General features: G+C 38.4%; 1 long non-coding RNA gene across 1 annotated transcript; it reads left to right on the plus strand.

Annotated features, from left to right (window-relative positions):
- The first annotated feature begins 22,347 nt into the window (after positions 1 to 22,347).
- On the plus strand, positions 22,348 to 30,763 carry LOC140169040 (uncharacterized). The gene is made up of 3 exons (XR_011861329.1): positions 22,348 to 22,466; positions 27,057 to 27,163; positions 30,498 to 30,763. It is a non-coding gene; the product is annotated as an uncharacterized lncRNA (long non-coding RNA).
- Positions 30,764 to 63,286: the final 32,523 nt, after the last annotated feature.

Here is a 63,286-nt window from a genome sequence, read left to right on the forward strand (position 1 = left end):
ATTTTGTATGTCTATGGGAAATATGCACTTAACATTTTGTGCAGGTCAGATATGTATATCAAATTGGTATCCACTTATTTTGCTTGCTAATGTAAGATTCGATTGAAACAAACTTAAGGATCGAATTCGTTTTGGTATCCAAAATGCAAAATTATCGTCAAAGTTCTGCCGAATTCAGCACCCTTGCGAATGGTGCATAATTCGAATCGGGAATAAAAATATCCGATCTTTACGATCAATAACACAAAATTACAGCTTAGGACATACTATTGGCAAAATATATGTTTGCCAAGCAATATAGAATAGAACGTTCGACGTCAACTTGTCAAAATTTTGAAGAAAATGTGCTCCCAAGCATGTGGAAACTGCGCTAAACAATACCCATTTAACCACATGGGAAACTGTAGTCCAAATAATCAGTCCCAGAACAAAATTTCTGACATGGTCGTGCTCTGGGTCTGAACTGTTTCCATATGAAATCTTGATGTCAAATTTGACAGCTTTTTAATCCCTATTCATGTTACGTGAATCACGCTATTGTGGACCATCCTTCTGATACTTGAGTGTTTGGACAACCGGAACGGTCCGCGGGAACGGTCTTTTGTCTACCTTTTTGTAAACAGACGAGGAGGTCAAAATTGTCATCCTCGCCGAATAGGAAAGTCAGCGTAACAGTGGCGTAGATTTCTTGTTGACATTGGGGGGGTTGGAAAATTATCTTGAAGTATAGTGAATTCCGACACCTTTTGGCGACATAATAAGTCTATGGTACAAATGCGCGCGAAAACGTTTGCCATTTTGAAGCTAAACTGTTGAAATATGGTGCAAAATGGGATAAATTCGTGCGAAGCGCAAAAAAAAATTGCACTTTTGGGGCTAAAATGGCCAAATATGAGGTTAATTTGGGTCAGAAACCAACATACAGGCGTCAACGTTGGGGGATGATTGTATGGACCATCCCTAGTCCGAATAATCAGACCCAGAACAAAATATTAATTTCTGACATGATCCTGTAGACCACCCCCCCGGCAATATATTGGGGGGGGGAATCCCCCCCATCCCCCGGGATCTACGCCTATGCAGCGTAATAGTACGGCACTAGGGAAACTGGGAGACTTACCTAGACCGAATAATCAGCCCCATACAAAATTCACTTGCTGACATTAACTTGTATTGAAAGACTTACCTATATTTTCCATAATGTTGGACCAATGCCGGTTAGTGAGCTGGTAGTAACATTGAGCGCTGATAAAGAGAATCCAATACACAGAATCAACAACCAAACTATTCCATTTGCATCCTTTATGTGGTAAAAATAAGGATAACGTGCTGAAAATTGTGCTAAAACCAAGCACCACAGAGAAAGTTAGGAGTAAAATGGTCATTTTCGTAGCTTTATCTAAAATGATGTATGTATCGGACATACACACAAAAGCGTAAGTATATCAGCAGTCGGTCCGTTCGAAAATTCGTGGTGTACTCAGGGAGCGATTACTGAATAATGACAACACTAGGTTGCATCAGGTGGATGTGAGCATAGATGAACTCCTGGATGGGGCAGCTTTAATTAGCATGAGGCCGCATTGATATGTAAATAGCGTATTGTTATTTAAATTTGCGCCCAGACGTATTGAGGGCGACAGTCATGTTATCCAGACGGAGAATGGCTGCATATGCCGGGCATGTCAATTTGCTGAGTGAAGGCTGATAATCACCTTTCTGTATAGGTAATAAGCTAGTATATTTCGTGTACCAGTTGGTTATAACAAAAAATTAGTATCATATTAAATATATTAAATGTATAAACTTTGAAATTTACATGAATTTGAAGAGCAGAGCTTCGAAATGTAGCTAAGTCAGGTGATGTGAAATTCTGCTGCGTGACCCCCTCTGCGTGTTAGAATTATATTCATAAAACATTGAATTTAACAGATATCATGGGTAGCCAACCACGATTTATCAGCATTTAAAATCTTACTATAATTCACCAGAATCTGTTTGTTTGTGTGTCTGTTTGTCTGTCCGCCTCTTTTCTCGGCGACTGGGGGTCGCGCGTTCCTCAAACTTGGTGGGTGGGTGCAGCTTGGTATGAGGAAGAACGAGTTTATATTGGTTAGTGGGTCAAGGTCACCCAAGGTCATCCAGGGGTCAAATTAGTAACAACTGTTTTTCTCGGAGACTGGGGGTCGCACGTTGCTCAAACTTGACGGGTGGGTGCGTCTTGACCCGGGACAGAACAAGTTTGTATTGGTTAGTGGGTCAAGGTCACCAGAGGTCATCTAGGGGTCAAATTAGTCAAAACTGTCATATGGGCATGAAACTTGGTGGGTAGGTGCATCTTGACCTAGGACGGAACAAGTTTGTATTGATTAGTGGGTCAAGGTCACCCAGGGGTCATCTGAGGTCAAATTAGTAAAAACTGTTTTCCGCCTATTTTCTCGGAGACTAGGGGTCGCACGTTCCTCAAACTTGGTGGATGGGTGCATCTGGACCTCAGACAGAACAAGTTTGTTTCAGTTAGTGGGCCAAGATCACCCGAGGTCATCCAGGGGTCATCTGAGGTCAAATTAGTAAAAACTATCGTATGGGCATGAAACTTGGTGGGTACAGTCAACTTTTAGAGTCAAATTTTTGGACGGTCATTTTGGTGTCATCCGGGGTCACCCAGGGGTCATCTGAGGTCAAATTAGTAAAAAATGTCGTATGCGCATGAAACTTGGTGGGTACAGTCAACTATTAGAATCAAATTTTTGGACGGTCATTTTGGGGTCATCTAAGGTCAACTTACTAAAAACTGTCGTATGGGCATGAAACGTGGTGGGTACAGTCAACATTTAGAGCCAAATTTTGGAAGGTCATTTCGAGGTCACAAGGGGTCATCTGAGGTCAAATTAGTAAAACTGTCCTATGGGCATAACACTTGGTGAGTACAGTCACCATCAGCCAGGTAATCGCGACAGCCGAGAACCGCCAAATACGGGTAACCGCCTAGTATATGTTAATTAACAAAGATAAATAATAAAGAGTACAAATGGCAATTAACTAGTAAACAAGCCTGAAATCTTAAAATGTTGCCACGTGATTTCCCGAACACATGATATGTTAACATGTGACCACTATTCAGATTTACCGTAAATATTTGGAGTATGCTTGCACATCATGCACATACACTGTGCATTTCTTTACTTCCGTATAAAATCAATAATTCATGCTGGGAGCCAAGTAACATTGTCTGCTCAGAGCAGATTGGTATTTTATTTTACTTGAGAGCATAATAGAAATACATAAAGACGAATAAGGCGCCATGATGGAAGGTCAGGTCGGGTATCAAAGGTTATTATAACTTAAATACTACTTGTATTTCCCACCTTGCCTCTGTCACATATTTCCTTCATATTATTGACAGCAAGTCCTAATTGTGACTTTGCTTTTGCAAAATGTCATTTCATATCAAATTAGTAGACTTTCTTTGAAAAAACATATCACTGGTGCCTGATGGGAATACCCGTCCGCCATTTCGTTAAACTGGATCGTTTTCGCCTGTTTTGTGCCCAGATGTATTGGGGCGCGCTATACTCTCATTGAACAGGCAAAGTTCGCAAAACTAACAACGTTGTTATTTGCCAAACTCAATTAACATGATCCAAGGGGTCGAACATGAATTATTCATAACGAGCTATAACGGATCGATAACTGGCCTCACTTTCTAGCTAGTAAACCAGCTGAATTTTTCATAGATTTTGCGTTGCTAATAGAACAACCGTGAATTTAGTGTCACCCCCTTGATGTGAGTTCATAAGAGCAATGTCGGGGATTATTGATCACAATTTTTCAATCGATGTGGAGAGATGAGGTCCGACCAATTAACAGCCATCATAACGAATGGTTCATGCAAGGGGGTGACACTAAATTCACGGTTGTTCTATCAGCAACGCAAAACCTATGAAAAATTCCGCTGGTTTACTAGCTAGAAAGTGAGGCAAGTTATCGATTCGTTATGAATAATTCATGTTCGACCCCTTGGATCATGTTAATTGGTATTGGCAAATAACAACGTTGTTAGTTTTGCGAACTTTGCCTGTTCAATGAGGGTATAGCGCGCCCCCAATACATCTGGGCACAAACCAGGCTAAAACGATCCAGTTTAATTAAATGGCGGACGGGTATTCCCATCAGGCACCAGTGATATGTTTTTTTTCAAAGAAAGTCTACTAATTTGATATGAAATGACATTTTGCAATAGTAAAGTCAAAATTAGGACTTGACCATACTCCAAAAACTTACGATAAATCTGAATAATGGTCACATGTTGACATGTCATGTGTTCGGGAAATCACGTGGCAACATTTTAAGATTTCAGACTTGTTTACCAGTTAAATTGTCATTTGTATTATTGATTATTTATCTTTAATTAATATCTACCAAAAAAACGTTGACAACGTAAAGAAATCAGCAAGTTTAAAAAAACCCACCTCGGCTCACTTTTTGAAACTTGGTCCCATTTGTAAAAGGTATTGATTTAAACTTTATCATATTTATATAAATTTAAAACATTTCCAGAAGTGTAGTAGGCTTGTAATCTTGTTTGAAACGCTGTATTCTGTTGAAATAAAATACAAACACTGATTTGCTGTTGGTATTCAAAATGGGAAAAAGTTTAAAAAAGTGAGCCGAGGTGGGTTTTTTTAAACTTGCTGATTTCTTTACGTTGTCAACGTTTTTTGGTAGATTTCTTTTCTTTTTATGAATGTAGCCAAGCAGCTCCAAGCTTGGAAAGTCATCAGGTTACAAAGCGCTCCATAAAACGAAAAATAGATGTTTGAAGTTGCTGTTCTTGATTTATGACAATAAATAATTAAACAAAACTTTATCAGTCGTTTATTTTTAAAACTTGCTCGTCACGCTTGACTGAGGCGTACACAATGATCAATATATATTTTAATATACTTTAATTATTCAAGGCAACGTAAATATGTAAAGAAAATGTAAATATGAACAACACATACCCAATGTTGACAATGCCAGAGAGACACAGAGAGTAAGTCCCATTTACTTCAAGTTGGAACTGGTAAATGGGCATATATTTAAGCCTATACTACGGAAGCGTCTAAATGCCCCGACTGGGTAAGATAATCGTGTTTTAATGTTTGTGCTTCTTTGTAGCCCTGCGGGGCAATCTACTTGGTTATCTAAATTTCGCGGTTTGTGGTTCTTTGTAGCCCTTCAGGGCAACCTAGTTGGATATTCCTATTAAGCGGCGGTTGTCGGCGATCTTTCGTGGTTTGTGGTTTTCATCAAGCCCTGCCCTCTATCGGGAGCTAATTTATAGTTTAAGCTTGTTTGATATCCATATTTCGTGGTTTGTGGTTCTTTGTAGCCCTGTGGGGCAATCTAGTTGCATATCCAAATTTCGCGGTTTGTGGTTCTTTATAGCCCTGCGGGGCAATATAGTTGGATATCAATATTGAGCGGCAGTTGTTGTTGATCTTTCGCAGTTAGTGGTCTTAATTTGTTAGATATCCATATTTCGCGGTTTCTGGTTCTTTATAATCTATAGGCCTGCGGGCAATCTAGTTGGATATGCCTATTAAGCGGCGATTATCTGCGATCTTTCGTGGTTTGTGGTTTTAATTTCCCTTATCAAGCCCTGCCCTCTATCGGGAGCTAATTTATAGTTTAAGCTTGTTGGATATCCATATTTCGTGGTTTGTGGCTCTTCATTTCATTTCATTTCATTTTAGTGCGGGTTTGTGGTCTTAGTTTTTTGGATATCCATATTTCGCGGTTTGTGGTTCTTTATAATCTATAGGTCTGCGGGCAATCTAGTTGGATATCCAAATTTCGCGGTTTGTGGTTCTTTGTAGCCCTGCGGGGCAATCTAGTTGGATATCCCTATTAAGCGGCGGTTGTCGGCGATCTTTCGCGGTTTGTGATTTTAATTTCCCTTATCAAGCACTGCCCACTATCGGGAGCTAATTTATAGTTTAAGCTTGTGGGATATCCATATTTCGTGGTGTGTGATTCTGTGTAGCCCTGCGGGGCAATATAGTTGGATATCCAAATGTCGCGGTTTGTGGTTCTTCATAGCCCTGCGGGGCAATCTAGTTGGATATCAATATTGAGCGGCAGTTGTTGGCGATCTTTCGCGGTTTGTGGTCTTAATTTGTTGGATATCCATATTTCGCGGTTTGTGGTTCTTTATAATCGATAAGCCTGCGGGCAATCTGGTTGGATATCCAAATTTCGCGGTATGTGGTTCTTTGTAGCCCTGCGGGGCAATTAAGCGGCGGTTGTCAGCGATCTTTCGCGGTTTGTGATTTTAATTTCCATTATCAAGCCCTGCCCTCTATCGGGAGCTAATTTATAGTTTAAGCTTGTTGGATATCCATATTTCGTGGTTTGTGGTTCTTTTAGTCCGATTTACTTCAAGTTGGAACTGGTAAATGGGCATATATTTAAGCCTATACTACGGAAGCGTCTAAATGCCCCGACTGGGTAAGATAATCGTGTTTTAATGTTTGTGGTTCTTTGTAGCCCTGCGGGGCAATCTACTTGGTTATCTAAATTTCGCGGTTTGTGGTTCTTTGTAGCCCTTCGGGGCAACCTAGTTGGATATTCCTATTAAGCGGCGGTTGTCGGCGATCTTTCGTGGTTTGTGGTTTTCATCAAGCCCTGCCCTCTATCGGGAGCTAATTTATAGTTTAAGCTTGTTTGATATCCATATTTCGTGGTTTGTGGTTCTTTGTAGCCCTGTGGGGCAATCTAGTTGCATATCCAAATTTCGCGGTTTGTGGTTCTTTATAGCCCTGCGGGGCAATATAGTTGGATATCAATATTGAGCGGCAGTTGTTGTTGATCTTTCGCAGTTAGTGGTCTTAATTTGTTAGATATCCATATTTCGCGGTTTCTGGTTCTTTATAATCTATAGGCCTGCGGGCAATCTAGTTGGATATGCCTATTAAGCGGCGATTATCTGCGATCTTTCGTGGTTTGTGGTTTTAATTTCCCTTATCAAGCCCTGCCCTCTATCGGGAGCTAATTTATAGTTTAAGCTTGTTTGATATCCATATTTCGTGGTTTGTGGTTCTTTGTAGCCCTGTGGGGCAATCTAGTTGCATATCCAAATTTCGCGGTTTGTGGTTCTTTATAGCCCTGCGGGGCAATATAGTTGGATATCAATATTGAGCGGCAGTTGTTGTTGATCTTTCGCAGTTAGTGGTCTTAATTTGTTAGATATCCATATTTCGCGGTTTCTGGTTCTTTATAATCTATAGGCCTGCGGGCAATCTAGTTGGATATGCCTATTAAGCGGCGATTATCTGCGATCTTTCGTGGTTTGTGGTTTTAATTTCCCTTATCAAGCCCTGCCCTCTATCGGGAGCTAATTTATAGTTTAAGCTTGTTGGATATCCATATTTCGTGGTTTGTGGTTCTTTGTAGCCCTGTGGGGCAATCTAGTTGCATATCCAAATTTCGCGGTTTGTGGCTCTTCATTTCATTTCATTTCATTTTAGTGCGGGTTTGTGGTCTTAGTTTTTTGGATATCCATATTTCGCGGTTTCTGGTTCTTTATAATCTATAGGCCTGCGGGCAATCTAGTTGGATATCCAAATTTCGCGGTTTGTGGTTCTTTGTAGCCCTGCGGGGCAATCTAGTTGGATATCCCTATTAAGCGGCGGTTGTCGGCGATCTTTCGCGGTTTGTGATTTTAATTTCCCTTATCAAGCACTGCCCACTATCGGGAGCTAATTTATAGTTTAAGCTTGTAGGATATCCATATTTCGTGGTGTGTGATTCTGTGTAGCCCTGCGGGGCAATATAGTTGGATATCCAAATGTCGCGGTTTGTGGTTCTTCATGCACCTGCGGGGCAATCTAGTTGGATATCAATATTGAGCGGCAGTTGTTGGCGATCTTTCGCGGTTTGTGGTCTTAATTTGTTGGATATCCATATTTCGCGGTTTGTGGTTCTTTATAATCGATAAGCCTGCGGGCAATCTGGTTGGATATCCAAATTTCGCGGTATGTGGTTCTTTGTAGCCCTGCGGGGTTGAATATCCCTATTAAGCGGCGGTTGTCAGCGATCTTTCGCGGTTTGTGATTTTAATTTCCATTATCAAGCCCTGCCCTCTATCGGGAGCTAATTTATAGTTTAAGCTTGTTGGATATCCATATTTCGTGGTTTGTGGTTCTTTGTAGCCCTGTGGGGCAATCTAGTTGCATATCCAAATTTCGCGGTTTGTGGCTCTTCATTTCATTTCATTTCATTTTAGTGCGGGTTTGTGGTCTTAGTTTTTTGGATATCCATATTTCGCGGTTTGTGGTTCTTTATAATCTATAGGCCTGCGGGCAATCTAGTTGGATATTCAAATTTCGCGGTTTGTGGTTCTTTGTAGCCCTGCGGGGCATTCTAGTTGGATATGCCTATTAAGCGGCGGTTGTCGGCGATCTTTCGCGGTTTGTGAATTTAATTTCCCTTATCAAGCCCTGCCCACTATCGGGAGCTAATGTATAGTTTAAGCTTGTGGGATATCCATATTTCGTGGTGTGTGATTCTGTGTAGCCCTGCGGGGCAATATAGTTGGATATCCAAATGTCGCGGTTTGTGGTTCTTCATAGCCCTGCGGGGCAATCTAGTTAGATATCAATATTGAGCGGCAGTTGTTGGCGATCTTTCGCGGTTTGTGGTCTTAATTTGTTGGATATCCAAATTTCGCGGTATGTGGTTCTTTGTAGCCCTGCGGGGTTGAATATCCCTATTAAGCGGCGGTTGTCAGCGATCTTTCGCGGTTTGTGATTTTAATTTCCCTTATCAAGCCCTGCCCTCTATCGGGAGCTAATTTATAGATTAAGCGTGTTGGATATCCATATTTCGTGGTGTGTGATTCTTTGTAGCCCTGCTGGGCAATCTAGTTGGATATCCAAATGTCGCGGTTTGTGGTTCTTTACAGCCCTGCGGGGAAATCTAGTTGGATATCAATATTCAGCGGCAGTTGTTGGCGATCTTTCGCTTTTTGTGATTTTAATTTGTGACAATTTATAATATATATTGCAAATATAATTTCAGACTGAGCTGTGAACAGAGCCACTGATAAATGTGTTTTAAATGACGAAGATGTCATGATAGTCAGGCATGGTGAAAGCATCTGGATGGTGAAAGTACGCCTAGGCCTAGGCCTAAATGTGTGTGAAAAATCAAACATGTTTATTTGATGAAAAAAATATAATATCACAATAGCAATGGATGTTCGAGATGGTGTTATTCTTGGTTTATGACAATAAATTGGTTAATAAAACAGTTTCGAACTTGAGCATAAATTCATAAATGGATTAGAAGTCCAGGACCTTAACCGCTTCGGCACGGGGACGACCCGATGTAACGACGTGTGAAAGTGATTAATATGAATGTATGCTGTGGTCCGGAAAGAATAAAAGAATTGTGAAAAACTTGATTTTTTGGCGAATGGGATCCAGAATTTGTATGTAGGGTATCCAGGAAAATGCTAGGGTATATTTAAAAGTGAATCTCAAAAAGTAGTGCGACAGTGACAGCCAGGTATGGCTGTAGCAGTGTCGAAAGATTGTGGATATCAGTATGATTAGCTATGATTTTCCACTAATTTTGGCTATGAAATACCGCGTGAAATAAAGCAAGAATGTTTGTTTATTATCAAACAATCGGATTGACTGTAAGATTGGTGTAACTTTTTGAATTAATGAATTATCAAAATATTACACTTTGGACAGTAAATATGATTTAGCATGGTTTTAGATATATTTTGTACCCAGCGAAAAATATCATAGAACAATAGCGTTTTGTTTCGTGTAAATATAGTCCCGCGGTGCATCTGTTTATTCTTCTTTATCAGTCGTTTTTTTTTAAACTTGCTGGTCATGCTACCGCGTGACTCTAATATCTTTTAAATGCTGATAAATCGTGGTTGGCTGCCCATATTATATGTTAAATTCAATGTTTTATGAATATAATTCTACCACGCAGAGGGGGTCACACAGCATAATTTCACACTACACGATTTAGCTAGATTTGGAGCTCTGCACTTCAAATTCACGTCAATTTCAAAGTTTATACACTTAATATATTTAATATAATACTTATTTTTTTGTTATAACAAACTGGAACACGAAATATACTAGCTTATTACCTATACAGAAAGGGCATTTATACACATTCACTCAGCAATTTGACATGCCTGGCGCATCAAGACATTCTCTGTCTGGATAACATGACTGTCGCCCTCAATACGTCTGGACACAAATTTAAATAACAATACGCTATTTACATATGAATGCGGCCTCATGCTAATTTCTAGTGACGCTTCCAGGTATTGTTCTATGGTTCATGTTCAACTAATTCCAGCGGACGGTGTGTGGCTAGTAAGGAATCGTCTTTGACCATGCGCTGATCTGGCTGGTCAGGAAGATATTTAATATCCCGAATTTATAATATGCCTACCAGTTCCATCCTATAACCGATTGCTAGAGAATGTGTGTTACCATGTTTAATAAATTTGTATTTATCGTATAATAAAATGTGGCCAAATGTATAATGAGTACATAGTGTGTGGATCACAAGAATAATAATCTTCTGCGGACTTGGCTACTAAGCATGTCGGGAAGGATATTTCAGTTATCATGTTAGAGATGAGGTCCGACCAAATGCTTGTGTCATACTTTTGTTGCTGAGCGGCGTGACGCACGCGCATTGCAGACAAACGGACACAATCGAAGCTTGTCATTGGTTAATACGTCTTGCCTGTTGCCGCTTGCCATGGAGTATGACGGGGGCATTCACTGTGTGCGATCATGCGTGGGAGGCAATTCCCGATAATATATTAAGTTCCCTGGTTGCATATAAGTATATGCAAGGTGTATCAAAATAAAGTATACAGTTTGAAAAATGCCACTAGATTAAAAAAGTATTTGGTCAAAATAATTTAGTTGATAGCTGAATCAACATCTTGTCCTCCCATAACATTAAAATCACTGCTCGGTGACTATTAATAAGGACTCAGTGGCTACTTTTGTGAGCCGTGTAAAAATGCAGTTTAGCGAAGTCAATCAAATTAACATGTAAATCACAGTCTTGCCCGGGGGGGCACTCAAGTATGATAATGTACGCATGCGTGACCAAATTTTCTTTAAACATCCCCTAAACGAGTTTTACCCTACCAGGCCCTTAATGAGGTAATTTAATATAAAATTTACCCCCTAATGAGTTTTTTGGCTAGTAACAAATTAAAAATGTATCCTTTTTTGACTCGAAATTTACCAAGAATTTGAAAACGTACCCTTATTCTTGAAAATCAGTGTTTATTAGACCTAAATGCGTCACTCGCATAACTTGCCTTGCCGTAAAAAACACCCCTTTTCCTTGTTTTGTTTTGGTCACGCATGCGTACAGACCATTTATGTGAGTGCCCCCCGGGCAGTCATGCCACTTTTTTACAGTAATTGACAGAACGCCCTGCAGTTAAGTGATTAGCAATCGTGGAATTGCCCCTAAGATCTTCTGATCTTACACGTCTGGATTTGTTCGTGGGACTATTCACAGGTTCTCCTGCATACTTAGATGAACTCCAGAGATACAAAATTGCACAAGTTGACATTCCCAGGCAGGGCAGACCTGAGACCTCTCATAAGACGTGGTGTGAATGCCATGTTGTAGAGAGCTTATATCTGCATACAGAGTAATGGTGGCCATGCCCTGGTGGCCATATGTGGAAGACTAAGACCGTTGATTACTGTAGAGAATGTGGTTAAACATGTGAATTTTACGTTACTTTGATTTTAATTGACTTCACGCAATTGCATTTTGCTCCTCGGCTCATAAAAAATAGCCAATGAGTCCTTATTAATGGTCACACGCCAGTGATTTTCAAGTTATGGGAAGACAAGATGTTGATTCGGCTATCAACTAAAGTATTTTGACCTAGGTACCTCATACCTTTTAATGGCATTTTTCGAACTGTTTTCTTTATTTTGATACACCCTGTACCGCCACGGTCAGGAAAGGTCTATATATTCGTGAAGGTCGAGTGGCAAAAAGTCACGCAAAGTTACGTAACCAAAGTGGTATCTCTGTATAGGATAATGGCCGCGGATTATGAATTTTCTGTTATGAGCCAGGAACCCTATTTGCATAACATTGGTGATTGTTACCATAGAGATTGCCGGAGTCCCCCTTTAGGCTGAGTTCACATAGAAGTATACGGTATACGGTATTCGCTATACGAAATACGCTCATTCGATCAGGCTGAGTTCATATAGGAGTGTACTATGTGAACTCAGTCTGATCGAATGAGCGTATTTCGTATAGCGAATAGCGAGTATGTCAGTTTACCCATTTTCTTCGTCTTATCAAATGCTTGTAACTTTACTTCTTGAGGTCACATTGCATTCAATGAGGTGTCATAATGTGCAGAATTAGATAGTGCATATATTAAAAAAATTAATTTACCCACATATGGTTTAGGTTTTTAAAATTAGGACGGTATACGCTGCACTAAAATCGAACACGCACGATTCCCACTATACTATACTATACGCAGGTATACGGCCTTTTCGAATAGCTCTTATGTGACCCGGTACTATGAAATTACCTTGCTCAATTTAAGCTATACGCGTGCATCTGCAAAACGTACATCGTATACCCGAATAGTATGCTTCTATGCGATCGTAGCCTTATGTGACCCGGTACTATGAAATTGCATTGCTCGATTTAAGCTATACGCGTGCACCTGCAAAACGTGCACCGTATACCCGAATAGTATACTTCTATGTGATCGCAGCCTTAGGGCGTTGGCTAGTCATTGACTGTTTTCGTCGAGACTAGTGCACACGGATAGATTGATTTCTTTTTTTGATAAAAAATTGTTAAAAGGTGGGTTTCTGCCCAAATTTAGCTTGTTTAAAGTCAAGGAAAAAGCACCAGCCGGACTACGTAGCCATAACAAGTAAGTTGTGCTCGAGTTGTCTTGATTGGAGGTGATCTATTTAGTAAGTATGATATAGGCCCTGCCTGTCTAGTTGTGATACTAATCATGCTAATCGTGTCGTGTACCTTCGTGTCGTGTCGGGTCGTATCGTGTCGGTGTGTTCAAAAGGTGTAGGTTACTTAACTTAACACAATACCGTACAAAAAATATATTCCACGCTAAGATCTTGCACTGTCCATTGTCTAGTCGAAATACGGTATTCCCCTAGTCTATTGTTTATGTTCCTTTTAGTTAAAAGGGAAGGGGAAAATACGGGGGAGGGCGGTATAGAAAATATTTTATTTACGTTTGAGGGTACCGAATTAGTAAATAAAGAATATTCGTGAATATTTGACCATAAATATTTGTTTTAGCGCTCCGTTATTTTCCACTAATGGAGCGATGATTACAATAACACGCCATCTCTTTTCTCTGAAAATAGGATCTCGAGATCACGACTTCCTGACTTTAAATTAATAAGATCTCGTGATCACGAGATCCATCTTAAAGTCAGGATCTCAGGATTACGAGCTCGTGAACGAGATCCTGAGTTCGTGATGGAATATCGAGAAGACAAACTTAAAAAACTGACGACGTGCAAATTGAACATATTTCATGAGTTCTTGAGATCCTGAGTTGTCTTAACTATTTCTTTATTCTTATATCATTATTATTTCTTTATTTCTTTATTTCAAACGGGCTAAGTAAGGAGTTCCTGAGTTCCTGACCCGGGGTTATCACAAAAATGGGATATCGAGATGACAAAATTAAAATACTGACGACGTGCAAATTGCAACTGGAACAAAATGGCCATGCGTGGCTGTGGATTCAACCTACCATGGCGATTTCTGCCATGAAGATATCGGGGCGATGACACTGTGTGCCGCAAGCTTAATTTCTTTCTGCAGCCATAATGGGCCGCAATATATCACTAACCGCATAGTCCGAGGCAAGGTTCATTATTGTCAGGGTTTGGGTCTTAGGGTTAGGGTCTCATGGTTAGGGTTAGGGGTTAGGGGTTAGGGTTAGGGTTTAGGGTTAGGGTTTATGGTTAGGATTAGGGTTAGGGTTAGGGTTTAGGGTTAGTGTTAGGGTAAGGGTTAGGGTTAGGATTATATTCGTATTTATTAGTACTAATATACGAGTAATAGTATATTGTGTGTATGCACTTTATTCCGTAATCAATAAGTATCATAAACAAACACTTTTCATGTTCATTATTGTCAGGGTTAGGGTCTTATGGTTAGGGTCTTATGGTTAGGGTTAGGGTAAGGGTTAGGGGTTAGGGTTAGGGTTAGGGTTAGGGGTTAGGGTTAGGGTTAGGGTTAGGGTTAGGGTTGGGGTTAGGGTTAGTGTTAGGGTTAGGGGTTAGGGTTAGGGTTTAGGGTTAGTGTTAGGGTAAGGGTTAGGGTTAGGATTATATTCGTATTTATTAGTACTAATATACTAGTAATAGTATATTGTGTGTATGCACTTTATTCCGTAATCAATAAGTATCATAAACAAACACCTTTCTGGCACAACGAATCATAGCACAGTCGTGTAGGCATTAGACTATGGGTATATACACCAGGCACAAAAAGAAACTCGTCAGTTATATTCATCCTTGCTGTTCAACAACCTGATAATTTTGGATTATTCTGAAATATACATTTTGTTAATTGGACTTTGCTTTCTCATTTGACACCCTGTTCGTGAACATCGAACAAGAATTGACCAAGATATGCGTTTCCAAACCGTCAAACCCAAAATCAAAAGTTGCAATTTCAATTATTTTCAATGGGAATGCACCGTTGTATTGCACACAAACACCACGGGCCAATCAATAAAGCACACAGTATAACAGGCACAATTGAATCCTTAAAATTGCAACTTTTGATTTTAGGGTTTGAGGGTTTGGAGGCGCATATCTTGGCCAATTCTTGCTCGATTTTCACGAATAGTGTGTCAAATGAGAAAGGCAAAGTCCAATCAACAAAATGTATATTTCAGAATAATCCAAAATTATCAGGTTGTTGAACAGCAAGGATGACTATAACTGACGAGTTTCTTTTTGTGCCTGGTGTAGATTGTGGGTTCGAACCCCAGGTAAACTGTTGTAGAATTTTAATTCTATAGATTTCTTTTTATTCTATTAAGTAAGAGGAAATTACAATGGTAATAAACTCGTGTTATATCTAGCCTCATAGGCCTATAATTACATGTATGTACTATGTGTTATCGCATTGCGGCCCATTATGGTTGCAGAAAGAAATTGTACCAAATAAATGGCATGGACAGACAGGACAGTGCAAGACAGGACATGATTTATTTATTTATTTCTTCTTTAATATGGTACAATCAATCAGTGACCAGCACTGTTCTAAATTGCTAAACTATTACCATGCACATCACATACTAGCCGCAATACATTAAAATAACATAAGGCGACGAAAAAAAGAAACCCTGTTCTACGGGTTTCGCTTCGTTATTCCGAAGGGTCGTTATTCCGAAGGTTCATTACTCCGAATTAACGATAAGGTTCGTTATTCCGAAGGACCGTTATTCCGAAGGGTCATTACTCCGAATTTACAACAAGGTTCGGTATTCCGAAGGGTCGTTATTCCGAAGGGTCGTTATTCCGAAGGGTCATTACTCCGAATTTAAAACAGGGCTCGTTATTCCGAATTTACAACTAGGCTCGCTATTCCGAATTTACAACCAGGCTCGTTATTCCGAATTTAAAACAAGGCTCGTTATTCCGAAGGGTCATTACTCCGAATTTAAAACAGGGCTCGTTATTCCGAATTTACAACTAGGCTCGTTATTCCGAAGGGTCATTACTCCGAATTTAAAACCAGGCTCGTTATTCCGAATTTAAAACCAGGCTCGTTATTCCGAAGGGTCATTACTCCGAATTTAAAACCAGGCTCGTTATTCCGAATTTAAAACAAGGCTCGTTATTCCGAAGGGTCATTACTCCGCATTAAACAGAATGCTCGTTATTCCGAATTTACAACAAGACTCGTTATTCCGAAGGGTCATTACTCCGAATTTAAAACCAGGCTCGTTATTCCGAATTTAAAACAAGGCTCGTTATTCCGAAGGGTCATTACTCCGAATTTAAAACCAGGCTCGTTATTCCGAATTTAAAACAAGGGTCGTTATTCCGAAGGGTCATTACTCCGAATTTATATTAAGGTTCATTATTCCGAAGGGTCGTTACTCCGAATTTAATATGAGGCTCGTTATTCCGAAGGGTCATTACTCCGAATTAAAAAGTAGGCTCGTTATTCCGAATTTAAAACTAGGTTCGTTATTCCGAATTTAAAACAAGGCTCGTTATTCCGAAGGGTCATTACTCCGAATTTATATTAAGGTTCATTATTCCGAAGGGTCGTTACTCCGAATTTAATATGAGGCTCGTTATTCCGAAGGGTCATTACTCCGAATTTAAAAGTAGGCTCGTTATTCCGAATTTAAAACTAGGTTCGTTATTCCGAATTTAAAACAAGGGTCGTTATTCCGAAGGGTCATTACTCCGAATTTATATTAAGGTTCATTATTCCGAAGGGTCGTTACTCCGAATTTAATATGAGGCTCGTTATTCCGAAGGGTCATTACTCCGAATTAAAAAGTAGGCTCGTTATTCCGAATTTAAAACAAGGGTCGTTATTCCGAAGGGTCATTATTCCGAATTTAAAAGAAGGCTCGTTATTCCGAATTTAAAACAAGGGTCGTTATTCCGAAGGGTCATTATTCGAATTTAAAATTAGGCTCGTTATTCCGAATTTAAAACAAGGGTCGTTATTCCGAAGGGTCATTATTCCGAATTTAAAATTAGGCTCGTTATTCCGAATTTAAAACAAGGGTCGTTATTCCGAAGGGTCATTACTCCGAATTTAAAATTAGGCTCGTTATTCCGAATTTAAAACAAGGGTCGTTATTCCGAAGGGTCATTATTCCGAATTTAAAATTAGGCTCGTTATTCCGAATTTTAAACAAGGGTCGTTATTCCGAAGGGTCATTACTCCGAATTTCGGAGTAATGACCCTTCGGAGTATTGACCCTTCGGAATAACGAACCTGGTTGTAAATTCGATTCAATAGGGTTCGTTATTCCGAAGGGTCATTACTCCGAAATGACAATAATGGGCCTTATAGGTAAAAAAACCAATAAAAAAAGAAAGAAAGAAAGAAAGAAAGAAAGAAAGAAAGAAAGAAAAAAAAAGAAAGAAAGAAAGAACTAAAGAAACTAATTAATCAATTAACTAATTAATTAATACTTTGGTTAAATAAAAGCGAAAAATACAAAAATAACCTAATTTGCATATTTAATTGGCGGCCATCTTGGGTTTTTAGATGTCGGGATTTCAACAGAGTAAAGGTACAAAACGAAACATGCTAGAAACCTATATAACTTTTTTTAATGAACGATAAAAAAGTATGGAGTTAGATTTTTGTTAAACATGAATTGGTATAATAATAGCGTTGCCTATTAATGCACTGAAAATAAAAATGTTTGGGTTTTAAATACTTGTTTAAACACTTCAATACGTTTACTTTGTAATACCTTTAAAGGTTACCATGATTACAGTTAAGGTACATGAGGTAAAGACTAAATTAACCAAATTAAACAGTAGATTAAACAGTCACGTAAATACTCAAAAACACTAAGGGCTAACTATAGCCCCTCTTATAGGGTCTATGGCCTAACGATAAACACATTTAAAGCAATAATGTGTGATTTGCATAAAGAATAGATTCCTATTTAAATGTTTGTTTTCGCTGGTCACATTATCCCCTTTAATTTCGATCCAAACAAATGAGGTATAACGAAGAATATTGCGATTTCATTCCAGCGCCTACAATGTGTGTACTACGCTCGCCGATCGTACACTGAAAACTTATATTGGTCAGCTTGACTAACGTAAAGTTAGTCCAGATGGTGCCCATCTTGACTAACGTAAGGCTAGTCAAGCCTGCTTGACTAACGTGCTTGACTAACTTTGACATTAGTCGAGCAGGCTTGACTAACCTGCCTGACTAGCTTGGACGTTAGTCAAGCCTGCTTGACTAGCCTTACGTTAGTCGCTCGACTAGTTTATGACTTACTTTACGTTAGTCCAGATGGTGTCCATTTTGACTAACCTAACGTTAGTCAAGCTTTCCTAAGCTAGTCAGGCAGCTGCTTGACTAGCTTGCTTGACTAGCGTGCTGCAAACCACGTTACTGGTAAAAAAAAGGAAAAAAAGAGACAAATATGGAATTTAATCTTGTCTGGTGGGATTTATTCTCATAATTTTGCGTTTTGAAACTGATATATTACTTGAAGAAAATCCTCTTACCTGGTTATATGATTACAACAAATTTATGACCACTTACCTTCTTTGGGAATTGAACTCGGACCTAGAGATTACAAACCCTCTACACTTACCACTAGACCACGGAGGCACTTTATACCTGTGAAACTTATTATCAGTACTTATCATGTTTAGTATGCTTACCTTAGATTTTAAACTCTGTAATCGCTTGTGAATATCCAAAATATCACTAAATTGCATTTTAAAAACCATCAGAAAGCTCTTACAAATATAAACAGTATAATGTTGTTAAACAATAATGCTAGTGCCAGGTTGTCAATCCTAAACTTTCCATTCCGACAAGACAACTACGTACAATGGGGCAGTCATTTCAAAGCAATTTCCTATGTGTTGAACATGCATGTTCAAAGCGGTTGCGCAATTTAGTATTGCGAAATGAAAGTTACGAAAGTCATTGGCTTGACCAACCTAAGGTTAGTCAAGCCGGCTTGACTAACCTAAAGCTGGTCAAGCCGGCTTGACTAACCTAAAGCTAGTCAAGCCGGTTTACATCTTCAAGTTAGTCAAGCCATCGATATTGTAAGTTAGTCAAGCACCGCATTACACGTTAGTCAAGCAGGCTTGACTAGCTTATCAAGATTTCAAGTTGGTCCAGCAGGCTTGACTAGCTTGAGATACGGACTTGACTAACGTTAGGTTGGTCAAGCGGGCTGGACTAACCTGCTTGACTAGCTTTAAGTTAGTCAAGCAACTGCCTGACTAGTTTAAGTTTTCAGTGTAACATGTATTCTTAAACACTTGAGAACGTACCTGCAATCTTATTGGTTCTTACCCGTGTGATATGACACGATATCACACGGGTCAGCGCGTGTGCATCAACGCGATACGCATGTGATATTTGAACCAATCGAAGGCGCATAGCAACAACGGGACTGATCGATTTTAAGCCCTTGGTATAATTCCTTGCAAAATGTAGGATTTAATTTGAATAAAATTTTTAATACTTATGATTTCTTTATTTGAATTAAAGTGTTTAAGAATGAGAATAAAGATATTGTTTTAGCTGCTGTCGTGCATCTATCGTCTCATATAACACGGGCGACATCATTATTTTTGGCGTAAAACAACTCGGCTTCGCCTCGTTGTTTTACTTTAAAATAATGATGTCGCCCGTGTTATATGAGACGATAGATGCACGACAGCGGCTAAAAAACAATACCTTTATTCTCTAATTAAAATTTTACTGTTATTAAAGCACTTCAGGCTTAGTCTTTTACGTGGTGTTTTAGCAGGTGGTGGCCGCATTGCATTCTCTAAATTCAGTAAATTTTCATCGTCAACCGTGTAATTGAATGGGATTATTTTTGAAATTTTAAAACGCTTGAAATATCACAAACAAATTGGCCTATGTTGATACAAGCTAAAACCGTTGGGGTTCGATAATGAACCCCACAAAACTAACCGACTATATTGGAAAATGCCATACGGCCGGGCGGTTTCATAAGTTGCCGGCTCGATCATGTCATCCGCCGCCTGTGTTTTAGTACACCACTGGGCATTTTAATTATGCAAAAAGTAGAAATCCGAGTAAAATGGAGGGCGTCGCTGTGAAGCAAATCACACATTATAGCTTTAAATATTTAGATATTGAACATAAATAGACATAATTATTTTGCTTTATACACTAAACACATTGTTTATGAACAGAACATCACTAAAAGCTCTACAACTATAAAGTATAATAACCTTGGGGAAAACTGGTAAAAGAGCATTTGCTTTTTTCATTCAAATGACTCTCTCTAAAAAAATGTAAAATGCAACGATATTACACTAAAATGAACAGATCCCGTACCATTTAAATCCGTATATCGCCAGATTTGTATATAGTTTCGATATTTTCTTAGAGATGACTGAAGGCAGTATCGATCATTTTTATGCAGTATGATTTGCCTATTGTTTAGCATGTCATTCCTTAAATATTTTCGGGTATCTACCAGGTTTTAATGTGCATCCCCCCAGGACTCTACCAAACCAACTTTTTTAGCTTCCTTTTATGGTCCTATAACACATTCAAGATGTTAACAAAAAATATTTCCCGGCACTCCGGCCATATTCAAGGTTAAAGGTCAACACAGTGATCAAATTTCAAAGTTGCTCAAATCTGGTTAACAAATTATTCCTCTCATTGCAAGGATTCAAAAAAAGTATAGTTTGACCTACCTGCGACTTACCGTTCTTGAGTTATAAGCAAAAAGGTCAAATTTTGGGCGGTGGTCAGTTTTTTTTGGCCACACAGGGGCCAAAAATTAAAAGTGCTCCGATTGCAAAAGCAAGTCAAAAAAAGGATTTGTTTGCACTGTCTAAAATGCTTCGTTATTGACAAAATTGGCCATTAAGTCAAACTATACTTTTCTGAATACTTGCAATGAGAGGAATAATTTGGTGTGCTTGTTAACCAGATTTGAGCAACTTTGAAATTTTACCACTGTGTTGACCTTTAACCTTGAATATGGCCGGAGTGCCGGGAAATATTTTTGTTAACATCTTGAATGTGTTATAGGACCATAAAAGGAAGCTAAAAAAGTTGGTTTGGTAGAGTCCTGGGGGGATGCACATTAAAACCTGGTAGATACACGACTCGTTCATTTTCTAAACATGTATGCCCTACTGAACTTGGGGGAGGAGGATGGTTGGGGGTATAGTGCCGACAGGCGTTGGGAAGTAGGGGCCTGTCGGTAATAAATGGTGATTAAAAGGGTTTATTGGGTATTATAAAAATGAAAAAAGGGTAATTGCGTGTAAATTTTTGACAAAATGGGTTTATTGGGTATATAAGACTTGAAAAGGGGAGTTATCGGGTAGAGAAATTTCAATAAATATGGAACAAATTTCAAAAGTTTTAATTTTTTGCAAATTTGCAATAGAAATATAGATGCCAATAGTTTGATTTTAAGTTTCTTCATTAATTACTTCATGGCATTTTTATGATAAAATTGGGTAGAATGTAAAAAAGAAGGAGGGTCTCATCTAGCATATTGACTTTAAAAAGGGGGTCTTTTCTTATTATTGACACCATTCCTGACATTGAAGACGTTTTGGGCGCTTTAGCTCGGCTAATTCCAATCAGCCGGAATTAGCGGACCGGAAAACTGGACGGCGCCTCTGCCGAATTAAATTTCCCTTTTTTTTTCATTTCATATTATGTTAGGGAAATGTGGCTGGGAGAATGTATGTATGGCGAAGAGTGATGGGATATCTAGCTATCTCGCTGGCAGTTTTCCGGTCCGCTAATTCCAGCTGATTGGAGCCAAAAGCATGGCCAAAAGCATAGACATACCACCTAGACCTGTAACTGCCCAGCCCTAACCATGGCAGTAGGCCTAGGTGAAGCCACGTAGCCAAGGTGATTTTGGTCGGGTGGTCGGACGCGGAGAAATAAGCGTTCATGTCTGGAACGAAAAACGCGATCGTTTGCGTGATTGCTGCGCCGTTCGCCCGCGTCAAATGCAACATGTTCCATAGACGCGAACATGTCTGCTTGTTTGCGTCCGGGTATGCGTCCTTGTCAAATTCGTTGCTAAGCAGTGTCGGCTTCACTACGCGAGTCAAAGTTATTGGTCTAGGTTCTCGTTTGTCTGGGGCCAAAAGCCCAGACAAACAAGAACCTAGACCTATAACTTTGGTTTGCGTAGTGAAGTCAACACTGCTTAGCAACGATTTTGACAAGGACGCAACCCGGACGCAAACAAGCAGACATGTTCGCGTCTACAGAACACGTTGCATTTGACGCGGGCGATAACGGCGCAGCAATCACGCAAACGATCGCGTTTTTCGTTCCAGACATGAACGCTTATTTCTCCGCGTCCGACCACCGACCAAAATCACCTTGATACGTGGCTTCACCCACTGCCACGGTTAGGGATGGGCAGTTACAGGTCTAGGTGGTATGTCTATGGCCAACAGGGGGGGACGGAGGATTTCTTGATGACTGGCAACCTTGCATGGCCATGACGGCCTAATCGATGTATCGGTATTTCGCTGACTCGCTCATCTCGCTGTGTTGCTGAGCGGAGCCATGTCGGCGGTAGTGCGTTGTACCAGCACGGCAATGGATTCTGCTTTTATTTCAACGATGGCTAGCTGTGTGGTTGCGTGATTGTGTGAAGATTTGTAAGTATTGTGTCACTTGTGTGGATACAGATAATTTTTATACATTTTAAAGTAAATAAAATAGACTAACGAGTACGACTAGGTTACAAACCAGAGACGCTGCATCAGTGCATGCACTATGCATGTATGGCTATGCAGCTGCATGCAATCGGCAATGACCAATGTCAACAGTGTCAGTCACCCTTCAACCCGGGCCAGGACCCTGATTGCTGGTTTCATACTACCCTGCCGCTTGCTTAGACTATTAAATTAAAGCCTCCAGCATACTTTCCTGCCGCTGCGGCAAGCGTCAGGATGTTTCAACCAATCACAAGCCTTTATTGTGTCCGTTTGTCTGCAATGCGTGTGCGCCACGCCGCTAAGCGGCAAGCGTCAGGGTAGTATGAAACCAGCATAATTCCAATCTAGTTCGCAAGCGCAAACTTAAAAAACTGGGCAAAACAGACACATCATTTGATCGGTATGTATAGTAGGAATTCCAATTGCATGAGGTTTTTTTGCGTACACTGTGCGATGTACGCCAGCGTGTGCGACTGTGCGTGATTAACACAGAAGTGCATCTAACCATGCCAAATGCACTCTTGATTGGTTAGCATTGTATCCAAGGTCGTGCGTTCGCGTTGTAGTTTGATACGCGATATACGGTCGCGGTTGGATCGAGTACAGCTATTGAACGCTGCGTTCATTCAATTGGAATTCCTACTATAGGTATGAGAGGCAAATGTCATTTAACACATTTGCTAGAGTCGGCCAAAATGGCCTAAACCGGCAATGCACATTTACATTGAAATTTAAAAGAACCGCTTGCTCAAGGAAACCTAAATATGTTGTCTACTTCACTTGACCCATATATGATTTTTTTTTTGGTGATGAGAGACTCACACATGGAATTTCAGAGGGATTTTGATAGCAGTTCCATTAAAAAAAGCTGCTATCGTCATGAGACTAAGATCTAGAAACACCCCCGAAATGTTTTTTTTGGGAATTTTGCTAGCTGAATCTTTTTGATGAAAGTCAATCTTTGACTAGATGTAACTTTGCTACGGAAAGTGCTATGACAAAAGGTTTTCATTGGCTTTCTTCACTCAAGGGCTTTGATTTGATATATAAAATGATGCTGTTTGATGGCAAATTTGGCATACCTACGGTATGATCGGTATTGGCGCTGCCCTATCATTTTTTTTGTGCAGAGCCACTATGGTATGGGTTCCCTGTACTATTGAAAACTATATTCAATGCGACTTGGTTGTGCGCTGTAAGCGCGACTGACTAACATGCTAGCGCCGCCTGTGTACCGCTACCGCTGTGACAAGATTGCGCTCTGAAGTTATAAAAACAACAAACTCGGTCAAAATGTCAATTTGGACATAACTGCGCATGCTCTATACCACGGCACAGGAATCCTGTTGCAAAATCCGTCACTTTTTTTCCACATAGTTTTCTAAGTCGTCAATCCAGACGGTTGACAACTGAGGGTGCTGGACCGCTTGCCGCTGAGCGGTGTGGCTCACACGCATTGCAGACAAAAGGACACAATCAAGGCTTGTCATTGGTTGAAACGCCCTGCCACTTGCCACAGCGGCAGGAAAGTCTGATGGGGGCAGAAGCGGCCATTGACCCTGTCAGCGCATATATCAGGAACTACCGGTCGCGTACAGCGCACTTGAGTGTGCGATTATGCGCCCTATACACGTTATTGATCGCGTAGGACGCTTGCTGGTGACGCGTTCGTTTACACCCGGCGACCCCCCCGACCACCCCATGGCAGCTCCCATACGTGTGTCAATTTGTGATTAGCGGGATCTTATTTTTCAGGCTCTGTACTACTGTAGCGTGTAAATTTGGCTGGTCCGATTTTGACAGTGGGGGACCTGCCCGGCATTCAACGTCAAGTTTGAAATTGAATGCATGAATCATTCATTGAACGGATATTGTCAACATTGTTTTGGCCACTTTTAAATAAATGTTGTGAACACCAAGCATATATTTTCTTCAACAATCATAATGCCCCATTGGTCTTTATATAGGTTTATAATAAATGCATGTACATCAATTAGATATTCTTGGCCAAGCTGGAACATACAACAATGTACGCGTTACGTCCATCATGTAGCCGCCACTGCCCGCCAGCGTGCCAAGCGTGTATGCAATGTAAGTCCGCCGGGCCAGAGCCAAAAATGGTCATCACTCAACCTAAAATTTAGAAATTGTCACAGGAGTGAATTTCTCCGAGAGCTGGTTAGACTACTAACCAAAGATTATAAATCGGCATAAAAAAAGTAAAATTTGCCCGTCAATTTCGGAATGCAAGCAATAAAATACACACGTAGCACCCTCTCGGTGTGACGGGACGGAATTGTTAAATTTGATGTTACTACATTATTTAAAAAGATAGGGTTTTTTTGTTCATGGTATTATAAAGGTCTTCTATATAGACAATTTTAGCACTAAAAAAATCTCAGTGGACTTTGCAAAAATAAAGAACTAAATTAAAATAGGTGTAAAATTCCGTCCCGCCACATTTTGAGGTGATTTTTTTACGTTCCGGAAGGGACGAAAAAAAATTCAGTCAATACTTTCAAAATATCAACTAAATATTCCTGAGTACACAAAATTTGAATTCATCAACATTGCTAGACTCAGAGTCATTTTAACTTCTTTTTTTTTTCAGGCCTTTTGTAGTAGGATGTCAGCAATAATTCTATTTTCAGGGTCTATGGTGTAAAACATGGTCCGCCAGTCCGCTACATTCTGAGATGATTTTTTTTTAAGTTCAGGAAGGCATAAAAATTTCTTTCTCAGTCAATATTTTGCAATAATTTTTCATTGGAAGTGAAAGTTTTAAAGTGAATCAATTGTTGTTTTTTTGTTGATTTTGACATGGTGGACAAAATTCGTCCGCCACATTCCGTCCTGATTTTTACAAATTAAAGCCATATTATAACATTTGCTGAGGAAGGCGCCCTCACTGAAATTTTAAAATTCCTTTTTTACACGATTAAATTGTACTTTATTAAACCAATATACCCTGCAAAAATCAAGACTCTAGGTGCTGTAGTTTTGTCAAAATCCGAGATTTTGAATAAAACGCCGGAACCGGCGCTTTATTATTACGATGGAATTGTTAGTCGAATAACACACAGTACGTATACTGCACGGTGATACACACAAAGGGTCGTACCACAACATGACCGAAGGAGTGGTACTTATTTGGCGACATGTGTGCTGGTAGTAAATTCCAATTTTCTTTGCTTTGCCGTAGTTGTTCGGCTCAAAAATAAAAGGGGATATATCTGACAGTAAAAGCTAACATTTTATGACAAAGAAAATGATGCTAATCTATTTTGTTTGAAAATGTTATAATATGGCTTTAATGAGCGTACTATAAAGAGGGGGGTGAATTTTATAATTCCTTCCATAACAAAAGGATAGTTGAAGTTAATACCCATGTTAGAAACAAATGTTTTATCCCAGTAGTACTTTTGATACAAATTCAACAAGCGTACTGTGTTCACAAATACATGAAGTTTATCATTCCGTCCCGCCACATCAATAAATTTGTGTTACCATGGCAACATGTTGATTCTTTGGACTATTTTTCTTGTGTTTGAATATATATAGTCTGTAACAGACTTGTTTTTAATAAGAACATGAAGAATCCATAAAATAACAGGCACAGAGCTACAATGTAAAAGGTCTATCAAAATTTCGTCCCACCACAACGGGAATTTTGGCTCTGGACCCGCCGCCATTGTGTGCGAAAAGAGCAGTCAAAGCTTCACCCGAATTCTATGAAATGAGGCGGGCAAAACTGCTATGCAGTACCGCCTATTTTAAGGTCTATCCCATAATCGCGAAGGCACGCAAAGCTCTCTTGCGATACGCGAAGGCACGCACCCCTGGCGTGATTGTTAGACACTAATCATAAATAATTATGTTCATAAATAATTATGCTGACATATGTACATGTATCATGCCAATAAATTAAAGTGGTACCGGGCTATTTTCAACTTTTTGTCACAGAGAGTGGCCCATTTAGCCGTAGTAGAAACATGTATGCTGCAAAACTGCCAACCACCCTGAAAGTGTCCCGATGGTAAAAAAATGAAAAAAACAAAGTATAAAGGGTATTTGCTATAGAAGTAGCAATGTAACAGGATTAATTACCATAGCAATGGATACACTATTTTCGGAATGCATTGCCCTGCACTAGACAGTGGCCGTTGCATTTTTTGATTTTTGGGTCAAAATTTACATACCAAAATGGCAGCCAAAATCATTAAATTAGGGTTTACTAGTGTGCAAAACTCCTAATTAGATTCCAAAAATAATCTTTTTTAAAAAGCAATTTTGGTATACATCCTGAATCTAAAAACAATGATTCTCTAAATTAATCGTTAAAATTTGAATTTCTAATTTGCGTGCGTATACATTAACTTTATATGTGTGATTGAAAATGTGACCGACAAAATACACACATACATCACTGCCAAACTATATTACATGTGTGGGTATTTTTGCAGTAACATTCAATATTAGTCAAGTTGATATTACTGATTATGCTATTATGTCTTTGTGTTTGGTTTGCAGTTGGCCCAGCTTATCAATGTGTGGAGATGTTTAAAATCTGTAAATGGATTGATTAATTTCTATGAAGGGTGTGTAAGGACACAATTGACATACTTAACTGTAACTTGGTAAGTAGAGTCATGACAACAGTAAAACTTACTGTTAGGCCTATACAGTAAACAAATTCAGATCAAAGGTAGGTGGCAGGGCTTTCAACATTTTGGAATTGCTTGGCGTGAGACACTGTCGAACAGTGGTGTACCGGGATGAAATTATTGTTTGTCGACTATGATGTTCATTTTGAGCCATGATTATTTGAGCCACAGCCAGTGGTGGCGCCAGGAGTTTTTTGGCGGGGTCAAGTCAAGTACCAAGTCAAGTATTATTTTTGGAGGAAATGTTCATAATGGCAAGCATTATGCAATATTCAGTTCTTTCATGCAGTAAAACAGGCTTAGAGTTTTGAGGAGTGTGAGAGTTCTGTGAGTGCTATCACACTCTTCTGCACTCCTTAAATGATCATAATGAGTGTGATTTAAAGCACTCCTTAAATCTTTAAGAGCCAATCTCCCTTATTATGTACCCATCTGTGATACAAAAAAAAATAGAATTTTCTCTAAAAAATAATTTTGGTACATATTAGCACCAACAACTCACATGTAAAATATGAGCGTGCACAGCGCCCTCGTTCAGCTTAAAAAAAGTCTTGAAATTTCAGCCTCTCTGAGCCATACTTGCAAATGGTAAACTTTGGAGGTGCATAACATCGTGCGCCATGCATCATCATCCCAACCTGCATTTTGCATTTGCAAGTACCAAATGGTTACATTACAAAAAACCAAGAAAAAAAATTGGGATCTTGATGGCGCACAAAATCAGCAAATCCAATGATTTGATGAAAAGCGCTCTCGTGCAAACTTCAAAGCATCATATCGGGCTGCGCCATCAAGATCCCAAGTCCGAACAAGTTTGAAATTAAAGACCTCCATGGCAAGTTTCATTTTTCAGCAAAAAATTTTTGGGATTTCGTTGGCGCACCGAGTTAACAGAGGTCAAAGGTCAAAATTTCCTATTTTCGCACATATTTGCACGCCTGTATTATTGCGCGCCAACGCGTCACCTGACTCTCCGAATAGCATTTCATCAAAGAAGAAGTAATTCTCTGCAAGAACTGAAAAAATTAGCTTGGGATCTCCTGATCTTCATATTTTTCTGATTTTTTGAATATGGACTTAGCCTCATTTTGGAGGTCAATTTGACCTCTTTTTCCCACTCGCTGCACAATGTGGGCTTTTTACTGCATCACAAAAAGATGCGCCAACAAGATCCCAATTTTATTTAGTCATCGTCTAGCTTCTTTGGCGACCAGTAGATAAAACACAAGCAACAGCTAATTGGGATCATGTGGGCGCACTAATATAAAAGAGGTCAAAGGTCAAGCTTTGTGCCAAAGTGATGCATATTTGCCTATGTGCAGCACGAAAGTGGAACTTTGACCGCAATAAAAATGCGCCAACAAGATCCCATCTTACTTTTTGGATGATTGGATAAAGGGGCTTATGTATAACTGATAACAAGTAAAAAAGAAGTGGGATCATGTGGGCGCACTAATTCAATAGAGGTCAAAGTTTATACATTGTGCCGAATTGGCATTATTTTGCCTATGTGCAGCACAAAAGTGGAACTTTGACCCGCAATATTAATGTGCGCCAACAAGATCCCATCTTACTTTTTGGATGATTGGATAAAGGGCTTATGTATAACTAATAACAAGTAAAAAAAAAGTGGGATCATGTGGGCGCACTAATTCAATAGAGGTCAAAGTTCATACTTTGTGCGAATTTTTTTTCAATGGGGATCACCAGACATGTCTCATAGAAACTTGTGTGAGTGCATTTCAGATGATGCTGATTCCATCATGGTAGTTGGTGAGAGTAAAAAAAAATTTTGTCAAAATACTTGGTCATATTTAGCAAAATTTGAGTGAAATGTTGCTGAATTCGGCAACTTTAAGCTAAAAATCGTTTAATTTTGTATGAAGTATGAACTTTGACCTCTAATGAATTAGTGCGCCCACATGATCCCACTTTTTTTTTACTTGTTATCAGTTATACATAAGCCCCTTTATCCAATCATCCAAAAAGTAAGATGGGATCTTGTTGGCGCACATTTTTATTGCGGGTCAAAGTTCTACTTTTGTACTGCACATAGGCAATGTAATGCCAATTTGGCACAAAGTATGAACTTTGACCTCTATTGAATTAGTGCGCCCACGTGATCCCACTTTTTTTTTACTTGTTATAAGTTATACATAAGCCCCTTGTTGGTGCTAATATGTACCAAAATTATTTTTTAGAGAAAATTCTATTTCTTTTTGTATCACAACCCCCCTGATTTGGGTACATAATAAGGGAGACTGGCTCTTAAGGGGATACTACACCCCTCAATAAATTTGTGTCTATTTTTGCATTTTTCTCAAAAACTAATAACACAATGGTAACAAAATGTATCCGTATTATAGGGCAAGGAATCGAAATACTAAAATGGAATTTCAGTGACCCAAGACAAGCAGTTTGTTATTTATGATAAGAAAAGAGGTACAGCTAGGATGTACCTCATATCCAATCATATATACTGAACCGCTTGTCTTGAGTCACGGAAATTTCAGTGAAGTAATTTGATTCCTTGCCCCAATTATATACATAACCTTTGTTACCAGTGTGTTATTATGTTTTGAGAAAAATGCAAAAAAGTCTCAAATTTACCAAAGGTGTAGTACCCCCTAAGCTTACAGCCCTTGCCCAAGTGCATAACACGATGGTACCGCCAGGGCTTGAACTTGCAACCCTCCAATTGTGAGGTAGAGCCTGTACCACTGCGCCACATTGCCCCTGTTACTCATCAGACAACTTCAGCTTTCAAAATTATCTGTTCTAGCTAAATGTTGTGGACGCAGGACCCTGATTCAAACAAACAAGAAGAGTCTTTCAAAAGACACAGTTCATGGATCAGGTGTATAGTAATTTGTTCTAACTTTCCATTTTCATATCTAACTAGGACTATGCACTGATCCTTGTCATGTGGGGCAGGATTAGATAAAGGGATATAAACCCGGGTATGAGACATTAGAAATTATTTCCTAGCCTCTTAACCACAGGGTTGATGGGCTACAATAGCTATTCAAGACACAGTGTATGTAAGGGATAAACTGTGCATATGAGATATGGGTCCAAGTGGGGGAAATGTTCACTCCGTGAACAAAAATAGACCTTTCAATCACACCTCCACTTTAAGTTTACAGGGAGGTATAGAATCCAAGATCAAAAAAATTCATTGGTTGAAATTCATGTTGGTAGATTTCGTCCATGCATTGCATGCAATAACATTGATTATACATCAAATGGTTTTATAATAAAAGCTTTTAAATAATTATGTTCTTGTTATTATTGTCTTCTTTCACAGGGGCATGATGATTTGAAAAGGGGACCTCAGGACATCAATCTACCTCTTATAGAGCTGCCATGGTTAAAGAAAAAAAGCATGCTTTTTGAATGGAGCGTACATTTTCTTGTTGGTACCGTTTATTCAACCTACACAATTTGTCAAACAATGCTATAAATTAGTATTTATGTAAAGTACCAGCCTTCAGCAAAAGTCAAGAGATGAATTGAATTATCTTTGGCAATATTAAGTGACATTTTATCAGACTATCTTTAATGATCTGAGGGACTAATTTGTGGCCTCACGTGAATGACACTGTATGTGTCATGTTAAAAACTGCTGTGGAAGAAGTAGCGAATTAAGATAAATAATGGGCTTAACCCACCACTAATTGCAACAGAATTGTGCAGGCTCTGTGCTGGACTCTTATACCTGTATGATGAACTAAGATGCTCGCTGGTTTGGATAATAATAAGAACATAATCACCTTCAAACTAAACCCTTCAGTTGATAGCACTTTACACTGCATGATTAGCAGTGTGTCTGCTACTGATCTTCAGTAGATAGCACTAATCCCGGGGTGTAATCAGTGGTATATCTGATATTTTCAGTTGATTACACTGCATAATCAGCAATGTGTCTGCTATCTTCAGTAGATAGTATACAAATATTGACTGCTATGAGCGGCATGGTTATGATTATAGGCCCAAGGTGATCTCAAAACCATGCTATGACCCAAGGCACAGCGGAGGGTCATAGCATGGTTTTGAGATCACCGTGGCCTATAATGTTAACTATGACCCGAATAAAGCAGTCAATATTTTTTTATATACTTTTTGTCATCTGATTGGTTAAAAGGCCTATTTTATTGTTCATAGGCCATGGTAAAATTTACAAAGAAAGTTTTTTGTTATGAACTGATCGCGTCACCGCAACTGGCAGGCAGCGGGTTGGCGCCGCGTGTGTAATGCGAACATGTCATCGCGCGCGTAGAGTTTGATCGGGACGCACACCGATGATGTGAAAATGACTATGCCCGGGGAATAGTTCAGTTTTTACGTAATTCTTAAAAAGGAGGGCATACACACTTGAGCACCACTGGAGATGCAATTTCATGGGGCAAAATTCAAAAATACTTCACTTTATAGTATAAAAACATTTATTATCTGTGAATACATACTTCCAGTATCATATCATTCACATACACATGAAAAATTGCATCACCATTTTTGCACAGTACAGTGTGTCTATAAATCATCCAGTCAGGGTTCTAAGGAATTTTCATTTTAAAATTGGAGATTTTCTCATATCTGGATACTGAAAATTCCGGAAATGTGACATCTCTGTTAAGCATTTAGCTCTTGGTCCAGGGCCACTCCAAAAGCGAAAAAAAAATAAATAAAATAAAAAATTTATAGAGACCTTTTGGGTAAAATGTATTATTTGGTCTATGTATTTACATGTATAAAAGTGGAAAAATCCAAATACACTAAGCCAAAAAAGAAACTTATAATTTTTCACAAGGTCATATCTTAAAATCCTCTCCATAAAAATGAACAAAAATTGCACACAGGATTACTTCAATACTTTACTCTAAACACTGGTCAGTAACCAAACAGTTGTCCAACTGACACAACAGCAAAATGCACTGACATGCAACACCTTCCTGGACCACATTCACAGCGCAACAGATTTCTTTGGCTGGGTTCCAATTATTCGCCTGTACATGAATGACAAAAAATTACACACAGGATTACTTCAATACTCTACTCTAAACACATGTCAGTAACCAAGCAGTTGTCCAACTGACACAACAGTAAAATGCACTGACACAGAACCGCTTCCGGGATCACATTCACAGGCGAATAATTGGAACGTAGCCAAAGAAATCTGTTGCGCTGTGAATGTGGTCCAGGAAGGTGTTGCATGTCAGTGCATTTTGCTGTTGTGTCAGTTGGACAACTGCATAGTTAGTGACATGTGTTTAGAGTAGAGTATTGAGGCAATCCTGTGTGTAATTTTGGTTAATTTTGATAGACAGGATTTTAAGATATGACCTTGTAAAAATTATAAGTTTTTTTTGGCTTAGTGTGATATGTATTTCATGCTGAAATAGCCTATTAGACTATGAGACATGGGCATTTATCTTTCACTTCCGTAGTCCACTCTTGGGCAGAACATGAAAACATAACAAATCAAGAGTAAATATATGTCTGAATTAATATTCAAAAAGTTCCCACGTTTTACTTTACTCATTTAGGAGTTATTTGGGGTTAAAATGGGGTTTTCATGATTTTTTCCATTTTCCCCAAAAATGTCAAATATTAAAATAGCTGTAACTTTCAAAATAAATTGAGTAGAAATTTCATTTCTATAGTAGATGTTACATGTCACATGGATGTCTAACACTAGTGAATAAAAATGTCACAGCACAACTCTTAAAATATAAAAAAAATGGCAAAAACCATATTTTTGTGCTATTTTGGCCATTTTTGACAAATATATACTTTATTGATTTAAAAAATATGTCATTATCATGATTATATCAACCTAGTTATTCTGAACAAAAAAGTTAATGATGGTGAATGTCTGTGACCTATAGTTTTTGATCTATGGCCCTTTCAAATTATAGCTTGTTTTTGTCAATTTTTTTTGAAAAAAATGGAAAAAAATCACGAAAAACACATTTTTAACCCCAAATAACTCCTAAATGAGTAAAGTAAAACGTGGGAACTTTTTGAATATTAATTCAGACATATCTTAACTCTTGATTTGTTGTGTTTTCATGTTCTGCCCAAGAGTGGACAACGAAAGTGGAAAACCAAGGGCCGTAGAGACGCATGGCTTATGATAGTCTATATGGTTTTCTGGAAGGCATATCGTAAAAACCCCGTCTACAAGCATATAGAATGCTTCTGATGGAAAGCTACATTAATCCAGGCGCATTATGGAGTTTGAGCAAATAAATTACGGATCCAAGCATATACAAACAAGTATTATCTTAAGACCAATCTATTGTATTGGTATATTTACGCTTGCTTCGAATTAATTTAGCTTTCATAAAAAACACTATATATGCTTGTAGACGGTATTTTACGGTTCATCAAAAACTATGGGTCACAGAAATAAGTTGGTGTGAACTTTTTTAATTCAAAGATCCAGCTCAATACATTGATATACATTTCTTGTCAAATAAATAAATTTTCACTCCCCAAAATAGTGTAAAAGCATTTTAGGTAAAAATTATAAAAATCATGAAAAAGCATGTTTTAACCAAAATTTGATGGAATACAGCTGGGTATTATTTTTCAATTATGCTTTCGGTGATATTTTAGGGTCATTTAGTCTATTGCAGAAACTTGTTTTTTTTTTTTTTTTTCCATAGAACAGGTTTTCGCACACCTTATATTAATTTTCCGAACACCAAGATCGACCACTGAAATTAGGAAAATTGGGCATCTACCTTCCACAGAACCAAATCACCAATAGAAAGTAGTCTAGGTCCATGCCAGGGATATTAAATGTATTTTGAAGATGTCAATTGTGTATCAAAAAGTCAAAATGTTGTGTATGCAATAAATAAAATGACTCCCAAAATTTGCTTATGCTTTGAAACTTTGATTATTTTGTTTGTATTTAGTGGTTTTTTTAATAACATATGGGTACAAAAGCTACTCCCAGTCCATGAGTATGGGTACGGTACGGGTACAGGTCTGAAAGTCAAACCAAAATAGGGTATGAGTATGGGTACGGGAACATAGCCATGGGCATGGAAATTGGCACTCGAGTACAAGTACTACAACTACAAGTCTGCTGATTTGACAGTTTTGGACAATTTTTCAATTGGGGACGCTTATATTTAGGGACTTTTTGATTTGAGTTTAGGTTTTTCTTACAAGAAATCAACCCTCTGGAGTGGCACATCCCTGTAGACCTTATAAGGCTGTATCAAAATGATTGTTACCCAACAGTTTCCTGTACAAGTACAAAAAGACACAAAATCACCTAATCAATATATAAATTTCTGTCATTTCAAGAGGATGCTATGTTGCAAATATCACAACTTTATTTAATATGTCAATCATACAGCCTGTAATATGGCCTCCCATTATCCCATATAGTTTTTGCCTGCCAAAAATTAATCCCCCCCCCCCCCGGCACATGAATAATGTAAACATGGCCATTTTCACAGAACATTTGTGCTTTTCACGCTTAATGCAGATACCACGAAAATAATAACTGCTCAAATAATAATTGTGTTCATTCATGTATAGGACTGCAAAAAAACTGGTATCCTGTAGTTCAAAATTGGCAAAGCACACAAAATTACATGTGTGAAAATTCCCACATTTTATGTCAAACTTTATGTCACAGACCAGGGACTTGTGAAATTTGGTAAATAATAAATATCTGCTGTGAAACAAACTTTGATAAGTAATTCTCTGGCCATGGATAGTGATGGCTGGCAAAAGGAAAGGGGAAAATTTTTTTTAACTAAAAAAATATCCTGTTTTGCCAAATGAAACAGTTAAATCAGGGACCATTGTTAGGGGGCCTGATGCAAAATGCGGGGTGCCTTAAATGTTTTGACCCTCTTAAGGGGGGCCCTGAAATTTTCCTGGGAAAATTGAGTTTATATGCTTTTCTATGGGGTTAACCCATAATTTTCATGTCAAAATGGGGGGGCCCTGAAATTTTTGAGATCTGACAAGGGGGGCCCCGAAAAAATTTTGCTATGAAATTTTTTGCATCAGCCCCCCAACAAGTGTTTGTGAACAGTCCCTAATGGTAATGAAAGTCATCTTATTTTAATATTTGGTCAATTTTTTAAAATAAGGGCAAAATACTTGCATATTTAGGGCATTTTTTGTAGGCTGTGACCGGGGCTGTGACATCAAACCCAAATACTTGTACAAAGACTAATTGCATTCTATTTTTTCACATTTTCTAATCTTTATCATAACCGGCGATAATCAAAATTAACATAAAATATTTAAATATTGAGCTAACTAGCCTGTATTCAAGATTTTGAATACTAAGAATGTGCCAAGTCTTTGAAATTTGTGACTGATTTGAGCATTACCAGAAATGCATTAAGCTATTTGCTCTGAGCAAGCAATTGCAAACCCCATGTCACATATGGATGCCACTGATTTTCCATGAACTGAAGCATTTCATAGCAGAAATATATTCCAGCAAATATTTCAGGCATGCGACATACATGTACACTTTCCTTAAAAACCAAAAATGTGTGTGAAGTTGGGCAAAAAGTACCAAAAAGAGGCTGAAGTTAAATAAAGTTGTGGACATTTTGGCCAAGAAAAAAACTGAATTAAGTTTAAAACTGAAAATTCTCATGCCTGGTTTTTGCCCAATCAGAACCATTTCCTGAAATAACAAAATGTATACGACCCCTGGATGACTTTTGATTCCATTGTCCTTCTTCACCCTTCCCATAAACATGATACAAGAAGAATTTTAATCAACCTTGGGTAAGGGGCTATCATTTTTTTCTTCTGAAAGGGGGTCCCAAATTTACATTTGCATTTATGACCCCCCCCCACCAACCACCAATACACCTTATCCCCTAACAGGCCAAAATTGTATTGAAATCAGTCTTTTGAATAAAATAAACACACTATCTGTGGTCATCTAGTGACTCCCTACATTTTGGTCATCAAAATTTTGATGCCCCCCCCCCCCCAAATTTTTCTTTCCAAAAAAATATGATCCCCCATATATTTGGACCCCCCCCTTCCGAAGAAAATGATAGCCCCTAAGGCCTAAAAAAATCATTTGATTGGCGTAACCCGACCGACCCTAAAATAGGCCCAACCCTAGACTTTTTTCTTATGTTTTGCAACAAAATTTTTAAAACATAAAAGTTCCAAGGCCTTTATCATACGCAATTTACCGCTTAAAATGTGTGTAAAATTTTTTAAAAAGAATTGCCGACCGACCTACCCTAATTTTTTACGTTACGTTAATCAAGCAATTTTTTATGGCCTAATTATTTATTACTTCCTGTAGAGCTCATTTGAACCCAAGATGACCCTTGAACTCAGCACCCTTTTGGTCTCCATAAGGTCCCTATTTCTAACCAATGATCATTGGCATTGCTGTTTATAAGTTTGAGTTCAGTACCAATTGTAGGGATATTTTTGGAATAGTATCTATTTTATCACATACACCAACATAGACACCCCTACTTACATACATACAGAAAATATGTCTGAAATTGTTCCTCTGGTAAATTTTATTTTTAAATATATCAATTACTCTTGGATGTTTAGTTACCTAGGTAACACAGCAAAATAGGTCAAGGTCAATAGGCCTCAATGGTAGGGCCTACTTGACATATTTTGCTGTGTTACCTAGGTAACAACATCCGAGATATTACAATCCTATCCTTATTTGATTTGTTTCATCAAAACGAACATTTTGATACCTCTTTTGGCAAATCGGAGCACTTTGATGTTTTCGACCCCCATAGAGGCAAAAACGTGACCTTTGACCTTGTTGGTTATAACTCAAGAACGGTACATCCTAGATAGGTCAAACTATACATTTTCTGAATCCTTGTGACTAGGGGAATACAATGGAATGGTTTTTAACACAATTTGAGCAAGTTTAAAATTTTGACCCTATGCAAAGTTCGATGACCTTTTACCCCCCTTGGGGCCAGTTTATATTTTTGGGAACATCCTGATTATGTTTTGGGGTCATCTCAAGAACCTAAATAAGTTGGTTTGGTTTGGTCCTGTGGGGGTGCACAGAAAGTGGTCCTAGCTCCCCGGCCCCGAGTAAATTGAAGTAAAAATAGTTGTATAGGGCACTATGGGTTTGGGATTTTCTTTTGCTACATTAGTGGAACCAATGTTTTTTGACATCCTTAACCTGAAAGGATGAAAATTTGATTGGTTCCATTTTTTCTTTTTTCTCTGTGGTTCCCACAAGGGGCCGAAGGTCACAGTGGGGCCAAAACTTTTAAGTTTTAAAGTTTTAAAAAACAGTCCCATCATGTTGTTAGGGGCTGTGCAATAATTATGAGCCCCGGGGTAACATTTCAAACGGCTCGCCAAAATCGCTTGCCCCCCTCTCGGCCTGCCAAAACTCTCCTGCCCCTCCCCCCTCTCGGCCCGCCAAAAAAATTCTTTGCCCCCCCCTTGCGCATGCCCAATTTTTGGGATCCCAATTTACAAACCTTAAATGGTCTATATATATACCTGTTATGGCCAGTGAGCAGGAAAATTTGCATATTTAAGCGTTTCCGACTGTTTTCCTAAGCCTTTTAGAGCGTTTTATTAAAAAGCGCCCCATGAATGTGTGCCAAAAATCGCTTGCCCCCCCCTCTCAGCTTGCCAAAAATTGCTTGCCCCCCCCTTTTGGCTCGCTAAAATTTCTTGCCCCCCCAATTTTACCCTCCCCAGGGCTCATAATTATTGCACAGCCCCTTATGTATCTCAAATTGTTCTTCTCATTACAGGAAATAAAAAAGTCAATTGTCATATTTTTCTACAGTGCTTAGTTCCGGAGTTATAAGGCTGAATTGGTCAAATGTCAAAATTTTCATTCACAGAGATTAAAATTTAAAATGGTCCGATTTATTCGAAACTGGCGTTAAATTACTCCCCTTAACATAAGAAATCTCAAACATATACTTAATTCATAATTTTGGTGCAATTTGTATTGTCCTTCCCCCCGTCAGATTTAATGCAGCCAAAGTCCAATAGAAATATGTACATCCGATTTTGAGGTCAAACATTTCTCAAACAAATTATTTTCTTATTTAAAGTTTGTCAAGAGGAGTAATATGAGATAAAGCGTGATTGAATCAGTGCATTGAAGTTTGGCCTCTATGCATGAGATATTTGACATTGACCTTAACTAAGGTCAAACTCCTGAACTAAGCACCCTAGTGTAATATGGCAATTGACTTTTATATTCCTAGCAATATGAGATATATTACAATATGATAGAACAAATTTTACAGTTTGGCCCCATTATGACCTTTGACCCCTATTGGGCAGCATAGGGGGGATAGCAAAAAATGGAACCAAGTCAAGTTTTATAATTTGAGGTGTAAGGATGTCAAAAATTATTGGTTCCACTAATGTAGCAAGACGAAATGCTAACTCAAATATCACCCCATAGCGCCCTATACTAACTATAGGTCATTGGGAAAATTTGCCCCTTTTCTGCTGTAACTGAATAGGAAATACTTCGTCATGATGAGAGGAATACATTGGTATTTTTTTAACTAAGTTTGACCAACATTGAAATTTCACCCTGCTAATTTGTCATTTTAGAATTATGCAAATTAGGCACTGGCTATTCCACTACTACACAAGACTTGAAAAAGCTTTTGTGTGAGCTTTTGTAAAATGCATGCATACAGCATGGGAAATAAAGTTATAAAAGGTAAACATATCTAAAAGTTTTAAATAAAACAATTGTAGTTTATTCCTGACTGTGAGGGGTGGTGCAATAATTATGTGTACCCGGGTGGTGAATTATGGGGGATTTTTGGCAGGCCCAAGGGGGGGGGGGAGGCAAAGATTTTTGGCAGGTTGAAAGGGGGGTCAAGCAATTTTGGCAGGTCAAAGGGGGCAAGCAGTTTTTGGCACAGATATTTTGTGCACCGTTTCTATATTACGACCTAAAAAGGTGTAGGAAAACGTTAGGAACACATTAAAATATGCAAAATTTCCTGCTCGCATTATATGATAAGACAATTTAAGGTTTTAAATTCAGGTTCCCAAAGATTTTGCTGTGTAAGGAGGGGTGGGCAAAGATTTTTTGGCACATAAAAAGGGGGGGCAAAGGTTTTTTGGCAGTTCAAAAGGGGGGGGACCAAAGATTTTTTGGCACAGCCAGAGGGCGGGCAAGCAATTTTTGGCAGACCATTTTGAGAATTCACCACCCGGGGTACACATAATTATTGCACCACCCCTGACAGCAACAGCATTCATAGCAATTCCAAGAACAGTGGAATCTTAAAACCCAAAAGTGCCAGGGCCTAGAATTTTAGTTCACATTTCAGGAATTTGTGTTATCACTTATCAGGAAAATTGATACATATATAATGTATATACTCTGGAAAAGTTTTGTGTTATCAGGAATTTTTATGTTGGCAGATTTTATTGTAATGAGTTTCCACTGTTCTTGGTATAACAATGACTCATCAGTTTCTGGGGGCGGGTAGTGCAATTGGTTATTTTTAGGAGGGTCCATCACATCAACACTGGGCCAGGTCCCAGGTCTACTTCATCAGCAACAGCAGCTTCCACATGATTGGTGGCCGACATGAATGATCAATCCTGGCTGATGTTGACCAGAATGCTGCAAACAACAATATATTATCACAGGCACACTATCCAGCACCATCAAAGAGGGCATCAAAGCAGGGGAACTTCTTCTTGAGGTGACCATTCAGGTGTTCAATCAGAACTTATATCCTGGGGGATCTGAGCTCTGAAAATCAGTGAGAGAGAGAGAGAGATACTGTTATATTAGACAATGAATAAAGAAAACCCTGTTCTACAGGCCTGACCGACCTAGATTTTGAACAAATTGGGAAACAAATTTTCCTATACAGAATGTATTGAACTGTATTCAAAATTTCAGTATATAACATTGGCACACATCATGCACAAACAAGTTGACCAAGTAGTGCATTTTCTGAATCACAACTAGCTCCCCATGCACAAATGGACGATTTATAGGGAACCTCAATTAGGCACCTCCATGAGCTTCCATGATGGGTCATGCAGTGCTACAAACAAACCTGAGCAGTCCAGATACTGTTATATTAGACAATGAATAAAGAAAACCCTGTTCTACAGGCCTGACCGACCTAGATTTTGAACAAATTGGGAAAAAAAAATTCCTGTACAACTGAATGCCAACCCAAATTTCGAACATTTCAAGAACAATTTTTTTTTTTTTCCCCCAATGGAAAAATATTTACAGATTTTGGTGATTTTTTGGGTCATTTCAAAAAAAAAAAAAAGCCAGACTGCCGACCATACTTGAACCTGAGGCCCGTCCGATCATAGGACAGGTTTTTTTTTATCGTCTTATGGGCGATTTGGACATGTTAAAGGTTAAATCTTCTTAATTCCAAGGGGAGAACCTTATACAACACTACATTAAAGCTTTAATTAAAAACCAATCTTCCTGGCAATAGGGGCTCCCCGGTTCTGGCACTCAGTGTATCCATGGGTACTAATGCTCGTTTTAAATTTCACGAAATTTGGGGGTATTTTCAGATAAAGAAAAGAGATTTGTGAAACACAACAAATAGGGGTCATTTTCATACCACTTATTTGCAAAATAAAAAAAAGACCCTCTTCATTAACGAATCACAATCCTATGCACGTTTCATTATTCTGTGCGGTGCACATTACATCACATCAATTTATTATATGTCGCATACAACCGTAGTCCAGTGTTGTGCAATATGTCCTACACGTTTCCGACAAAAAGGGGTTGGCCCTATATTAGAAATATTGTTTGTGTTTTATCGATGATACAGGGAGACGAAGTGGCGGATTTGGGAGGGGTTCTGGATCTGCCACTGTCATGCCTACTTCCCCCTTTCATAAAAATCATAAATAAATTACCTATTGCATGTCTTCCTCCGCTTCTGTGCTAAGCTCATGTCTCGAACAGAGGTCATCATCAATGTATGGTTTTCAAGTATAGCCAGAATTTCTGAGCTGTCCTTGCAGCTTTACTGTCGTCATGCTGCTTGACCAAGATTGTGCCACTATCATGACTACATTGTGGATTCTTCACCAGGCGTTGATGATACTATTACCTGTATTCATGAAATTAACAGTAGATTGAATAAATACATGATGGAAGTACACTTTGCATTGTTGACATACCGTAACCGGACTAACCGGGGTATAAATGTAAAATGCACGATATCTCATGGACCTCGAGTCAGTAAAGTAAATTTTGAGATTTTCTCAAAAACTCAATTTATAGGAATGTGATTAAATGCTAATTGGATTCCTTCAATCATTTCCTTTTTTTATGTATTTTTGTTGTTGTTTTGTATTGTTTGTTTGTTGTTGAAAAAAAAAGTCAGGGTCAGGCCAAAGTTAGGGTCTTTCGGGTTACCCCAATAGGTGGCGTAACTAGGGTTGGTAGCGCCTGGGACAAGAAACGAAATTGCCCCCCTCCCCCGAGAATATCTTGAAACAATTGCGCGTGGAGCGCACAAAATGTTGGACAAATAAGGCCTACCACTTAAAGTTAATTTTGGTCACTAGAAGTTGAATATCGGTCTTAAAGTGTTCTTTTTAACTGACTTTGTGCTGTAATGTGTGTGAGCAAACAAAAATTTTGACTTTCATCGCTTGGAGGGGCACAGAATCGATGCTGAATTGGTCAATTTGGCGGCCCCTAAGGTTAGCGCCCGGGGCACGTTTTCTAAAGGACTGAGTTCGTACATCACTGCTGGTATTATTTTTTCCAGATTTTCTTCAACAAATTAATCGCACTGCCAGCCATCCAGTGCATATTATTTTCCACAACTTCCACAAGGTCCTTTGCACTCTAGACGTTGCGCGCATAGTACGCGATGGTTAACACATAAACATGATAAAACTAAGAGGAACCCTGATTGAATAATTGTATACATCAGGTAAATTAGCTAATTCTTGGCCAAGGGAACCAAGGGAGAACAGTGTGCCAGTCAGGGTCTTAGGCAGGATTGAAGGTTTGGGTATGTAAATTCAAAAAACTGGATGTGTAAATTTAAGATTTGTGTAACAAAGTATCAGGCCATGCGGGCAAAAACTGGGTATGTCATTACAAATTTGGGTGTGTAAAACACTCCCTACACGGCTGGCTGTCTAGCCCTTGGTGCCAGTGCATTGATTGGTCACCCCAGGTTAAATAATAAATAAATAAATAAACTCGAACATTATGAACGCATGCGCAGATAGCATGCATGGCCAGAAGAAAGCATGCCCGGGCATACACACGCGCCTTACATAGTCATTACATGGCCAATTCCACCGTTACGGACGTTACAGATACATGCAACTTGAACTTTTAAGTGAATAGCACACATGTTTGCTGTTAGGATAACACTTTATTTCTTTGTATGCTACTAGTACACACTCTAATGTTCAACATAATGAAGCAATTTTGTTTTGGCTTTCTTAGTTAATTAGCTACAGAAATTAGAAACGAGCGTTACGGACGTTACGCGAAAGTGCCTGCCATTTTGACAGATGGTACATATCCTTAAATCTCCATTCAGTTCTGTGTTTTATTTTTTCTGTTTTATATTGAGCAAGCCCTGACTCCATTCTATGTAAACATGAAAAGCAAGTTTGAAATTAATACTCCTGTATCGTCCTACACTGTTAATTTAGTGTTACGGACGTTACATTTTGATCTCAAATGTAACGTCCGTAACGTTTTTCATAATGAAAAAAAACTGTCAAGGTGCTTCCTCAGATTTTTTTTTTCTTTACTATCTTGAAGTAGGTCTGACATCAATCTATGGAGGCATCATTAGCAAATTTGAAATAAATGCTCCTGTTTTGAGCAATAATGTTCCAAAATGTTGTTACGGACGTTACAAAAGGCACTTTTGGCATGGAATTGGCCACATGCTACATCATACATTTAATGGACGCACACCACGCATGATCGTATATATCGCATATTTCGAACTACAACGCAAACACACAACCTTTGATACAAACCAATCACACCAAGTGCGTTGCCATGGTTTGATTCACTTCCTCGTTACTAACATAGCTTAACATCATGACATGACAGCTCACGCTGACGTACATCTCACAGTGAACGCAAAAAACGTCACGCTATGTCACTGTCAGGCTGCGCATGTGCGACCGCTGCGTTCATTTAATTGGAATTTTACTTACCTGGCTGTATTATTGAAGACGGAATTAAAAAGTCTAGTTTGCGTCTGATGTCCTGTTAACCAGACCAAAAATGCCGTACTGCGCAGATCAGCAACCAATCACACCACGCCGCTGCCCTGACGTCAGACGCAAACTAGTCGTTTTAATTCGGTCTTCTAAATAGTTGTAGTCAGCTGGTAGTAGTATCAATTCAATTATTATAAAAAAATAATAAAATTAAGTATTTCTTGGCCAAACTGGAACATGCGTGTTGCGTCCATGTAGTGAAGCGTGTACGCAGTCAGCAGTGTAAAGGTCCGTTCATACTACCACTGCATTTGCGATGCGTTGCTTTGCGATGCGGTGCGTTGCCGCACTGCTGCCATGCCATGGTACTGCAAACTACTAACTAGTACTGGTACGGTACTGCATTGCGATATCGCAATAAAGTTAAAGTTCAATACATTTTAACTTGGAAATGCGACGAGTTGCGGCAAAAAGTAATCAATATATCGACATCGCAAAGCAACGCATCGCAAATGCGGTGTGATACTTTCTTCTGTACCGTACCATGCTATATTCGTGTGTGTTATATCCATGTATCGCGGAGCCACTTGCACTAGCGTTCACTGAGTCTGAGTGAGACTGAGTGTTCATACATACTCACGATATAACGACGTTTCTGATTGGATTTGCCCCCTTTTTTGCTGGTCATAAATACCGTTTATGACCAGTACGCAGGGCATAAACAAGCTGCGTCACGCAGCGTTGGAACCCAATTAACACGATCCACGATTTGCTAGTGTTGCGTACACGCGCATGTCACCGCGCCCATCTCACGCGGAGCGCAAAGGATGACGCGTATCCCGCGTTGACTCCCGGCCGTTGACCTCATGAGCCGAGCTGCTTCCTGCAAGTAGGCCTATTCATTTTCTTCCAATTTATGAAGGAAAACGGTATTTAAACTTGTAAACGCTTATTATTTTCATCTGTATTGAATTGCTAAGAATGTTGGGTATGTATGAACGGGGTTCATTCATAGGATTTCGGGCATGATCGTTGTTTATGCCCTCGGCTCACGCCTCGGGCATAAACAGCGATCATGCCCTCAATCCTATGAATGAACCCCTAATTCATACATACTCACGATATAACGACGTTTCTGATTGGATGTGTTCCTTTTTTTGCTGGTCATAAATACCGTTTATGACCAGTACGCAGGGCATAAACAAGCTTCGTCACGCAGCGTTGGAACCCAATTAACACGATCCACGATTTGCTAGTGTTGCGTACACGCGCATGTCACCGCGCCCATCTCACGCGGAGCGCAAAAGATGACGCGTATCACGCGTTGACTCCCGGCCGTTGACCTCATGAGCCGAGCTGCTTCCTGCAAGTAGGCCTACTCAATTTCTTCCAATTTATGAAGGAAAACGGTATGGAAATGTTATTTAAACTTGTAAACCCTTATTATTTCCACCTGTATTGAATTGCTGAGAATGTTGGGTATGTATGAACGGGGTTCATTCATAGGATTTTGGGCATGATCGCTGTTTATGCCCTCGGCTCACGCCTCGGGCATAAACAGCGATCATGCCCTCAATCCTATGAATGAACCCCTAATTCCAGTTTGGCCAAGAAATACTTAATTTGATTATAGTAATTACTATGATAATAAGCATATGACCCTAAATAAACTTACCAGTCAGTGCAGTATTTAGGTCTTTTCTTGAAAGCTGGACGTTAGAAGATTCAAATCCATGACATATAAAGGCTAGCACTAAAAAGCAGTAGCATTAATGGCCCATCACGATGCTGTGCATGCTGTGTGTACAGCAATGCCAATGGCAATGCCAATGCAATGCAATTCACTGAAAGTTGATCTTACTTCAGAATCATATGAGTGCCTTGGTCTCAGGGTTTTATATAATGGATGCCTAGAATGGATAAATATCAACTCCGACTGATGGAACGTTTTAAGCTTAATCAGTGCATGAGTATGAGTGCAAAACGTCGTCTGCTGCAGCTGTCCTGACCGCCGGTCTCGATCTCTCTGCGGCTCCGTTCGTTGCGTATTTTCACAGGATTTTCACCTGAATAATCGAAGTATCGGCAAATTCACAGTCTCAACAGACTCAACCCCGGACCTAACCGATCGCTTACATGCCAACATAAACGGACCTGTAACTGAACTTTGACTCTATGAGGTTATTACAAAAGCTAAATTTTCTCGAAAACGGCCCATGGATACTGGAATATATATGGCTAAAATTTAGATTTTATGTTTTTCTTCATATGGTATTCATTTGGAGTGATTCCAGTCTGTAATAAAATGGCACAGATCAAATGAATGTCTATGTTTCTCTTTGTTTTATATTTCTAACGAATATGCTCAAAAAATCCCTACACCACGTTAATTTGCGTATTTGAGCAATCATGTTTCCCTGAATCCGCGATAGTAGTATTCAGTTAGTCAACAGGCCATAATCCTCCTTCCCCCCCTGATGGCCAAAAGCGTCCAAAACGCCATCAACGTCAGGATGGGTGCCAGTTATAAGATAACTCTTGAGGGGCGCAACACTAAATAAGCGTCCCATAGGATAACGTGTGATTTTGGCCTACTTCGAGCGCCATTCCTGGCGTCCCTGCAATACTTGACAAAATAAATTTGGTATCAAATTAAAGCTCTGTTTCTGTAGATTCCAAAACTTTTGCCGGCATATATCGATGACCGTTGACTTTTTTCGCTATTTCGCGGTGCAAAAAATATGGCCTAAAAATATACTAAATTCACCACTCACATTTCAAAATCGGAAGTTGTCTTCATCCGCCACAGAGAATTGCTTATGAGATAAAATGTCCGGTTTTTTCTGCATGTTATCATTGAAGACACTTGTCGAATTCATATGAGCTGATATTGAGTGATTTAAAGTGAACATGTCGGTAGATATGGTCGCTACAATCTCATACTCACTATGGACTATATTAGCCGAATTTCGTTCTTACATAAAATGCGTAGTGATTTAGTGTTGCGCCCCCTTGACAGGCACATTATACCCGTCTATTCAAAAGTTGAGTGCTCTCACTGAACTTTTAGGGTTGAAATCCATGAAAACGAAGACAGAGTAGGCCTATTAATCAACTGATGACACAATCTTAGAAACAAACAGGTTGTAGGGGTTCTACATACAGGACAACTAGGGGTTCTAGGAAATTGCAAGAATTCAAAATGGTTCCTTCTGGCTTTAACAGAACCTGGCTTCTCATGCCTAAAATGGTTCTTTCTGGCCCTTGCATAACCCTTTTTATTATAGTTCTACGTACATGACATTCTAAGTACAGGTTATCTCGAAAGTCTCTTTACCATCCCCAGAGCCTTTATATCTCTCACATGTATTATCGTAAGGGAAATCCAAATACATATTTGAAAAGAGCACACTTGTACAATTGTTCTCAAACTCAAGTGCCCTTTTTAAACCATGGATATCAACTTTTAGATATTCAAGTCAGGAATGTTTGCTAATGATGTTTACCAACTTTAGATATTTGATTTTGGACTTCAGAAGTTTAAATTCTGTCACTAGAAGCTACTGGACCTTTCAAAACAAGAAAATACCTGGTTAAGTTTTAGCTAGATTACCATTATGTCATCAAAAGCTGCTTGAAATGGCAAAGCCGATGTAAGCTTTCATGTTGGATCCCTCGTATAGGCCTACACTTTAAAGGCTACGTTCTACATTCAGTTTGGATATGTTAAGAAATTTCATGTGAGACCAAGGAAAAGTCAGTAATAATATATCTTAGTAAATGATTTCATTTTACTCAGTATTTGATATGTTTTTCCGGGGTTTTCCCTTTAATGACGCATTTTTGATGCAATGAAAGTTGCCCTGAATTTTCCGGTCCACTGATTCCGGCTGATTAGAGTTAGCTGAGCCAAAGCGCCCAAAACGTCATCAACGTCAGGAAGGGTGTCAATTATAAGAAAACTGTATATATCAAAATATGTCAATCGCTCCCTCAAAACCAGGAACATAGTATTGGCAAACTATGATCTTTGAGAATGTGATATATTTAAAAATGAGAAAATATGTTTGAAAATGTTATCAAAAGTTTGATAATACGGTGAGATTTTCAATGTTTTTAGATAAAAGGATTTGGTATTGTTAGTGTCACTTTTTGGTCCACGTCGAATATTCGATGCAACAAGTTGTTGCTATTCAATATTAATATAATTAATTATTAAAGAAATCACATTTACGCTCTACCAAATGGGGCCAACTTGGATTTCTGGGCAAAAATTATGTTGTAACGTCAAATTAATGTCAGATTCGGATTTCTTGGGGTCGACTTACCGGAAAAAGTGTCTTTGTACACGATTTTAGGTAATCTGGTTCAAAATTTATTTTTTTCAAGATGGCGCCGGCGGTACCATCTTGGATTTCTGGGTAAATATGAGTTCGTAATGTCAAAGTAATGTCAAATTTGAAATCCTTGTGGTCGAATTAAACAAAAAAGTGTCTTTGTACACGATTTTAGGTCCTCTTGTACAAAAATAAATTTTTCAAGATGGTGCCGGCCACCATCTTGGATTTCTGGGTGAAAATGATGCCGTAATGTCAAACTAATGTCAGAATCGGAATCCTTGTACTCGACATATCCGAAAAAGTGTCTTTGTGCATGATTATAGGTGCTCTGGTTCAAAACTTAAATTTTCAAAATGGTGGCGGCGGCCATTTTGGATTTTGGCCTCTAGCGAAAAATGCCGGGATTTTCGCGAGGGACATGGTGGCTATTTTTTTCTAAATGGTCCATAGAAGTCGAATCAATCGTCAAACCTTACTAGCAAGAGAGTGGTCACCAAATTGAACTTTTTCACCTAACTATATGTCTATTATATTTCCATAATGAATTATAATTCACCAAACGCATTGTATTTTCATGTACTATATTATGGAAGAAAAGATGATGCAGCTCTGGCTAGCTTGCTAATCAAATTTCGTTTTCAAATTTTATAATCGCAACACTATAATAACCTTAATGTCGGAATAGTCATAGTCTTTACGCGTTAACTCCGAAAGAAACTCAATTTTCATTGTATAGATTAGGAGATTAATGAAGAGTTACACCTCGAAGATTTGAATCGGTACGGAATGCAAAGAAACCAAAAAAACACCAAAAAAAAAGGGGGCACTGAAGTGGGCAAATGGCGAAATGATGATATTTTATACACTCCTAGATAGTGAGAACCAATCAGAGCCTCCGTTAGTAAATTACTAGCCGTGCATAAATGTTGTATAATTGCACGGGCGCGCACTCCGCGTAGTACTCGCAGTGCTTTCGGACGCGTTCATTTTACTTGCGAGTTGGTGCATTTATATTTGCCTGCATTTTCCAAATTTTTAGTAACAATTTTGTTACAAAAATGAAAAAGTCACAGGATTTTTTTTTCTCGTGGTTAATAAATGCGTATCACTTGTTGCTCGAGAAATTGTACAAAATAATGCACTTGTACTGAGATGTTGATGCGTCTAATGCACTCCCCCCTTCGGGGCTCGTGCATTAGACGCATCAACATCTCAGTACGCGTGCATTATTTTGTATAATTTCACTCCCAACAAGTGATACGCATGTATTAACCTATAATTAAGTCATATTCGGGTTTTCTCATATTTAATTTCTTTGAAATTGCAGCTTCAATTGGCTTTTTTCTTTGAAAGATATCGGATATTCGGTTCTCATTATGGTCATAGACGTGGACAAGATAACGCAAAATTGAAACCACTTATCATTCCTTTGTCTCGGTACCAGCCGGTTTGTGCTTCTCCGTCACTAAACAAAGTGACGGAGGAGCACAAACCGGCTGGTACCGAGATACTAATCATTCCTTTACTAATGCACGTATGCAATTTCTTTTGTATTTTATTGTTTTTATGAGGCAATTTTGACAAACTTGTAGTTAAACTGGTTATTAATGCTCTGCGTGCTAGCCATAAGCTTCAACATAAAAAGTCCAAGTTTTCAGATATTTTCTCAAAATATCAAGAGCTACCTAAAGAACCACTGAACCAATACTAGGCTTGTTTGTACTCATCTTAATGCATTTTTCATGCTTGTTCCAAATATGGTTTTTTTCAAAACGTGTCGTCTGCAGTCGACACCCGCGTGAAGAGAGTTAAACCTATTTTATTACAGAAAATGTTGTTTTTATGTATCTTTTTTTATTACTAGTATTGCAAATAGCCAAGCCATGTTTTGCGATTCAATTTGCATGTGTAAATAAGTGATAAATGTTTCATTTTTTTCATCTCCAAACTAATTATTATGTAACAAAAAAATATTTCTGACTGTAATAAGGCCAGATTTTGCAATTATAAGTATAAGAAATTAAAGGCATAGGGTGTTCATGCTCACAAGTTCACTTCACTGAAATGTGTCATCATATCAAATGAGACAAAAAATGTGTTGAATGATTCATTATAAGTCATGTAAGTTGTGTGGTACTGTTTATGAGCTTTCTGTGTTACTTTTTAATATTTGACTGACTATATTTTTTGCAAGTTTTGGCCATTCTTTTTTTTTCTTTCTTTCTTATTTACTTGCTTACTTATTTTATTTCTTCTCATTCTTTCTTTTTTCTTTCCTTCTTTCTTTCTGTGTCTGTGTGTCTGTATGTCTTTCTTTCTTTTTATATTCCTGTCTGTCTTCTCTCTCTCTCTCTCTCTCTCCCCTCTTTCTATTTTTTTCCGTCATTTTTTTTTAATTTTGTATTTCTTTATGTTTTGTCTGTCTGCCTGCCTTTCTGACTTTCGTCATTTTTTTCTTTAATTCTTTTTTCTGTCTGTCTCTTTCTTTCTTTCCTTCTTTCTTTTAATACTTTCTTTTATTACTTTCTTTTATTACTTTCTTTATTTTTTGTCTGCTTTTTGTCTTTTTTCTATTTGTCTTTCTTTGTCTCTCTCTATCTCTTCTCTCTCTCGCCCTCCCCTTTCTTCGTTCTTTCTTTTATTCCTCTCTTTATATCCTTTCATTTTGTCTATATTTTTATCTCTCTCTCCATTCCTCTTCTTTCTTTCTTTCTTTCTTTCTTTCTTTCTTTCTTTCTTTCTTTCTTTCTTTCTTTCTTTCTGTGTGTCTGTATGTCTTTCTTTCTTTTTATATTTCTGTCTGTCTTCCATTCTCTCTCTCTCCCCTCTTTCTATTGTTTTCCGTCATTTTTTTAAATTTTGTATTTCTTTATGTTTTGTCTGTCTGCCTGCTTTTCTGACTTTCGTTATTTTTTTCTTTAATTCTTTTTTCTGTCTGTCTCTTTCTTTTTTTCTTTCTTTTTATTTTTTTTTTTATTACTTTCTTTTATTACTTTCTTTATTTTTGTCTGCTTTTTGTCTTCTTTCTTTATATCCTTTCATTTTGTCTGTATTTTTTTCTTTCTCTTTCTCTCTCTCTCTCTCTCTCTCTCCATCCCTCTTCTTTCTTTCTTTCTTTTTTTTATTGTTTTTTTTTTACCTATAAGGCCCAATATTGTCATTTCGGAGTAATGACCCTTCGGAATAACGAGCCTCATATTAAATTCGGAGTAACGACCCTTCGGAATAATGAACCTTAGTATAAATTCGGAGTAATGACCCTTCGGAATAACGACCCTTGTTTTGAATTCGGAATAACGAGCCTGGTTTTAAATTCGGAGTAATGACCCTTCGGAATAACGAGCCTTGTTTTAAATTCGGAATAACGAGCCTACTTATAAATTCGGAGTAATGACCCTTCGGAATAACGAGCCTCATATTAAATTCGGAGTAACGACCCTTCGGAATAATGAACCTTAGTATAAATTCGGAGTAATGACCCTTCGGAATAACGAGCCTTGTTTTAAATTCGGAATAACGAGCCTGGTTTTAAATTCGGAGTAATAACCCTTCGGAATAACGAGCCTACTTTTAAATTCGGAGTAACGACCCTTCGGAATAATGAACCTTAGTATTAATTCGGAGTAATGACCCTTCGGAATAACGACCCTTGTTTTGAATTCGGAATAACGAGCCTGGTTTTAAATTCGGAATAACGAGCCTGGTTTTAAATTCGGAGTAATGACCCTTCGGAATAACGAGCCTTGTTTTGAAATTCGGAATAACGAGCCTGGTTTTAAATTCGGAATAACGAGCCTACTTATAAATTCGGAGTAATGACCCTTCGGAATAACGAGCCTCATATTAAATTCGGAGTAACGACCCTTCGGAATAATGAACCTTAGTATTAATTCGGAGTAATGACCCTTCGGAATAACGACCCTTGTTTTGAATTCGGAATAACGAGCCTGGTTTTAAATGCGGAGTTATGACCCTTCGGAATAACGAGCCTTGTTTTAAATTCGGAGTAATGACCCTTCGGAATAACGAGCCTTGTTTTAAATTCGGAGTAATGACCCTTCGGAATAACGAGCCTTGTTTTAAATTAGTTATGACCCTTCGGAATAACGAGCCTTGTTTTAAATTCGGAGTAATGACCCTTCGGAATAACGACCCTTGTTTTAAATTCGGAGTAACGAGCCTTGTTTTAAATTCGGAGTAACGAGCCTTGTTTTAAATTCGGAATAACGAGCCTTGTCTTAAATTCGGAGTAATGACCCTTCGGAATAACGACCCTTGTTTTAAATTCGGAATAACGAGCCTGGTTTTAAATTCGGAGTAATGACCCTTCGGAATAACGACCCTTGTTTTAAATTCGGAGTAACGAGCCTTGTTTTAAATTCGGAATAACGAGCCTTGTCTTAAATTCGGAGTAATGACCCTTCGGAATAACGACCCTTGTTTTAAATTCGGAATAACGAGCCTGGTTTTAAATTCGGAGTAATGACCCTTCGGAATAACGAGCCTTGTTTTAAATTCGGAGTAATGACCCTTCGGAATAACGACCCGTGTTTTAAATTCGGAATAACGAGCATGGTTTTAAATTCGGAGTAATGACCCTTCGGAATAACGAGCCTACTTTTAAATTCGGAATAACGAGCCTTATTTTAAATTCGGAATAACGAGCCTAGTTGTAAATTCGGAATAACGAGCCCTGTTTTAAATTCGGAGTAATGACCCTTCGGAATAACGACCCTTCGGAATAACGACCCTTCGGAATAATGACCCTTCGGAGTAATGACCCTTCGGAATAGTGAACCTTCGGAGTAATGACCCTTCGGAATAATGAGCCTTGTTGTAAATTCGGAGTAATGACCCTTCGGAATAACGGTCCTTCGGAATAACGACATGACCCCGTTCTACGGGCGGACGGACCTTTCAAGTAGGGCCGGTCGGTCGGTCCATTTTTCTTCTTTTTTGTTGCAATGACCCAAAAAATCACCAAAATTTGTAAATAATTTGCAATTTTAAAAATACAAAAAAAAATTGTTCCTGAAATTTCCGAAACTTGGGTCGGCATTCATTTGTACAGGAAATTTTTCTTCCCCAATTTGTTCAAAATCTGGGTCGGTCGGGCCCGTTGAACAGGGTTTTCTTTTTATATTTACGAAATGGTGTATAACAGAATAAGACAAAACCGACACAAGTAAATGTTATGTTGTCAACTGTTCTTGCATTGGGCTGTTCCATTTAAAATCCACACTACCCCTGCACTGTAAATCAAAGTGTTTAGGGTTTCTGTAACACATTTTAAACACTGCAATGTGTTTAATTTTTCATTTAAACAGTAAAGGTATAGGACACCTAAACACCAAAGTAAACACATATACACAAAGAGTAAACACATGAGAGTATTTAGATTCGAAACATTCAACATGTTTACTTTCATATTGTTCGTAAAGTAAATGCACATGTGTTTACTTTGTAAACATGTTGTGTGTTTACTTTTTAAACAATTCTGTAAGTAAATATGTTGAATGTTTAGAATCTAAACATGCTAAATACTCTCATATGTTAACTCTTTGTTTTTATGTGTTTACTTTGGTGTTTAGGTGTCCTATACCTTTACTGTGTAAATGAAAAAATAAACACCTTGCAGTGTTTAAAAAGTGTTACAGAAACACCAATGGGTGTTGTGTTAACTGTGGTGTTAACATTAATTGGTGTAACCATGGTAACATTGTAATATTGTAACAGCATGTATTTTCAGATTAAAAATAACTTTGAACTGTAAGCAGTCCAGCAAAGTGGAAACATTTTAAAAATATTGCGGGGTGTGGACAATGGTGGAGACCAACATGTAACATTTAACCTTTAGAGTCTATGCCTAAAGCCATGATTTTTGCGTGTCACAAAATTTAAATTCCGTGTTACAAATTGGACGATTCCGTGATTTTACATTTATAAAGCACTGAATAGTGCATACATTCCCATACAAGCATGTTTTTAAAAGTGTAATTTGTCTTATGAAATTATATGTACCTTTTTACTGTAGTCTCCCCTCAACATCCCCATTAAAATTAAGCATCATCAATTGTCTTGTGTGTACTTCCGATAGCTGTATCGGACAGAATCTTGCATCGTAGGCCTAGAATAAATGCTAGAATGTTTTGTTTAATGGTTGATTACTGCTAAATTATCACATTTCTAGACATTTTACACAGATTTTCACTACTTTGTGGCATTTTCAAATGTCCGTGACCAAACCCCGAATTCCGTGATTTTTTCCGTTTTTCCGTATCATGGAGAAATCATGGCTTTACCAATGCCTATAACTCAAAGCTACTGAAGAACTGTACATCAGACATAGGTTGAACTATACTTTTTCTGATTCCTAATATTGAGAGACATACATTTATATAGTATGTGGTTTTCCCAGAATCGAACAATTTTGAAATTTGATCACTGCATAAGGGACCGTTCACAAACACTTGTTAGGGGGCCTGATGCAAAAAGGGGGCCCTGAAAATTTTTGACCCTCTTAAGGAGGGCCCTGATAAAATGACCACAAATTTTCCTGGAAAAATTGAGTTTATATGCTTTTCTATTTTCGCTTTTCTATCAGCCCCCCCCTTACAAGTGTTTGTGAACGATCCGTAAGCGGATGCAAATTAGCATTTCCCTATTTGTCCTTTTTGGATATATTGTTGGCGATTTCTTTTAGAGATACAACAAAACATGTTAAATTTTTGTCTAGCTCAAAGCTAAACTTGACTCCTTTGTTACTGTGTTAATAAGGGGTACTACACCCCTGGCCAATTTTGTGCCTATTTTTGCATGTTTCTCTGGGGTCCTAGATTATCTATGAACAACAATTTTGATCTGGAATCATTGAGAACGTGTTTCTTACATAAACAGCGACTAGATTCGATATTTTTTTCAAAGAAATATCCATCTCATAAGTAGTTCTAGAAACTAGTGTGGAATTCTTGGGGCAAAAAGTCCTAACCCAACAATTTACAAGTAACCGGTTTGCGTGTAAAAATTGTACGAATGATTTCAACAAAACAGTCAGAACTCCTATATGCTTTGCAATTGTTTTGTTGTACCCAGGAAGGGGTGGTATAATTTTTATCATCACACTTGGAGTTGTGACGATAGAGCTGTTGTTCACACAGATGTGTGAATTTGTGATGCGATCTGTATGTATCGGAAGTCACCACAATTAATCTCGACCGATCCATTCGACCATTAAAGGTGAACCTCATTGAAAATAAAGTTATATATCAATGGATAGCTTATGATGTCATGAAGCAGAAAAGAATATTTTTTATTTGCCTAACGTACCAAGCTAGACATCCAAAGATTGGATATTGGCACCCCCCCCCCCCAATAAATTGGGCGCTTTCGTTGATGACGTCAGCCCAGGGACTTTGATTGTAAACACAATGTCCATGCATTACTGTGGCATGCATCGGGCCAATGCACGAATTCAGTCATTGTCAACTTTCTTTACATGAAAAATATCTTCAATAAAATAAGAATAACATGAAGGAAACATCATGATCAAATCAAGAATGAAGTTCCCGAATAAAGTGTGTGGATTTAAAATGGGAAAAGTGCTGGCCGGGGTGATTTGGATAGGACACGCCATCCACGATATGCATAGGGAATATTACAGTAAAGCACGAAGAGCGAAGATTCGCCGAAGAACCGGAATGAAAACAGATTGCAAAAAATGTCGGGTTATATAAAGGTCATGAATACGTTTTTAAAACGTTATTGAAAATATTTTGGGCAAACATTTTTCGCAAAATATTTTTCAACCCCAAAATAACATTCTGTTTAGAAAGTTTTGTATCAAGTTTTCAAGAATGTTTTGGGAATGTTATTAGAACGTTTTTATACCATTTATATAATAACCCGACATTTAAACGTTTTCTGTAAAACATTTTTGTTTGCTGAGCAGTAGAATTATCAAAAAATGCTTTTTACGGTTATGAAAACGTTTTATACTCTTAGTATACCCTTTATATAACCCGACATTTAAACTTTTTCTGACAACCTTTTATAACCTTTTGCGAATGATGTCGAAAACGTTTTCTGTTTGCTGGGTATATGACTTGACACAGTTTTGAAAACACCAGAATCAACAACGTTGGATATGTCACTTTTGTCCATGCATCAGACCCGGGTCTGCAGATAAAGAGACTGTGCGAGATTACTCGAGAAAATCAAATCAGAAAATTTCCCAAGCAAACCCAGAAATGTCTTCAGAATTAGCAAATTACAAATGTAAATGGCAATTCCCGCGGCTTTCTGTACCAGTCCCACGTGTATGAGAAGATTAATGAAGCAACCGACGCCAAGCCAGAAACGGAGGTAGAACATACTTCCAAAGAACAGCAAGTCTCCTATTAAAATATATACCTTGTCGCAACGGTAGATACGCATCATGCTCATTAGTATCCGCAGAGGAGTTGTCACATCATGATAAATCCACAGACGGCAGACAGCAGCTCCGGTGTAGCCCAGATAAAGTGGTATAAACGAGGCGGAAATCGAGACACAGTGATGAAAAATAACCGTTTTTCTGTCAAAGGTGGTGCTTGATAATTCAGGAATAGGTAGCATCATTCTGATAAAATCGTATGTGTAATATCCCAAACAAATTGCTAATGTGATGATTACATCTGGCGTATTCGGACTTTCTGAAAAATAATAATGAAAAAAAAAATGGGATTTGTTGTTAAGATGTATCCCTAATCATAATGTTTATAATAACCGCAGGCTTTTTTAGTACGCCCGGTATTATAAACAAAGAGCGTTTGTGTTTTATATTACCTGCAGAAACAAATCGCACTGGAACTGATCATGAGCATTGCATAATCCTGCTAAATGACAATGCACAGTGTAATTTACCCATTACCAACTTCAAAGTAATGCGCCATGTTGCATTAGCTCCAAAGCTGCAGCACCCATATTTATCCAACAGTCAAATATGTTGAAAAATCACTCATGAAGTTTCATGTTCAATTTTTTCAGATTCAAATTATTGTTAAATTATTCAAATGCTTATATTTACACCATAATGTATTTGTAAATAAACATTGACTTTGTTGTATATTTTACACCCTGCTACGACTGGTACACTCAGCCAGCAGTATAGTGTTTCTGCATGCAGGTCGTATCAACAGAATCCATGCGTGCATAGCCGACCCCCATTCACGTACCCCCCCCCCACCCCACACACACACATACACACACCCCAAACACAAACAGCGGCCATGCGAAAGATGGATTTTAATGTCACAAAAAACAAAAGATCCGCCAAATTTGCAAGGGATCCGCTTCACAACCTCAACGCATTCTACGCTCCGATATGTTAGTGACAGATACTGAGATAGACATTGACATTCATACACAAAAAAATTAAATATTTGCAATTAAAAAAATCGTGTTTTTGAACAATTTTGAATTTTATCAATGAAATTGCAGCGATATCGTCATTGGGTTAACGATTTCCCAAACGCTGATTGGTTGATTGCGTCACTGTCAGTGATCTTTGCATGCACTGTACGGAATGATTTTTCGTATGGGTAAAATACACTGTGCAATGGCACTTGCCAAGGGGGTTGCTCATACAATCAGCCCCCCTTCCCAATGTTGACGCCTGTACAGCCTGTCTCAAAAACAACATTGTGCAAGTGGAAAGCGCCCTCTTTGGCAATTAGAAAATACTGTTGTGTCATGATGCTCACATCAATGTCAAGGCAGCAGACAGCTTTTAAATACCGTTTGTTTCATTCATTTTGGTTTCGGCAATCCAGAGATCTGCTTCACTAAACACAAATGAATGAAACCCCTTTTGTGCCACTTTTTAGGAAATTGAATAGAATGTTATATCCAAATATCTGTACTGTACAGTTAATAAAAGAACATTCATTTGTAGGATAAGAAATGATTATGTAACAAATGCTCAGTATTGTATTGAAGATGAGGGCAGCAAGATGCATTGTTAGTAATGCGCCTGTCACACTACACCGAATAGGTCTTAATTCCGTACAAGAAACGGTTGGTATTTTAGTAAATCCGTTGTTGTTCGTCAATGATCGTTTTATGTTCTTTTTATGTCCTGCTATCATCCGCCAAATGCGTTTCGTGTTAGGTGATGTTCGTTAAGTCCGTCGGCAAGTTTTGTGCATGCACAAAACTTGAAACGGAATGTACCGAATACACATGTTCGGTATTTATCCGATGTGTGTTCGTATGGTGCTGTATATTGCCGGAGATTGTTCGCTCTCCTTTCGTTCATTTCGTTCTTTGTTCGTTGTACTCGGCCCGTGTTCGTTGCAAATACGTTCCTGTGAGGCCTTCACCCCCAAATTTTCTTCCGAACTAGTGATTTCGCCACCCGGATAGCATATTTTTGTATTCGGTGATGTTATTTTAGCAAATCCGTTAGTGTTCGTCAATGTTCGTTTTATGTTCTTCATATGTCCTGCTATTATCCCCCAAATGCGTTTCGTGTTAGGTGATGTTTGTTTAGTCCGTCGACACTCCGTTTCAAGTTTTGTGCATGCACAAAACTTGAAACGGAGTGTGCCAGATACACATGTTCGGAAGTTGTCCGATGTGTGTTCGTACTGTCCTGTATATATTCCCTGGGTTTGTTCGTTATTCTTTCGTTTATATACCGCAGGTGTTTGGGAGGTTTCGCAAGTGCTTGTGCCGAATGTAGGCCTATGGCGAAAAAGTGCATCGATCATGGGGGAGGGGGCACTTTCTGAAGGATGTGGGACGCAATATCAAATTTCCCCAGTAGTAACTGACAATTAGAAAAAAGGGGGAAAGGAGGGAAAAAAGAAAATAAAGTGAGAAAAATTGAAGAGAGAAGAGAAGAGAAAAAGTTAAATTGCACGTAATTTAGTAGGCCCATGTAAGTAGTATTGGTGGAGGGGCACTTGCTGAAGGGACGCGAGGACGCGATATCAAATTCCTCCCAGTTTGAGTGATTGACAAGAAAGAAAAAAAGAAGAGAAAAGGTTAAGTTGCACGTTATTGAGTAGGCCCAGGACAGTAGTAAGACTAAGTATAGGCCTGTGATTATTATAGGCAGTGCTTAAAGGTGGGTCCTTGGCCCAAAAGCCTGTGAAAATTACTGCCGGCCCGTCGATATGCAGGGCCTGTGACCAAAGTCAGTATTTAAAATTACGAGTCTGAAGTCTTATATCAGTGGACCAGTGTAACATTTTAAATTGCAAATTCAGTTCGGGCCTTTTAGTGTTTGTTTAAGGCAATAATAGTGTAAAAATGATGCACCAAAAAACAATTTTCCAAATTTTCCATTTTTAAAACTAAATTTTTACACAATAGGCCTAATATTGTAAATACAGTCCTTATCCCAATCTTCAATTGGACCTTCATTTTGAAAAATGGACAAGTCTTCCTTTTTGTTTCTGCTTTGGACATGCATGTGTTATGTTTAAAACAGTTGTTTATATTATACAATAATGGTGAAAACTTTTCAATGGCTTCAATTAGGCTTTCGTTTCACCAATTTGCGGCTTTTTGCGAACTAAAATAGTATCCAATAATAGTGCTAAAATTGATCCACAAATGGCTTCAATTGGGCCTTCATTGTCCGAAGGTTTCTTACCTCTATTGCCCCCCCCCCCCCTCCCGGACGCTGGTTGCCCTGATATGTAAGATTAGCCCTTTTTATACTTTTTGCCAATTTTTGACAATTTTCAAAGTATTTCCCCTTAAAAGTTGTCTTTCCCCACTTTGTCTACCCTCTGAAGAAGTGCCTGCTACGCCACTGCCTCTGAGGAGCCTCAAACTACAATTTGAACTTTAAAATCTACTAATATTGTTAAAACACAAGTGGAATTTTTCAATTTGTTCAGTATTATAAAGCATGATCATGATATTATACGCTAGTGTGTGTTTCCCGTGCGTGTTTATGTTATCTTAGATATAGGCCTACATGTAATTCATTTGTAAAATGCTGAATATTTTGTAATGGTGTCATCTTGTATAATTATGGTCCACCTGTTTTTAGCCTTTTTAATTAATAGAAGCTCGATTATTCTCATTTGATGTTTGATTTATTTGAGTTCATTAATCATAATTTATGGCAATGATAGTTGCAAAATAGAACAGTTAACCTATGATTTACAAAGTGCGCATGAAAAAATACCATACCCTATAACTATTTTAACACCACAGAATGTATATTCGTACTTTATTATATATCGAACATAGTTATATAAGTTATATACAGGGTGTCCCAAAAAAAAGAGGCCCCACATTGCGCCCTCTTTTTCTCCTATTTCTGAAAAGTTGATCAAATATATTTTGGTATGTAAAGAAACCTTAAATCGTTAGCTTTAATAAACCAAAACAATTCTTTCAATCGGCTCACAATTTCTGAAGATATGCCCTCTTTAAGAAATGTACCCGTTTTTCACTCTGTCCACGGATGAGGTTTGGCTACATCAAAGATTTAAACGAAACACACGGTTAATGACATGGATAGATAATAGTATTAGGCTTGGGAAAGCATTCACTATAAGCGAGGATCACCAGCAACCCCGTATTTCTGCTGCATTCGCAAGTATCCGGCGCACAAGGATGGTATGCAACGCAATTAATGCAATGAGAACTAGGGCTGAAACCTGTATTCGTCATGGAGGCAACCAGGTAGAGGGCAGAGCAGCACAGTAAACTCACTTCAAAAGAACCAAAGACAAACTAAACAGCCCTTTTCAGGGCTACCTTTTATTCCAAAAAGAGAAATGACTTATGTTGTCAATAAAAAGAAAGCAAGAAACGAGAAAAACATAAGTAATTGCAAGTATAGCAAAAGAAGTCCCATCCCACATCAATTTCGCCCAAATTAATGACACTTAACAAAATCCATAACCCATAAGCCCACCTGTAAAGCCCATTCCCTAAAATAAAGTTGTTATTTTATAAAGTTATCATCGAGGAATGTTTTATATTCATGCATGGTATATGCACTTTTCAATCATTGAAGTAGCCAAACCTCCTCCGTGGACAGAGTGAAAAACGGATACATTTCTTTAAAAGGACATATCTTCAAAAGTTATGAGCCGATTGAAATAATTGTTTGGTTTATTAAAGCTAACGATTTAAGGTTTCTTTATATAGCAAAATATATTTGATCAACTTTTCAGAAATAGGAGAAAAAGAGGGTGCAATGTGGGGCCTCTTTTTTTTGGGACACCCTGTAGTAATGTGAAAGTAGTATTTCTAGTATTTGAGCGTGCACGTATTATCTAATATCTATTGTTTAGGGTGCGGGTTTTAGATAATGTATTGTTTAGCGTGCAGGTTTATATAAACCTGCACGCGAAGTAGTTCGCGAAAATAATGCACGGGAGAAGAATACATAACGATGAATAGAAACGGGCACTAGAAGTATATGGCCACATAATAAGCTGATACCATGCATTGTCTTTTGCGTGGTCAATTCGTAATTTGTCATTTTTTAAATTGCACGAATTTCCACACAACGGCTCCTATGCTCACGATGATTAAACTTTTGATATCAAATTTGGTATCAACCTACATGGATCGAATCCATGGGTTCCTACAGTCACCCATGGAAAACAGGGTACTGAAAACCAGTACACAATGTTTATATGGGCCATGAGTTAGTTTGTTTACATTGCAGTAATTCCTTCAGAATAGTCAATACAGATTCCAAACAGATAAAACTTACCTCACATCAGTTTTAGTTGCCCTTAGTAACTCCAAATTGATATGACATTGAATTCTATTTGCTCAATTTTATACCAAAATCAAGGAAAACATGAAAATCATACAGGGTTATATCTGGTCACTCCAGTAGGCCACTTGAAGTAATCAATATTGGTACTTGAAATGGCCTGACTCAGTGACTTTCTGCCCATTGTAAGACTGATGTGTTGTAAACTTGATTGCATAACATTAAGATTGCCAACTGATGTCCTTTGTATTTGAGTTTTTAATTATGGGAGTATTTCTGTCATTGATGTAAACATTGACAAAAAATGTCAACAAAACATGCTACTGCACAACTCTATGCCTGTGTGTGTGTGTGTGTCTGAGGGCCGATCTGAGGGCTGATGACACACATTCGATGGGTGTAGTATCAACCTTCGAAGGAAAGTGTATAGAAAATTATTATATAAATTATTTCGCCATAAACTCATCAGACTAGTGGAGACTTTTTAATTTGGCTGTGTTTATATACGCCGTACCTTTTTGTATATTTTGTATGTCTATGGGAAATATGCACTTAACATTTTGTGCAGGTCAGATATGTATATCAAATTGGTATCCACGTATTTGCTTGCTAATGTAAGATTCGATTGAAACAAATCGAATTCATTTTGGTATCCAAAATGCAAAATTATCGTCAAAGTTCTGCCGAATTCAGCACCCTTGCGAATGGTGCATAATTCGAATCGGGAATAAAAATATCCGATCTTTACGATCAAGAACACAAAATTACAGCTTAGGACATACTATTGCCAAGCAATATAGAATAGAACGTTCGACGTCAACTTGTCAAAATTTTGAAGAAAATGTGCTCCCAAGCATGTGGAAACTGCGCTAAACAATACCCATTTAACCAGATGGGAAACTGTAGTCCAAATAATCAGTCCCAGAACAAAATTTCTGACATGGTCGTGTTCTGGTTCTGAACTTTTTCCATATGAAATCTTGATGGCAAATTGGACAAAAGAAGCACATGGTTCTACTTGACAGCTTTTTAATCCTTATTCATGTTACGTGAATCACGCTATTGTGGACCATCCTTCTGATACTTGAGTGTTTGGACTAACCGGAACGGTCTTTTGTCTACCTTTCTGTTTGTAAACAGACGAGGAGGTCAAAATTGTCATCCTTGCCGAATAGGAAAATCAGCGTAACAGTGGCGTAGATTTTTTTTTGACATTGATCTTGAAGTATAGTGAATTCCGACACCTTTTGGCGACATAATAAGTCTATGGTACAAATACGCGCGAAGCGCACGAAAAATTTTGCCATTTTGAAGCTAAATTGTTGAAATATGGTGCAAAAATGGGATAAATTCGTGCGAAGCGCAAAATTTTTTGCACTTTTGGGGCTAAAATGGCCAAATATGAGGTTAATTTGGTCAGAAACATACAGGCGTCAATATGGGGGGATGATTGTATGGACCATCCCCCCTGGCAAAATATTGGGGGGAGGGATAAATCCCCCATCCCCCCGGGATCTACGCCTATGCAGCGTACTAGTACGGCACTAGGAAAACTGTGAGACTTACCTAGACCGAATAATCAGTCCCAATACAAAATTCACTTGCTGACATTAACTTGTATTGAAAGACTTACCTATATTTTCCATAATGTTGGACCAATACCGGTTAGTGAGCTGGTAGTAACATTGAGCGCTGATAAAGAGAATCCAATATACAGAATCAACAACCAAACTATTCCATTTGCATCCTTTATGCGGTAAAAATAAGGATAACATGCTGAAAATTGTGCTAAAACAAAGCACCATAGAGAAAGTT

The sequence above is a fragment of the Amphiura filiformis genome, chromosome 14 (assembly GCF_039555335.1).
Source record: "Amphiura filiformis chromosome 14, Afil_fr2py, whole genome shotgun sequence".
Lineage (NCBI taxonomy): Eukaryota > Metazoa > Echinodermata > Ophiuroidea > Amphilepidida > Amphiuridae > Amphiura > Amphiura filiformis.